This window comes from Pistacia vera, unplaced genomic scaffold (assembly GCF_008641045.1).
Source record: "Pistacia vera cultivar Batoury unplaced genomic scaffold, PisVer_v2 Contig398, whole genome shotgun sequence".
Lineage (NCBI taxonomy): Eukaryota > Viridiplantae > Streptophyta > Magnoliopsida > Sapindales > Anacardiaceae > Pistacia > Pistacia vera.
Genome location: NW_022196221.1, coordinates 1,237,216 through 1,309,304, shown reverse-complemented (window position 1 = coordinate 1,309,304; position 72,089 = coordinate 1,237,216). Strand labels below are relative to the sequence as shown.

Sequence of the window (72,089 nt, the reverse complement as noted above, 5' to 3'; positions counted from 1 at the left end):
ACTGCCAAATTTCAGAAATTTCACATGATTATTGAGTCCCAGGTGAAAAATCTCAACATTGTGTATATTATTCTATACAATTTTTAAAATAAATAAAATGTTATAAAATTAAAAACAGTAAATCAATTTATATGCATCTGTTATACGTACAACCAATCAATTATAAAATATGTGTATTCCAGTTATGTTGATATGTCATATTTTGGTTGATCGTATATATAAGGGATGCACACAGGGGCAGATACAGCCCCTGGGCCTACCGTCACATTTAAAAAAAAAAAAAAAAATTGTTATTAATATATATATTCAAGTCTACCTTCATATTTTAAAAAATGAGAAATGAGAATTATTATATATATATTCAGGTCCACAAAAAACTTGTTATTAATTTATATATCATAGGCCTACATTTTAAAACTCTCTCCACGACTTCACCTGCCTTTTATGATTTTATCCCCAAAATTCTTTACTCTCTCATTCTTTTTTTTTCTTTTTTTATGCTATTCACTCTTAAAACTTTTGAAGACTAAAATTGTTAAAGCTTAAAATTGTTAAAGTTTTCACTGCTTAAGGTGACACAATTAGCTCCATTTTTTATTTTATCAGTTTTAGACATGTCTATTGTTCGTTTCAATTTAGTTTATTTTAGGGTTGATTTTTTGAGGTTTTTAATTCTAATTTGATGGGAAAAGATATGGATCTTATGAGTTTATTTTGTATTTTGTGTCTAAGAATGTTCTTGCTTTTCCAAATTAAACTTTTACTGGACGTTATTCTTCACTCTTCACCTACCATTTTCTTATATTTCAAACGTCATTCTTTAACTGCTCAAAATTATTAAAGAAATTTGAGTTATTATCTATGTTTATACCAAGAAAATTTTCTTTCTTTATTTATTTATTAATTCTTATTAAAAATCAACGAAACATTGACTTAATTTAAGTTTTGATTGATTTTAGCTTAGGCTAGGTCTAATCAAAGTTATAAAAATTTATATTATACTTTTAGAAAGCCAAAAATTAAAAGAAAGAAAAAAGAGAGAGAAATAAGAAATGTGTGTGAAATAAAAAAGAGAGAGAAATAAGAAATGTGTGTGGAATATTTTTGGTGGATTGTAGTAGCTGTAAACTCTTTTAATTTAATTGGATTGAGAGATTCTCGTAGTTTTTTGCTCTCTTCAAATTGAAAAGATTTTTTCACATAAAAATTTTCTTATGTTTTCTTATGAATTGGATGTTATTTTCAATACATCTGTTAAATGTTTTGCTTCTTATAGACTTATTCAAGTAAGAAAGTATCATGTTAGTGTATTATTTCATTTCAGGTTCTTGATGTTGTGTTATTTTTTTTATTTAAAGTTTGGTGATTTTTTAAAAAAATTTACTAGTTGTTTAGCAAACAATGACGAAACTGTGAAGGGCCCGAGCAAAAATCATAGGTCCGTCGATGGATGCACATGAAACTTTCTCTACTAAATGATGTCAAAAATTTAAATTAAAAGACTGAGTTAGAGATTAATGATCTTTTACTAAATTTTAACGGCATCTCTTTAATCAACCATTTCACTTGAAAATGACCCATTTGACCTCAAAACTTACGCCATTAAAAATCAATCCAATAGTTATTATCCACCTAATAAAAGGATGAAGTTGACATCAGATTTTTGATAAAAAGATTCCACGATTTTATTTATATACATAGATGATATAATATATTAAAATACAAACAATGCATCTCAAAATTCTAAATTAAATGCACGTCTGGCCTTGGAGCCTAAGAAGATATTCTTACCAGTGAATTAATTAATTAAAAGGCACTTAAAAAAGCTCAATTTAACCTTCATGTGTAGCCAATTTCAAGAACATTTTGCAGCAAATTTTGAAAACCAAGAAGATGCTTTGTACTATAAACCAAAAAAGTTGTGCTTATTGTAGGATTCAGTACAATTTCATAAAATAAAAAATTAATTAATTAGTTAATTAGTCTTGTAGAGAGACATGAGTTTGTGTTTCCAAACATCCCCATGCATTATGAAGACTTTAAAACTATATAATAGTAATAAGATAAATGGACAATGATGATTGGTGTATGTATTTTTTTTTATATATAATTTTTTGTATTATGAAAAGGAGGGATTTATTGTATTATTATGTATAGATTCCAAAGTTCAATACCTCCTTATCCTCCTTAAAAGCCTACAAAAATAAAATAAAATTTTTAAATCTATCCATAGGTTTTAGATTTTGGGTGTTATATGTAAAAAAATAAAAATAAAAGAAGCACAAAAAACAATAGGATATATTGAGATTATTATAAAAGCATGAAAAACATAATTAAATATTCAAGGGTCCGTTTGATACAAAATTATATTTTAAAAACTAGTGTAAAATTATAAAATAATTTTTTATAGTTTGTAATCAGAAAATAATTTTTAAATATTTTATTAAACATATTTTTGAATATTAGGACTACAAAAAAAAAAAAATCAATTGTTTTTAGGATTTTTTTTAAAACTAATTTAATTTATTAAAATAGTTTTTTTTTTTTTTTTTTTTTTCTAATTGCTTAAGCCTTCACACCAATTAGAATTGCAACAAATAAAACTAAAAATAAACCTAAAATGAATTATTATTAACATATTTCTCAAAATCTCTAAGAAAACCAATATAAATTGTAATTAAAAGAGGGTTAAAAAAAATCTAATTAATTATATTACTAATTAAAATCATCCATAAGAGGAATTTAATTCCAAAAAACAAAACAAAACCTTACATGTGAGGCCTACTAATCTTGTCTTTAATTAGTAAACACACATTTGCTAATTACTATTAAATTACTCACAAACTTCCAAGAATATTATGCCCCAAACATGGATTAATAAATTAATAATTAATTAGTCTTAATAAATTAGTTATTACAGTAGTTTTAAAAAGTCGGGTTAGGTCCACCTCGTAAAAGCAAAATGGACTAGACAGAGAGCTTCCTCGAATGCAAAACCCGGGGCCACTGGAGCCCTCCACGTGGTGCCTCGTGACCTGCACGTTCAAACCCTGATTTCAAGGACTTATATTTATACCTCTTATTTATTGAACTTGTTTATTTAATGATAATAATAAATAATGTTTATTTTTGAAAACTCATTTATTTGGTGATAATAATTAATGTTTTATTCAAAACCCATTTATTCTTCTTTGATATTTTATGACTTTTATGCAATTTTAATAAAAAAAACTTATATAAGACGGTTTTACTATTTTAAATAACTTTTAGGATGAATAACTCATGAGTAATGTTATAGTCATTGAAAGTTACGCATCGAATATGTACATCGAATGACGTAATAAAATCATAACAGTTGATTTATTATTAGTTAATATTAATCAACGGTCAAGATTTTGCCACGTTATTTGATACACAAATTCGGTGCACAACCTTCGATTGCTCTATCATTTTCCATAACTCTTACACTTGGAGTTTCGCAATTTGGGAAACTAACAACACCTGGAAAACTTTTGACTTTTTTTTGTCATTTGGATTCGAGGGCAAAGACGTAAAAATGATATTTCATACGAAAACTCATCGTTACTTCAATAAGGAAGACACCGTCATTTTACGAAACCTCTTAAGGGTGGGAATTATATTACTCATGAATTTAATGTGTATTTAACCGCTTTCAATGATATTTAAACACTTAAAACTTAACAATCTCTTGAAGGTTGATGAAATTAATCCTAAGATTTAAATATAACGTTATTAAAATATAAAAAATTCTAAATTCATAAAACTCAACTTTGTGAATTTATTTTGTAAAAAGGGATAATTTAATGTTTTATTCAGTTTTCATTATTTATTTTGTAAAAATAAAATTGTTTAATTATGTTTTTATCCCTATGTAAAGTTAAATTTAACCCTAAATAACTATTCATTATCCCTTAATTGAACAATTTATAACTTTCGGCCTCCCACTAGACAATAAAAAAAGTTTGTACCCTAATTGATAATATCCTTTTTTTTTTTTTTTTTTACATGAATATAATTGTTAAAATAATCAATTAATCTGATATGATCAATTTTTTGTACGCTCTACCTCTTCCATACCTAAATTTGACCATATACACTAATAATGAAAATTTGAGAATTCATATTAAATGAATTGTCAAAATTAGAAATCTGTCACACCATTGTATATATCAACCCAATCAATTTGTTAGGCCATGAATTTTAGTTCCTTCTCAACATTGAAATGGTTTTAAGGCCAAACTTTTGTTCTGTTTCTAATTCCTAAAATCTTTATTAGTTCAAAGGTCGCGTAGAAAAATACTAATCCCAATCTATATTTCATTACTTCGATCCTTTAAATGAATTGTCGATATTATCGAATTTGCAAAATGAATTTGTTTATCGAAAAACGTTTCGTTATTATAATGTTGTTGGGCTAAAATAAAATAGAAAGGAAGAGTTGACATTTGGGCTTTAATGATAGATAAGCCCGGGCCCAATATGTTTAGGTTAGAATTATAGATTATAAAATAATTTTCTAATCAAAATATATTTATATTAATTTATCAAGACCAAACATATATAATATTATAAGATAAATCCAGTCGTATATGTACATGGTCTTGACGAAATTAATATCAGAACGTCTTGGTTACAAAAATTACTCTTAATTTTTATTGATACAGAAATTTGTACCAACTAGAGAATTTCAATTGATTCTGTCGGAACCGGAATGAATGTGCGCGTGATTTAATGAAAATCAACAATGAATAAAAAAGAAAGAGTCATAAATAAGAATACAAGATAATATTTAAAGTGGTTCGGCAAGTTAGAACTTGGGCCTACGTCCACTGTTATCTTATTGCTTTTGAGAGCTTATAAAGAACAGTATAATTCCTAGGAAAATTTGTTTAGAACAATTGCCCAGCCCCTCTAAAAACAAGTTGTGATGGGTTTATATAGCACCTATTTACACAATAGAGTTGATATAAGATTCAAATACCTAAAATTAGGAAGTTGCATGATCTTCGGTTACCTTAGTTGAAGTCTAAGTCAATATGAATATCTTCCTTCCAAATTGAGCCAATCTAAATATCTTCTCTCTTAATAGGGAATTATTCTCTTCAAATTGACTGCACAACAATTTTTTTTTTTTTCAATATTTAAAAGCATATTTAATATTGTATTCATGAACTATTTTTAATTTTTGCATTATTTGTTTAGGGTTTTTCTCATTGGAGAGGACATCACAATTGTGTACAAGCAATCATATCAAAATATCAGTACAACTGAATTTACATGCCTTCCCTCATTGCCAAATTGAGTGATTCTTCTGATTATCATAAGAAATCATTACAAATTTCAGAAATTTCAAATGATTATTGAGTCCCGGGTGAAAAATCTCAACATTATGTATATTATTCTATACAATTTTTAAAATAATTTTAAATAAATAAAATGTTATTAAATTAAAAATAGTAAATCAATTTATATGCATCTGTTACACGTACAGCCAAGCAATTATAAAGCATATGTATTCCAGTTACGTTGATGTGTCATATTCTCAATCTCGTTGGTTGATCGTATATACAAGGGATGCACATTGGGGTAGATACAACCCCTCATTTTTTTTTAATATATATATATATATATATATATATATATATATATAAAGCTGAATACTCATGCGAGTTGTTCGCCATGTGACACATTTTGGAACTCATAAATCAAAAGCTCTATCTCTTTCCTTTTCAACTACAACAAGCATAGATTTCAGTTTGCTGTTGCAATCCAATAATTCTCTCTCCTTTCTTTCAAGAACATCATTTTCTAACTTTGCATTTGAACATGATTGTTCAATAACTGATAATTTCTTCTTATGAAACTCCGATTCATTCATAGCTTCTGCCATCTATTTCTCTAAATCCATTATTTCCTCTGTGATTTTGGTCTTGTGAGCAACAATTTTTTGTTCTCTGTTTTCAAATTTGCAATGACTTTATCGGAGGTCAGCCATCGCCTCCTGATTTCCAAATAAGCCATAATTCTTAGTTCCACAAACATGTCAAGAACAACAATAATAATGTAAATAATTTTTAATAAACTAAAAATAAACCAATTTCATCAATTTTAAATCACAAAATTCACCTCTTCTGATGTAAGTTCTTCAAGATCTTTTTTAGACATTGTCTTTAAACTTTTGGGAGGAATTGAAACTTGAGCTTCCTCATCACACACCTTTTTGCGCTTGCTTCGCCTGATTAGTGGCAGCTCTTCTATATCTGCATCTTTATGTTCAATTTCAGATGTATTTGGTACCACAGAAATAGGGCCCATCAATTTGGGCATAGAAGTTGATATTGAAGCTGTTGAATTTGGAGAAGCTTTTTCGATATCCACTATAACCAGGAAAAAAAAAAAGCTACATGAGAAACAATTAATAAATAAATATAAACTGATCATATATAAAATTACAATACCTCTTTTGAATTGAAGAACAGAGTACTTCTCCAACAAATCGAAAACATCAAATGTTTGTTGATTGCGAATAAAATTTTTCAATGTCTGGATGCCATATTCATTCACATGTATTTTACTGAGATTGTGGTGGGGTATGTTAGCTTTTGTCCATTGTGTGGGTAATCCACCCTAACCTTTTTTGCAACCCAACATAAAATACCTATCATTCCATCCACGCACTTTGTTTGATAATCCAGTTAACAATATTCGACCTTTTCTACCCTTAATAAAATAGAATGGACTATTCGGCCTCTTTTCCAATGCGTAGAATTAGTTAAAAATGTAAAATATGGGTAGAATATCGTGTATCAAACACAATGCTTCAAAACCCAAAACTATTCTCCAGGCATTAGGATGGAGTTGAGTAGGTGTAACGTTGTAAGAAATCATAACTTCTTCAACAAAAGAAGAGAAAGGACGAACAAGACCACATTGGAGAAAAACTTCAAAAAATGTGAAAAACCCAGGCAGGGGATCCGAATCTACAAAAAACTTAAAACCATCGCATGGTAATAAATCGAAATCGTCGCCAATATTGTAATGTTTTTGGAATTGCAAAAGATCAGCACAGGTAATTGTGCTAGGAATTTCTATAAGCAACATTGTCAGATAAAAAAACAAGATGCAAATAAAACCCGGTAAGAAAAACTGAAATTGCTCACAAATTGTTGGTTAATGCAAGTAAAAACAGAGTTGAACAGTGATGTGAGTCGATAAAAACAATAAATTTAGTCAGTAAAGTAATGTAATTCAGTTTGTTGATACATACGAAAGCTTTTGAAGTGCAATTGTGGTTATAGATCAACGTAGAAAATGCCCTTAATCCCTAATTTGCTTTTAAGGGCGATGAATATGTTAAACCGTAACGTTTTGAACAAGCAGAAGATATTCAAGTGCGAATATAATTATTTTTTAAACAAAAAAAATATTAAGATTTCACGATATAAAAATATGTTGAACTATTAATTTGCTAATGATTTATTTTGTAAAATTTAATTTGCTCATTAATGTATTCCTCTTAATAAATTGCAAGTGAGATGAATCTAACCCTATAAATAAATGGTGAGTTATAATGCATGGCATTTATAAATATATATATATATAAATAGTTATGTGAATTTCAATGGACTCATACATTGTATATGTTATAGAATATTGTGTTTGACTGGTTATTGAAATTAATAACATTGATATATATATATAATATTTATCTGAACATTAAACTGCTGTTATCTTATGTGTGGTGTACTTGATCTACCTTAAGGTTTTTGTTTCTTATATAATTTATGCATAATAATATTTANTATCTGAACATGAGACTGCTGTTATCTTGTGTATGGTGTATTTGATCTACCTTAAGGTTTATATTTTATTTTTGCTTTATATTGTACTGTTTTTGTTTCTTATATAATTTATGCATAATAATATTTATATGCTTCTTACTGATGTATTTCTCTTATGTCTTTATTTTATTGTTCATTAATGTAGATATACAGTTGGATGAAACGATTACTCCTTATAGTTAGAGTGTAGTTCCAATTAAAGGTGATGAATATATTCTTTCTGTGAACTATTTCTGTACAATTGTTGAATTGTATATTGATTGTGATATACAGTTGAATTTCACGATTTTTATTTTTGAAAATATTTATATAAATTCTTGGAAAAGCAATAAAGTACAGATAAAAACTTCGTTGTTCATCATAATTTTTCATTAGAATTGTAATCGATTAAGATTTCCATAAGATCAAAATTTAATTGATAAAGCATTTATTTATACATAATGGGCCTGTAGAATTGTGACGAGTTAATTAGACTACCATAATATAAGTACAACTGTAATAGATGCAAGTATCTTGTTGGTTATAATGTCAGAGTCGAAGTTATTCTCAGTTGTTGAATCAACAAATGCATGATATACTTTTCGTAGATCATTGCTGAACCAACAATTTATTCATACTTATAATAATAAATGTCTCCTTTGTTTGGAAATCTTTTTGTTGCCGAACCATTTTAATGTGTGGCTGTAACAGATGAAGCTCTATTTTAGTTCAAATCTTGCTGGAAAATTATAATATTCTATGCTATAAAGTTTTAATAAAACATTTGTCGATCCATAAATTTACATAAAAATTTGTAGTAAATCATTTGTTATCAATTTTTGCATATAATTATAATAATTTGGACTAAACACAGTTGAAAAAAAGAATGCAATTAACAGAATATATTTTTTGTTTTGGTCAGGTACAAGATTGTAAGATGGTTCTTACGGATCAGGATGCAGCAGCTATGCAGTCACATATCTAGGAATTATATTCGCAAGCGATTGAAAACTACAGCTTGGAATATGATTCTGGAAAAATAAATATCGTTGATTTGAGAACAAAAGTATGGAAGGAGAATAGAAAATTGAGAATGTTTATATGGAACAAAAAAAGGCCTAAATTTTCAAAGCCAATCAGAAAGTCAATCTCCAAAAAGAAAAAAAGTACTTAATATTAGAACTCCATATAATTATTATCTAGAGAGTAAACAAGTTCAGTCTATATCTTTGTTGTTTTATTTTGATGTATGAATTTCACAGCAAAATGATCTATAATAAACTTCCAAACAAAAATAACTAGCTTATTTGTTTTGATATAGTCATACTATTATTTTATATGTTACATGGTTGTGAATACTTTTTTGATAGATATGAAATAATTGTTAAGTGAATTAATTTCTGTTTTGTTTAATGATATAATTTGTTGTGTAATATAGTCTCAATCATATTATTATTAATTTGAATTCTAGGTAACACATTTGAAAAGCAAAAACAATGTGTATCGGAGACAAAAAAAGATCGAATAATTTCTTTAAATACTTCTACAAATATAAATGAGATATTTAATTATTGTTTTTGCCTTTTGGGTAAGCTTTTCTAATATATAATTTGTTGCATGGTATAGTATTAATTCTATTATTATTATTTTGAAATCCAGATGAGAGACTGAAAAAATAGAAACAATGTGTATCAAACACAGAGAAGGGTTCAACAAGTTCTTCAAATGTTTCTGTAAATGTAAATGAGATATGCGAGGAAAATAGAACGGAGAGGATGTCTAAATGAAAAAGAAAGAGAGGTAAAAAATATCGTGTTAGTGGTTACCTATGTTTTTCAGATTATGACAAGTTAAATTGGCTAACTAAATCTATGTTTTTCAGGTGTTTCTCTGTCTACAGATCTTGATTCTAATATTTCAATTACTAATGCAAAACAACACAATCGTGAGTTTTGAATCTGCCAATATACATTCAAACATTCAGTTTGATATATTTTAAAAAGATAATGTTATTTCATTACATTGTAAAAATAAAGGTGTCGACCTTTGCCGAAGCATTTTTAACATTGCAAGTGTTTCTGAATATTGTGATGACCTTTTTTTTTATTATTTTCATTCCCAGGTCAGACATTTAAAAAACAAAAAAAAAATCTTTATAAAAAACAAATAGAGGTTCAAAATTTCTCTCAACAGAAAGAGGTGACAAATGTCATAATAATTTTTTTTAAATACTTATATAAATATAAATGAGATATTTAATTACTGTTTTTGCCTTTTGGTTAAGCTCTTCTATTATATAATTTGTTGCATGGTATAGTATTAATTCTAATATTATTATTTTAAAACCCAGATGAGAGATCTAAAAAACAGAAACAATGTGTATCAAACATAGAGAAGGGTTCAACAAGTTCTTCAAATGCTTCTGTAAATGTAAATGAGTTGTGCAAGGAAAATAGAATGGAGAGGATGTCTAAATTAAAAGGAAAAGAGGTAAAAAATATAATATTAATGGTTACCTATGTTTTTTAGATTATGATAAGTTACATTGGCTGACTAAATCTATGTTTTTCAGGTGCTTCTCCATATGTAGATCCGGATTCTAATATTCGAATTACTAATGCAGAACAACACAATCGTGAGTTTTGAATCTGACAACATACATTTAAACATTCAGTTTTTTATATTTTAAAAACATAATGTTATTTCATTACATTGTAAAAATAAAGGTGTGGAACTTTGTTGAACCATTTATAGCATTGCAAGTATTGTTGAATATTGTGATGATCTTTTTTTATCATTTTCATTTCTAGGTCAAAGATTGAAAAAACAAAAGAAATCTTTATTAGAGACAAATAGAGGTTCAAAATCTCGCTCAATAGAAAGAGGTACCAAATGTCATTTGTTAGTTAGACATACTTAATTGTTGACTCAAATATTACAGTTACTTGGAAAAAAAAATATCATTGTGAGTTCCGAAATTAACAGAATACCTGTAAGTATTAACTTTTATTACTTTCTAAAAATATCATGTTATTTCTTTGCACAGTGGAAAAATAGTCATGGAACTTTGGTGAACCATCCTACAAGTGCATTCATTGTGGATCAGTCATGTGGTACGAAGAGCGAACTGTTAAAAACCAAGAGTCAACCATCCCTTTGTTTTCATTATGTTGTATGGATAGCAAAGTTCAGTTACCATTATTGAAACAATTGCCAGAACCATTAAAACGTTTATTGGATGTGGGCAGTGGTAACAAGGGGATTAGTTTTAGAAGCAAAACAAGGATATACAATTCATTGTTCTCATTTATATCGATGGGAGGGCATGTTGACCATGAGATTAACCAAGGTGGTGGTCCATATGTTTTCAAACTTTGAGGACAGAATTACCACCGAATAGGATCATTACTTCCACCTAAAGTAAGGAAACCTCAGTTTGCACAGCTTTATATTTAGGACACAGAGTATGAAACCAATCATAGATTAAATTCTATATGAGATAATATAGCCGATGATACTGTTGACAGGGAATTAGTGCAGGAATTGCAATTGATGTTTGATGCAAACAATGAATTGGTTAAAAGTTTTCGTTCTGTCAGGGGCCATATGCATTGGAATGATATTAGAAATATGCATTTGCAGTTGAAAATGAAAAGGGAAAAAGATGGAAGACAATACAATTTACCAACTGCATCTGAAATTACGGGTTTAATTGTTGGTGATAATGGAATTTCATAAGCCAAAAAAGATATCATTGTTCATCATTCAAAAAAGGGTCTTCAAAGAATTTATGACTTGCATCCAAGCTTTATGGCATTAAGTTATCCAATATTATTCCAATATGGAGAAGATGGATACAGAATTGACATTAACCATAAAGAGTCACCTGACAAAAAGTCTTCAAAGAGAAACAGGCTGAGCATGAGAGAATATTATGCATTTCAGTTGTAGTATAGATTACATGAAGGGAATGCTCTAATGAGATCAGGTAGATTATTACAGCAATATATTGTGGATGCATAAATGGCTGTTGAAGAGGAAAGATTTCTTTGGATTATAAACAATTAGAAAAAATTGAGGAGTGATCTGTACAGCGGGTTAATGGATGCCATTTCAAAAGATGATGTTAATGCACAACATCTAGGGAAATCTACATTGCTCCCTTCATCTCACACTGGTAATCCCCGATATCGCGTTCATAATTATCAAGATGCAATGGCGATTTGCAGATGTTTTGGATATCCATATATATATATTTTTTTTTGGACCTTCACTTGTAATCCCAAGTGCCCAGAGATACAATATCTACATAATTAGATTGGAGAATGTGATCAAGAAAGTAGAGTAACTGCAGTTTGTAGAGTTTTTGAGATCAAATTGCTTGAGCTAATGCGAGAGATAAAAAAAGGTGAATATTTTGGTGAAACAATAGCAAGTAAGTAATACAATGAATAATATTTCTATCTTCTTTAAAAAATCTAATTCATTGATCATTTATGATATGAAATTATATTATACCAACTATTTCTGAACACGTTATAATTGTTTTTGTCAGTTATCTACACTATCGAGTTCCAAAAGAGAGGCCTCCCACATGCTCATATATTGATTGTTCTACATTTCGAATATAAGAATCCTTCGGCATCCAAAATAGATGAAATAGTTTTTGCTGAAATACCAAATAAGGAAACTGATCCTATTGCCTTTGCAGCTGTCAAGAATCACATGACCCATGGTCCGTGCGGTGATTTTAACAAGAATTTACCATGTATGAAGAGAGGAAAATGTAAAAAACATTTTCCACAGAAATTTTTCGATCAAACATGTGTGGATGACAATGGATATCCAATGTACAGAAGACGGAATAATGGAGCATTTGTTGAGAAAAAGGGAATCAAACTGGATAACAGTTTTGTTATTTCTTATAATAGGAATCTTTTGGTTAACTTTGATGCTCACATAAATATTGAAATATGCAATCAAGTATCTATTCAAGTAAGTCAACAAAGGACCAGACATAATGAGAGTTTCTATGGAAATTGAAAACAATGGTCAACAGAACAACCAATGCGAGATTTTACAGAACAAAGATGAAATAAAGGCATATATGGACTATAGGTATGTACAAAATACATCAAATATAATCTTTTTATATTGTTTGTTCATGTTTGTTATAAATATAACATTAATTGATTCAATTGAAAACATTACAGATATATCTCTTTTATGGAAGCTTGCTGGAGGATATTTCAGTTTGCTATATATTACAAAGAACCGGCTGTTGAAAGATTGCCATTCCACTTAGAGAACAAACAAACAATTATTTTCGATCCAAACAAGTGTTTGGCTAAACTTTTGGAAAGCAAGGTTGTTACACAAATGAAATTGACTGAATGGATGAAGTGTAATCAACGATACCAATCTGCAAGATCATTGACTTATCCTTATTTTCCAAGCAAATGGGTTTGGAAGGATACATAAAGAAAATGGTCCCCATGACAAAAATCAAGGTGTATTGGTAGGGTGTATTTTGCATTTCTATGTATCGGTGAGAAAATATTATTTGCGAATTGTAGCGGTGAGAAATATTATTTGCGAATGCTTCTGAACTTAGTAAGAGGAGCAACATCATTTGAAGATATTCGAATTGTCAACAGAGAAATATTCAGTCATTCAAAGATGCATGTTATGCAATAGGATTGTTGGATGATGATAAAGAGTGGAATGATTGCTTGGATGAAGCATCAACATGAGCTACCGGAAGACAGTTAAGACAAATTTTTGCAACTATTCTTGTATATAATGAAGTGGTGAGTCCAAAAGACTTGTGGAGAGCAAATGTAGAACGCCTATATGAAGCATTCCCTACATTCTTAAACAAAAAATGCGGATGATAGAATTGAGATGCATTAAGGAACAAATTCAGAATCATGCATTGTTTGAAATTGAAGAGCTGATGAAAAAGACAGGAAAATCCTTGTCTGATTTCCTTGGAATGCCAATTCCAAACTATTCCATTTTTTAGAATTCACATAATAGATTAATTGCCGAGGAATTAGATTGTGATATCGACAACATGAAAACACTGCATAGTGATTTATACAAGGGTCTCTACAATGGCTAGAGACACATATACGATTCAATTTTTGATTCCGTCAACAATCAAAGTGGAACACCATTTTTTGTTTACGGACATGGTGGAATAGGTAAAACCTTCCTGTGGTCAACAATCATGGCCAAATTAAGATCCGAGGGTAAAATTGTACTAGCTATAGCTACACCAGGAATTGTTGCATTGTTGTTATCCGATGGAAGAATAGCACATTCATGTTTTTTAATCCTTTAGATATCACTAAGGAAAGTACATGTGATATAAAAAAGGGGACAGAATTGGCAAAACTACTCGAGCAAACAGCTTTGATCATTTGGGATGAAGCACCCATGGCAAATAGGTATTACTTTGAAGCTCTTGACAGAACTCTGAAAGATATTTTGTCTGAAAAAGATCAATCAATGCAAATAGTATATTTGAAGCCCTCACTGTTGCCTGGGTGGTGATTTCAGACAGATTCTACTAGTTATACCAAAAGGGAAAAAACATGACATAATACAGGCCTGTTTATCATCATCTACCCTTTAGAAACATGTAACAGTGTTGAGACTTACAGAGAACATGAGATTGAAAACAAACTTGGTAAACCCGACAAAATTGGATAACTTGAAGACTTTTGACAAATGGTTACTTGATATTGGAGAAGGAAGGGACGTTGTAGAATATAAGAGTTACACTCAACTACCTGAAGACTTGAAAATTGATCAACATACCAATGACGAAGAAACAATTACGAATGCTGTTTTTCCAGATTTATCAGCTTAAATAAATAATATTGACTATATGAGAGAGAGAGAGAGAGAGAGAGAGAGAGAGAGAGAGAGCAATATTGACACCCAAAATGATCACAGTACATAGATTGAACAACTATATCACCTAGAGTCTGCCAACAGATGGAAAGACGTATTTCAGCTCAGACAGCACTTGTAAAGCAGCAGGTATCTCAAACGATGATGACATTCTTTATCTGACCGAATTTCTTACTACTTTGATGTGTTCCAACATGCCCAAACATGAATTGCATCTGAAGATTAGCATTCCAATTATGTTGCTGCGTAATTTGAATCAATCTAATGGTCTTTGCTATGGAACCAGACTGATTATAACCCATTTAGGAAAGTGGTCCATACAAGCGGTGATTATTATCGTGTCAAATATTGGGGATATTGTTACAATTCACAGAATAATAATGTTGAATGCAGATATGAAGTGGCCTTTCAGGTTGAAGAGAAGACAGTTACCTGTGATAGTTAGCTTCTATATGACAATAAACAAAAGCCAGGGTCAATCACTCAAAACAGTAGGATTGTATATGAAACATCAGGACTTTACACATGGTCAATTATACGTCGCACTATCAAGAGTAACCTTAAGACAAGGTATCAAGATTCTACTACCCCTGCAACAAGATGAACCGGCAGAAACATTGACAAACATTGTTTTCAAAGAAGTGTTTAATTAAAGGGATTGAAATGTTATATATAATAAAAAGCATTCTTTGTAACAAAAAGGATTGATACATTGTATATAATATAAGACATTGTTTATGAGAGATTAATGTGAAAAATTGAAGATATTTATATGAATATGAAAAGGTCACATTAAATGTTCAAATATATACAAAAACATAAATTCCTTGATACAAAGATATTTAAAGGTTCTATATTATTATTGTCAGGTACAATGAATGCTACATTATATGTATTATGTATTATAAATGCATATTTTTTACATGCGCAACTCAACCACAAACTCTTGCACGACAGACATCGTCAAGATATTTAACATCAATAGTACTATTAAACACTTTAAATGTTTACAAAAGCAACATTACAAGGGATGGAGACTTTCTTTTGTATACACAAAGATTGGCATCAACTGAATGCTTCCACATCTGTAATAATAACACGACTATAAACATTTGCGTGGCAAATATTGGCAAATACTGTCAAAATATTTAACAAACGGTTTAAAAATTTACAAAAGCAGCATTAAGTGGACCAGAGAAAGTTACAACAGCATTGTAGTCAATATAATCTCTATTAGCCAACATCTTCTCATTTTTCAACACAATTGTCTCTAAAAAACTAGAATCTTCATTTGGAAATCTGTTCTTGAATTCTTTGACACAAGCTTTTCTGGTGGCCAAAAACATTTCTGACACAGAATCATAAGCCTCTTCTTTATCTTTCTCAGCTTGTGCAATTAAAGATTCGATGTTATCATTTTCTTCAGACAATTCATTACTTTTCTTTTTAAAGATTTCCTTTTGCTGCCGCTCATTTGCAAAAGACTGTTTAGCATTTCTAAATGATTCTTGACAGTGTTTCAATTTGGTTTTGACCTTTTCAAATGCCTCATTTGATATTTTCAACTGTTCTTCCAAATTGCGAACCTCAGAAATCACATGTTCATTTTCTTTTTTCAAATCTGAGATCACATCTTTTGAAACAAGCCAATGTTCTCTGATTTCTAAGAAACCTTCATAAGCCTATTTCAAAAACAATGAAACCACGTTAACATCGTCGTGCCAAATAAAGTATGTATTCACATGATAAACTGAAAAAACGTTACCTCTTTCCCTAGGCCAAATGTTTTGTTTCTAGCTCTTCTTTAGAAAGATTTTTCCATTTTCGTTCAGAATTCGTATTTGGACCCTCTTGCTGACATTTTTTCTATCGTTTCACGAATCTACGTAATGGAATTTCTTCTGACTGATTGTCTTCTTCTTCAATCAATTTAACATGGCAGGAACCAAAATCAGGTTTCATAGAATTGGAGACTGAAGCAGGTAAAACAGAAGTCTGTAAAGGCATTAACAATTATGACTTGGAATCACTGCTTGATCCTCCTTTATACAGAACTTTGGAATCAAGTCTTCGAATAAATTTCATCAAGTTTTTGGGAGCCATTACTACAATGAAAAAATAATATCATCAAATAAATAAAAATAGAGAAAACAGACAATCATTCAACTTAATAGAAATTGTAAGTCTTTGTTATTACTTGGAAGACATTTATTCTTCCTGATATGTGATAGAGACACAAATTAAAACAACAATATCTCAGACGTGCTACAGAGAATACCAAAACCTTGACAACTGTTCCGAAAAATAAATAGATAATTACACGATAACAATGATGGTAACTTCTGAAGCATTTGTACCACTGGCATTTCATAACATCAATTCATAAATCAACAACAGTATTACTATATACACTAAATACAAGATAATAAACAAAATCGTAATGAGAAAAACACCAATTCCAGCAGTAGATTTACCAAGAAAATAGTGTGCAACACGACTACCAAGACAACAAATGAACAACCTGACCTAAACAAACAAAATCATAGTAAGAAAGACACCAATTTCAGTAGTAAACTTATCGATAAAGTAATCTGCAACACGACTACTAGAGAAACTAATAAACAACCTGAGCATAACAAATTATCAGCACAACCATCTAACAACAACTTCTTATAACAATAATAACAAATCTCAGAACTCCGTAACAATAACATGCACTTTAATCAAAGTTAAAATTGATGACAAATTAATTAGACCAATGTAAAATAAAAAACGACATTGTCACTGTAACTAAAGAAAATTTACTTTACTTATCTCAACTTCAGTCAATGAGAAAGACGGACGAGGAAAACGTGACAAACGGACTGGGACAAATGCCTTTAAAGCTAAAACTGATAGAGAAAACCCTAAATCCCCAAATTTACTTCAAGTAAAATACTAAATATTAAATCCTCATGTTTTCTTTAAGTATCAACAACATTTTTTGTCATTGACGAATTTTACAAAGCCAAAACGACAATGCATAGTAAAACTTTAATATTACCACTTCAGCCGAACAATGTCACTATAATTTATCATCAAAGTATAAAAGAAGTGAAACTCAAAGATTCCTTCAAAATCTCACTATCAAATACTAAACCTGACAATAGGAGTGAATTTCACAATAACAATTACAAAATAAATAACATGAATTGAAATATATAAAATACTCAATTGCGTATTAGTTTGAAACCACTTCATTTTGAAATAACATTAATGAACAACAAAAGATCAATTTGAAACAACATAAAGTGAAATTTTAACATATGTACATAATTATACAGATAGATAATACTTTTCCCATGGGAGAAGATCATCATGCAAGTATTACAATGTTGATGACCTAAAACGAAAGCATTAGGAGGATGACAACGTAAAACACAGCGGACCAATTTTATACCTAAAATACAATGGACCAATTTTATATATGCTTATTCAACAATATATTATCTATATATTACATACAAGCAAAACAAAATGTTAAAATTACAGTCTCCATAGTGTCCTAATCAAAGAGCAGGAGACCTCGCCTCATCCATTTTCCATAGACCTTCCTCATACTTGTACCACCTCATAAAGCCTTCATCACTTTGAGTACGTTGGCACATGATGCACGAGTGCTCAGTACAAGTTAAGAACTCACGTAATCGAGCAGCCTTCTCCAAGATAATTTTATCTAGCTTCTTAATAATTTTTTTGGGCATCAGTGGAGGAAGAAGTGGACCTTTTATAAGAAGACTATGTGATATATTGAGGACTTCCAGATTTGGTAGGTCATCTAATATAAGCAATAAGGCATCTTTAACTATCACTGAGCATCTCAAGCTCAAAACCTTCAAATTTGGAAGAAATTTGACTATCGTAGAAGCAAAGAGAACATCAAAAGGACCCATGACCTTGAGTTCACTGAAGTTCTTGCAATTTAGGGCCATTTACTCTATAAGATAAGGTGGATTTACTATATTAGGCATTGTCAGGGATTCAAGAGATCTCTATGTACGAATGGCCTTGCAAATTACATCCTTCTTTATTTTGTTCCAAGCTAGCATAACGAGACGCCTCAGATGGGGGCACCTGCAAACAACAATATATGGTGTGTTACTTCCCAATTCACTGTACCAAAAAGAAAATTAAAGGTGATGATCACTGGTACCAAAGGCAATGCCAAAGACTCAGTCAATAAACAACGAGAATAAAAAAAAACAAAATTACCTTCCAGCAAGGTTTTAAACAGAAACATAAAAAAATTACCTTTCAGCAATATAAGTAAATTGTTCGTCCCTTGCACACAAATTGAAGTGAAAAATCAAGGTTCTTATCTGTCCTCGGCTGAGACTCAACGAAATTTTCAACAAACGAGTCAAGGCCTTATCAAAACACTCATCCACATAAACATATGGCTCTAGTGGGATTTTGATAAAATTTGATCTCAACATTGACAAATCAAGAGTTTTCCAAAGCAGAGGATCACAGCAAGCTGAACGCCATGAATTACAAACGTGAATAATGCCTGAAGTCAACTGGAAAACATCAAAACACAAGAAGATTTTCACCAATAAGTCAGTGTCTAGATCCTCCCATCTTCTTACAACAGAGGCACCCTCTTTCATTTGACCAATTGCCGAATTATCTCATAGAACTTTCAGAGCATCAGACACCTGCATAAGATATGCACATAATTCATGTACAATGCACAAAATATCATCCAATACATTAATTTAAAAAGATTCATATTAATCAAATGTATCAAATACTTAATATACCTACGTAGAGATATAGATGAATGCAAACCGTTTACACTTAAGATAAATTAATACTTAACATTAAATGATTATAAACAAAAAAGTTTATATTTGTTGACTAGAATAATCAATTTTTCTCGGTAGAATAAAAAATGAAGCAACGATATCTGATATATATAACAAAATCAAATAATTAATGTTCAATAAAATAAAAATACCATCATTAATTTACAAAAATACTAAAAACGAGATTAAAAAATAACAACACTAATTCTCATTAATAATTAACACGATAATATCTACCAAATCCAAACACACAGAAAACTGTTCGCTATCCAATATCTACACAAAAATTATATAAACCACTAAGACCATAACAACTTTATAATTTCAATATACTTACACAAAAGAAAATGCCACTAGAACAGCATGATTCCTTACAAAAGAACAAAAACACAACCCACAAACCTGTTACAATTACTATCACAAATATTGCAACGAATCATTGCAAAAGCAATTCAGAATAACAACACCACTCTTCAAGCAATACGATTAACGAAAGTTATACTAATATCATCATGTTTCGTTAATATGTTGATTTCATTGTTTTGTTAGTCATATAGAAAATCGTATGTTGACTACCAACAATTGAAACGGATTATGCCGAATCACTTGTGTCTTTAATTCTTAATAGCTTTCTAATACATAAAAACCAAAATACATGTTACAATGGATATTTAACTGAACCATATTTTTCACACTTTTTTATTGTTAACTTCTTGATCATACAAGTAATGATATTATGATTACCAATTGTTTGAAACTATTATTTACACCTTTTTTTTTTTTGGTTGTTGTGGATCTTGTGTTTGGAAAACACTTTTTTATTTTTTTATTGTGGATCTTGTGTTTGAAAACCATTATTTAACTTACAATTTACGAGTGCAAATCTCTAAACCAACAGTCAAACGTAAAGCAAGTTTTACATAGAAGAAACATCTTCAAACAACGACACAAACTACCAACAATAACAATTGCAGAGCTTTCAATTCTGAAGATCCTTACAGAAGCAGAAAATAAGCATGCTTCACTACTACTTGGAATGCATTTGTTATTCGTGGAACATGATAGAAACAGAGGATTACAACTACTTATTGCATCTTGCAAACAAAATAACCAGCAAGCAATGTATCAGACCGCTGTTGCTGTAATCACTATGCACAACAATAAAGGTGTAAAAATTCTAATGAAATTAGTGAAACTAACCAATCAATTCCACAAACTGAAAAATTGCAGGGAAGTGTTCAAGTCCATGACTCCAACTGTGACAATTCTCATTAAAAGGAGAATATTTCGGATTTGCAACGAAGATAATCAAAATCATATACATTGGAACAGATCAATGTCACCAGAAAATATCACATGTCCAAGATGTAACGTAGATTACCAAATAATATGTATGAAATATAATTTTTAGTGAGTTCTTTATATGATTTATTACACATGTAAAAATATCTCAATAAAAGTGTTATTCTCTATATTCATTTTTATCATTGGATTGTCTACACATGCTTGACCTTCGATTCTATTACCAACCAAATTAAATCCCATACCGAACGATAACATCCTTTGGAAGCACGACTATCGAACCATTATTGACTATCCAACCGATATATTATAATATCATCATGACATTTCTAACTTGAATACTTAACAAAATAATTATTAAGTTTGCCACCGTTTCTTATCCTCTTATACAAGAACTTATTAATGTTTCTTCGATCAACGTGTTTACTTATTCCTAGACATTTATTTGTTTTCCCAAAGAACCTTTGGTATTCTCAAAACCAGATTCAGATAACAATGCTAACTCCCATTAATAATAAACAGAACATTATCTAAGCAATTGAAATACCAAAGAAAAAAAAAATTGTTCGCTACCCACACGCGAACTATATAAACCACAGATACCATATTGACAACATAATTTCCATATACTTGCACCCAAAAAACAGCACCAAGACATCATGATTCCTTTCAAAATAACAAAAAAAAAAAAATCCACATGTCTGTTACAATTACCATCAGAAATTCTACAACGAATCATTGTAAAAGCAACTAACAAAGATCACACCGCTTTACAAACAATATGATTAACGTAAGTTTTACTAAAACCATTGTATTTCGTTAATCTATTAATTTCATTATTTTCTTAGTCATACAGAAAATGATATTATACAAAATGGTTAAATATACAACCAATAACAATAAGATAGTACTTTGTTCCGCAGCAGTCTTATAACAATAATGGTTAACCATACAAATGACTTTGCCAAACCATATGCATCTTCAGTTGTTAATAGTTTTCTAATACACAAAAAACAAAATGCATTTTAGGATCCATATTTAAGTGAGTCATATTTGGTACACTTATTTATTCTTAATTGCTTAATCATAAGGTAATGGTATTATGATTCCCAACTATGGATTTTTTTTTTTTTTTAACTATTACAAATGTTGTGCTTCAAAACCATTACTTACCGTACAATTTACAGGTGCAAATCTTTGAACAAACAAGCAAACATAGAGCAAATATTACAAAGAATGGACATTTCAAAACAACGACACAAACTATCAACAATAACAACAGCAGGACTTTCAATTCTGAAGACACTTGTAGAAGCAGAAAATAAACAAGCTTTGCTACTGCTGGGAACTCATCTGTTCTTCATCGAACATGATACATATATGGGATTAAAACTACTGATTGCAGTTTACCAAAAATATAACATGCAAGCAATATATCACACTGTCGTTGGTCTGCTTACTGTACATGACAATAGAGGTATACAAATTCTAGTGAAATTAGTAAAACTACCTAATCATTTCTACAAACTGAAATATTGTAGGGAAGAATTCAAGTCCCTAATTCCAACTGCAACAATTCTCATTAAAAGACTAATATTTGGGACTTGCAACAAGGAGAATCAAAATCTTATACACTAAGACAGATCAATGTCATCAGAAAATATCACATGTCATAGATGTAACATGGATTACCAAATAGTATGTATGAAATTTAATTTTTAGTAGCTTTCTTATGTAATTTCTTGCACATGTACAAATTTAAATGTTTTTTAGTTTAATCTGAAAATAGAAGTTAAAACTCACTCAATTATCAACGATTGATCCAAATACTTAATAACTTATAAAGAAAAATTCATCACAAAATTACAATGATCAGTAAAACGTAAACAATATTTAATAAAACTATTAAACACCAATGATTATGACAATTTCAAATAATTAAACACGTTTGACAAATAGCAATCTAAATATTGTTCATATAATATATAAAAATAAATTTCCATTCCATTATTCATTAGATTGAATTCTACGCCGAACCACAACATATTTTGGAAACCCGCTTGCCAAACCATTGTTAACTATTTATTACGCTCTCCTTTAATGCACCACAAACAGTTTTGCTACAAGTTGTCAAGACTTTTTCAATCAATGTGTCTATCTGCTTCTAGATGTCTGTTAATTTTCCCAGAGCAACTTTTATACTGTGTGATACAAGACCCCATAAATTGTTCAAACATTATGTTAAAAAATTGAACATATACAACAAACATCAATCTAAATATATTATAATCTTAATTAAAAAAAACTAGAAATAACCATTTCTATTACACATTTAAAAAAAACATTTGTACCATTATTGATCAAACAAGATCAAAGTCGAACTATGTGCATGTTTCATAACCATATTACTGAACCATAGTTAAAAAATTAATAAATATATTGTGACATCATCATATCATCTCTAACTTTGATACTTGACAAAATATTTACTGTCCATCCTTTAAAAATGTATCAATAAGATTTTATTATTAGTAAATCACATTGTTCATTTATCATAATAACTCAACATCTTGCCGAACTATTATTAACTACCTAACTAATATGCTGCACACTTAACAAAATATTTATTACAGATTTCTTTAATATTGTACAGATAGTCTACTAACGTTTCGTATTACCTTATCCAAATAATTATTAACACTTTTTTGATCGACACATTTATTTATTACTAGTTGTATGTTCATATTCCACCTTTTTGTATCATATTCCACCTTTTTGTATCATATTCTCTTATGAATATTGCTCTGACATCAATAACCCATTTAACTTTCTTCAGATACTATACACTTTAATTGTTCATTTCTTCTCCAAAACTTTATTCGAAAATGGATGACAAAATATCACAACCAAAGGAATCTGCAACGAATACTAGCAACGACCTCAACAACAATAGTTATCCACCGAGGCAACCAGAAGGTATAAATGTTCCACATCTTTTGTATGCTAAATTACAAAATCTCAAACAAAACAATGATACATATTTGCGGGAATATAAAAGCCATTAAAAAAAAAAAAATTAGATATGTCGAGAGTTGGTCTCATAATTATATTTACACATTCATGTTACCGTTTCCATATATTTATAAAATTTGATTGCATATTGTTTCTGCAATTGGTTTAGACATTTTTCAGGGAATGCTAGAATTGAGGGAGATTTTCAAAAAAGTTGAGAGCAATCTGGATGATCTACATACTGCATGAGACAAATTCAAAGAAGTCATTGACCAAATTTTACAAATCATGAAATCTGCCATGGATATTATTTATAACCTAAACGAAAGAGAGTATCCATATGCATTAGAGGAATTGAACAACTATAAGAAAAATATAAAATAAAGTCTATATCGTCCAAACCCACTTCATAGTATGAAAAAACAATGTACTTATTTCTTTTATAATAAAAGTGTTATTCTCTATATTCAATTTTATCTTGATTTTAGTGTTACTCATTAATTGATTGAAAATTGTTCTCCATCATAACACATTAGTTTTTATTTAATTCTTCCATCTTCACACATTGGATGAGTACTAATAATAATTATATAAGTACATTACATAGATAAATAATTTTCAAGAAAAACGTATAAAGATGGAAGTTAGTCTGTTTTCAAACCTTGGCTGGAAAGAATCCTATACTATGAGAAAAAAAAAAATTACCAGTCAATGTCAAACCTGAAAATGAACTCAATATAAATTTTAAGTTCAAATAATTAATCTTCATAATATTAATTGATATTAATAATTATAAAGGTACAATTATTAATTTCATGTTAGCATAACTCTATGCATATATAGAAGTTATATTTACTCTAAAACTTGTATAATCTAACAATCATCATCTCTTAATCTAATTATTTTATTCTGTTAGAATAAATTTGCTTACAACCTATTCCAAAAATATTAAATAAACATACATGCGTAACATGCGGGCCCCATATCTAGTTAATATATATGTTCAAGTCTACCCTCAGGTTTTTTTAAAATGAGAAATGAGAACTATTATAGATATATGCAAGCCCACAAAAAACTTGTTATTAATATATATATCTAGGCCCACATCATATTAAAAGTTTAAAACTCTCTTCACTCTTCTCCACGACTTCACCTGTTTTTTATGATTTTATCCCCAAAATTCTTTACTCTCTCATTCTCTCTTTTTCTTTCTTATGCTATTCGCTCTTAAAAATTTTGAAGACTAAAATTGTTGAAGCTTTCACTACTTAAGGTGCCACAATTAGCTCCATTTTTTGTTTTATCAGCTTTAGGTATGTTTATTGCTTGTTTCAATTTAGTTTATTTTATAGTTGAATCATACTTGTTTTTTGGAGGTTTTTAATTCTAGTTTGGTGAAAAAAGACATGGATCTTGTGAGTTTGTTTTGTGTCTAAGAATGTTTATGCCTTCTCAAATTAAACCTTAACTATATTTTATTGGACGTTATCCTTCACCATTCACCCACCTCTTTCCTACATTTTAAACGTCACATTTTAACTGCTCAAAATTATTAAAGAAATTTGATTTACTATCTATGTTTATACTAAGAAAATTTCTCCTTTTTTTATTAATTCTTATTAAAAGTCAACGTAACATTAACTTGTTTTAAGTTTTGATTGATTTTAGATTAGGCTAGGTCTGATCAAAGTCATAAAAATTTATATTATAATCTTTGAAAGCCAAAAAAAAAAAAAAAAAAAAAAAAAGAGAGAGAAATAAGAAATGTGTGTGGAATATTTTTGGTGGATTGTAGTAGCTGTAAACTCTTTTGATTAAATTGGATTTAAGTGAATCGATAGATTCTCGTGGTTTTTTGCTCTCTTCACATTGAAAATATTTTTTCACATAAAAATTTTCTTGTGCTTCCTTGTGAATTGGATGTTATTTTCAATACATTTGCTCAAAGTTTTACTTCTCATAGATTTATTCAAATATGAAAGCATCGTGTTATTGCATTATTTCCTTTTAGGTTCTTGATATTATGATATTTCTTTTACTTAAAGTTTGATTATTTTTTTAAAGTTTTCACTAGTTGTTTGACAGATAATAACGAAGTTGCAGAGGACCCGGGGTAAAAATCCTGAGTCTCCAATAGATGCACATCAAACTTTTTCTACTAAATGATGTCAAAAATTTAAATTAAAAGACTGAGTTACTGATTAATGATCTTTTACTAAATTTTAACGGTATCTCATTAATCAACCATTTCACTTGAAAATGACCCATTTGACCTCAAAACTTACTCTATTAAAAATCGATCCAATAGTTATTATCGACCTAATAAAAAGATGAAGTTGACATCAGATTTTTGATAAAAATAGATTCGACGATTTTATTTATATACATAGATGATATAATATATTAAAATACAAACAATGCATCTCAAATCCTCAAAATTCTAAATTAAATGCACACGTTTGGCCTTGGAGCCTAAGAAGATATGCTTACCAGTGAATTAATTAATTAAAAGGCACTTAAAAACTCAATTTAACCTTCGCGTGTAGCCAATTTTAAGAACATTTTGCAGCAAATTTTGAAAACCAAGAAGATGCTTTGTACCATTTCATAAACCAAAAAAGTTGTGCTCATTGTAGGATTGAGTACAATTTCATAAAATAAAAAATTAATTAATTGATTGATTAATTAGTTAATTAATCTTGTAGAGTGACATGAGTTTGTGTTTCCAAACATCCCCATGCATTATGAAGATTTTAAAACTATATAATATAATAAGATAAATGGACAATGATGATTGGCGTATGTATTTTTTTTTATATAAATTTTTGTATTATGAAAAGGAGGTATCTATTGTATTATTATGTATAGATTCCAAAGTTCAACGCCTCCTTAAAAGCCTAAAAAAATAAAATAAATTTTTTAAATCTGTCTCATAGGTTTTAGATTTTGGGTGTTATATGTAAAAAATAAAAGAAGCGCAAAAAACAATAGGATATACTGAGATTATTATAAAAGCATGAAAAACATAATTAAATATTCAAGGATTCGTTTGATATAAAATTATATTCTAAAAACTAGTGTAAAATAATAAAATAATTTTTTATAGTTTGTAATCGGAAAATAATTTTTAAATATTTTATTAAACATGTTTTTGAATATTAGGACTAAAAAAAATCAATTGTTTTTAGGATTTTTTTTATAACTAATTTAATTTATAAGATTGATGTGATACAATTAGGCCACTTTCACATGTTTCCTTTATACATTTCCAAAGGGTGAGCAGTTCCTGGTACCCTCCATTTTTCGAGGAAACCGGAACCTGAACCGCACAGTGCAGGTTCTCAAAAAAAGGAATCGGAACCGGAACCGCACAGTGCAGGTTCCCAAAAAAAGGAATCGAAATCGGAATCGCACAGTGCAAGTTCTTCAATTCAAGGAATCGGAACCTAAAATGCAGGTTCCGGTTCCTTTCCTGGGTACCCTATAAAAAATCAATGACCCCCCTATTAGTTTAAAAAATGACAAAAATACCTTAAAAGTTTACAAATACACCCCTAACAAATATACTATTTGGGTTTAGGGTTTAATTATAATGTAATATTATAATTAATTAAATTGTTAATCATTTAGTTAAGTATTGTAATATTATTTATAATAGAATGTTATAATTAATTAAGTAATCATACCATCAATTTATAATGTAATGTTATAATTAATAAAATTCTAATCATTTAATTAAGTATTGTGTAAATTAGTAAATTACTAATATTTATAATATACTATCTAATCTTAGTAATCTTTAATTTAATGTTATATTAATTATATATCATACTATAATAGTATAATGTAATTTAATAGAATTAGTAATCATATACTATAATCTATAATTCAATATTATAATTAATTAAATTCAAATCATTTAATTAATATATTAAGTTTATAATGGAATGTTATAATTGATTAATGATCATATATAAATTATAAGATAATGTTATAATTATAAATTTTTAATCATTTAATTAATAATGTTAATTTAGTAAATTATAAATGTTTAATGTAATGTTATAAATTCATAACTAATTATGTAATCATTTAACTATGTATGCTATATGATTAGTGATTATAATATATGTAATATATAAATATAATTTTTTTAATTGAGTAATATTAACTATAATGTAATGTTTAATTATGTTATAATGAATGTTTTATAAGGTAATGTTTAAATTATTAATTTCTAATCATTTAATTAAGTATTGCGCTAATGTTTATTAGTAATTAGTATTACTAATGTTTAAACATTATCATACTCATAATCAATTAAGTAATCATTTAATTATGTAATGTTATAATTAATTATGTGATCATACTATAATGTAATGTTATAGTGATTAATAATCAGATTATAGATCTTTATGTTATATTTATTAATTAAATTTTAATTATTTAATTATAATGTAATATATAATGAATAATTACTAATGTTTATAATGTGATGTTATAAATTTATAACTATTAAGTAATCATTTAATTATGTAATACTATAATTAATTAAGTGATCATAATAAATGTAATGTAATAATGTTAATTTAATTAAATAATTTAAACTATAATGAATATTTAATTAATTAAATTTCTAATCATTTATTAAGTAATCATTTTTATAATTAATGTTATAATTAATGTTTATATATGTCATAACATTAATATCATAAATTTGTAGTTTTAATTAATTATTATAATCACTAATCATACTATAATAAATAGTGAATGTTACATGAATTAAGTATTATACTATGGTCTTTAATATAATATTATAATTAATTTGTTTATAATAGATATTATAATTAATTAAGTAATCATTTAATTATATGTAATGTTACAATTATTATTAATCTTACTATAATTTATAATTATGTGTAATTAATTAAATTTCTAATCATTTAATTAGTATTATGCTAATGTTTATGTAGTAATTTGCTATATTTTATAATATATGTCTATCAATTAAGTATCATTTAATTATGTAACGTTATAATAAATTATATAATCATACTCTAATGTAATGTTATAGTGAATTAACATTAATATCAACTATAAATTTTTAATGTAATATTATAATTAATTAAATTTTTAATCATTTAATTGTTTCTATAATGTTTATAATAAATGTTATAATTGACTAATAATTATATTATAAATCTATAATGTAATGCTATAATTAATTAAATTTCTAATTATTTAATTAAGTATATACTAAATGTTATAACTTATAAGTCAATTAATTAAGTAGTAATCAATTAATGTAATGCTATAATTAATTATACTATAATCAATTAAGTAATGTTATAAAATTATAATTAATTAAGTAATTATTTAACTATAATTATGTTATAATTGATTAAGTATGATTTTAACTAGTAATTAAATTTATTAATGTTAATCAATTTATCATATTAATTATTAATTACTAATTTATTATAGATATACTTTGAACTATAATTGAAGTAATAACTAATATATTATTACTCAATTAAATATACTATTTTATTCAAAAATAATTCTTTTAATAACATTAAAAATGTAAAACACTTTAATTGATCATTATTCCAATTATTCACTTAATTAATCAAAACTTTAATATTAATGTTATAATATATTAAAGCTTTTAATATGGGTAATTTATATGTAATAAGTATAATTGTATTCTTAATTATTTAATTAGGTTTTCTAAAATTTAACTTTTTCTATTTTAATTTTTTTATATGTAAAATAATAGAAACCCTCCATTATTCACATTTCACAAATATTTCATTGTAATCCAGGTTCTAAAAAGTTACAAACGTTTCCAAAACAAGTTCCAAAACAGGTTCAAAGCAGGTTCAAAAAATCGGTTCCAAACCGGGTACCCCCTACAGGTTCCAAACAGAGTAACCTTTTTACGGTTCCGGTTCCTCCACACACAAACCAGAACCGAAACCGCCACATATCGGTTCCAAAAAATTGGAACCGGAACCTACCCCACATTACCGTTCCGAGTAGGTTCCTTTCTGATTCCGATTCTACCTACTACCCGTGCTCACCCCTGATTTCCTTATCTTTATACTCATCTATTTCAGCATCTAAACTCACATGATTATTCTTCTAGACATTATAGGTATTCTACGAAGGAATGGAAGATTTAGTGTTAGTCCACAGCATCTAAGTAAATTACAATAAACAATGGAAGCTTCAAGCCAAACTTTTCAACCAAATTCAACAGCCAGTTTCGTCTATATCATATTTTTCCTTGTGAGCATTCTAGCAATGGTAACACAGTAACCCTCATCTGCATTTCTTAGCAAAACCTTAATCGAACTTTCATTTCAACACTTTTCCTTCCATGTATCCTGTTATGCCCGAAAAATATAGGATTGACGTAGGTCCTCACCTGTAACAGTTAGAGCATGGGTACACCCGCCGCCTACTTCTGTCAGAATAGTGGACCGCGTCAGGCCAGCCAAGACTGTGATATCCCACGTGTTCAATCCTTGCTCCAAATCGCGCAATCACTAAGAAGGTGCAATGTGACATAAAGGAGATTTGCACGGATAATCCCCACCACCTCACAGATTCAGTGTTTGTTCTTAATCCATCTCACTATAAATTGAGAACTCCTCTCACATCAAGGTTTCGCACATTTCACTCTTGATTAGCTTTCTCTCTGTAATACGAAACTTTCTCTTTCTTGTACCATCATTTGTAAGTCAGTCAACTCATGCGACCTGACCTCTATTATTAATAATATAACAGTGGACATAACTTGCTTCTTTAGCATCCGAACCACTTTAAAAATGTTTGTCTCATTGCATTTACTCTCTTATTCTTATATTCACGTGTATCTTCTGGGCCAACTCATATTTCACACTTGCGTTTAATTAGTGTAAAAATTGCGCATCAACATATCCAATAACTATATTGTTTAGTTTCTCCTAGATTTTGACTCAGGTTTACAACATTAATGAACTAAACATCAAACCTCGACTTGATCACCAAAATTGTCAAGAAAATAGGATCCAATGGAAACCTAGAGAATCATAACCCTATTTGTTTCTGTCAGTTCTATTAGCAGTCAGCCAAATCAACAAATGCTTCACACAAGCAGTTAAAAATTCAGTTCTTCATTGGCATTAGCATATAATTATATATAGGAAATAGAATTGTTAGCAAGTCTCTAAAGTCTAAATGGCAGGCACCAATCATTCTCTCGAAGGTTGATGAAATTGATCCTAACGTTATTAAAATATAAAAAATTCTAAAATCATAAAACCAACTTTATATAATAATAATTATTTTTTAGCATATAAAAATTACAGCGCGTGTCGATTCGGGACTCGTAAAAGGCGAGCTTGACCAGGATTGGAATATGTGAGTTATATTTTTTTTTTTTCTAAAAAATAAATATTAAACCCGGCGCGTAGATCTGCGCTTGAATAAAAAATAAATCTAATATGTGAGAGTATTTTATTAAACCACTAAATGATGGAATCAGGACCGTCGCTTTTGTTTCTTTGTCGCTTTCGCGTCTTTATCTGAAGAGAGTGGGGTCCACGTGACTGTGGAACCGCACGTGGGGCAGATGGTGCCAGAGCCTTTTGCTTAGTTAGCTTAATTTGAGAGAAGGTTTTATTTTTTTATTTTTTATAAAAATTAAAAATATTTGTTTTTTGTTTTTTTATTTTTAATTGCTCAATTATTTCTTATGACCCACTTGCCCCCTACTTTGCCGGGACGCTGTCCGCTGCCCGGCTACCCGAGTCTTATCCGGTCAGTTCGCACGTGTGGGGCTGACTTGTGATCGCCACGTGTTCATTGAACTAAGAAGCTATATCAAGGAGGTACCACTATTTGGGGATAGTTTAGTCAGGTCCATAAAGGTTCAAATCACATCTGATCAATGTACGAGTCGTACGACAAGCTTTGGTTAATAGATTGATGAACGAAGCTGAACAAACTAAAACAGGTGAGTCAACCAAACTCATCGATTTAAAATCGAGACTTTTAACTCAGAAGTCATCTGTCCCCCCAAAAAAAAAAAAAAAAAACATATTTTGAGAAGGGGGTATCGACAGAAATGCCATTTGTAATATTTTTCTTTTCGGTTTTAGTAAAAAGAGTAATCTATGATAATACCATATCGATTTGTACACCCTCCAAACATGTTTTTCTTGAGTGCCTAAATTTGCAAAAACAAAAAGATTTTAAGGTAATGTTATAGACATTTGTGATGGAAATTTTTCCGTATTTTGCAAGTCATAGCTTAGTGAAAATGTTTTTCAAGGTGAAATCATGTTTTCCTCATAGCTTAAGCCTTAAGTAGAAAACCACTTTTATGGCTTATTCCTGCATTGTTTTCCACAATTGTGGTTTTTTATTAGACAATTCTTGGTATGCATGTGTCATGAAAATGATGAGTTATTTTCAATATTTCAATTATTTGAATTAAAATTGAATAGGTTAATTGTACTCTATTGAGCGTTGGCTATTGGTTTACTCTCATAAAATCAGGACTTTAGTTCTCTTATGACACCTAAAGATTGTAGGTGTTCGACAAGGGTTCTAGTTTGGAGTTTCAAACCCAACTTTGCAAATGGGATTGAAATAAAATAAATGCATTATATTGTGAGATCATTAGATATTGACAAGGGGAGTTTAAAACTCCGCTTCACAAAGGGAGTCGAAAGAAAATAAATACATTAATAATGTGAATAATATTAAATAAACATATGAATGATTAACCAAATGCGACAATATTCAGGGCTTTCATATTATTACAAATATTTTAGCATTCACTTTAAAATTAAGAGTTAATAAAAAAATAAACTTTGTCCATATATAGCCTACTTTAATTAGTTTTGATCAATCAAATTAGCTTTGCCCCTCCTTTACCAAAAAATAATAATAATAATATAAATAAATACCATAATATCATTTCAATAATATTCATAAACCTAATTCGTTTTAAAAAAATATAACATTTAAAACTATTTTGAAATTAATGCTATAAAAGAATTAAATATTTTTTTTAGTTTTCTAATTATATACTTTCGATTATTTTCAAATTATTTTGGAAATATTCAACTCATTTCAATTAAACCCGTTTCTTACATCCCTTATTTTCAACAAAAAAATATTTCAAAATTACATATTATCAAGTTTAATCATTTTTACATGTTAATTTGTTTTAAAAATTATATGGTTTGGTGAAGCTTCAGTTTCAAACTCGAGTTTGTAACGAATTTTTATAAAATAAAAAAAACTATTTACGTACAGTTATTTTTATATATTTCAGATAATTAATTTAAAATATAAAAAATAACATAAAAGTCACATGCCTCGGAAACAATGCTGAAAGTCTCGTCATGTAAAAACCAGAGCCCCACAGATCAATAATGAAATTAACGGTGATGAGTCCGTGGACATCAGACGGCGGAGAACAAGGGTAAAGGTCAAATCAAGTGGGAACGGAAAGCCACAGTATCGTTAGACGGAAGCGACGTTGTTGGGGAACCCATCAGACAAAACCAGGTGGCCGATTGGCCCGCTGTCAACCACCATCGCGTGTTTGTGTGAAGCTCTAGGTCAATACTTGTCAACCATATATGGTGCCCCTTTGGCCCTTGAAAGCCACAACCCGTCTCATACTCTTTACTCTGTCTCCCTATTAGGTCGTCTTTTGCAATCGTTCCACCCGGTAATCTTGCTAATCGATATGGTGTGACATATTTGATATTGAATCGACAAGTTATTCGGTCATATAAGAGTATTGACTAAAATTGTTACTAAAATTGTAATATTTTTTTTTTGTTTATCTCTCATTTGGTTAGTTTTAGTCTCGATTGATAACTTTGTCAGATCAATACGTAAGACATATTCGATATTGAATAAGAGATGTTATTGAGTTACTAATAGACGAATAAATAATGTTGATTAACATGTATATTATTTTTATTTGTCTTCTTTCTAGGTTTATTTTGGTATTAATCATAACGTTTCAAATCAATATATAGATATTTTAGATATTGAATAAGTAATGTATCGGGTCATAATTAAAACGCATCGACTAATGTTATTGAAACAGTAAACTAGAGAATATCCCTATATCTCCACCCATCTATTCTTCAATGTCTTTACAAGAGGTCACATTTAATAGTGACTTGTTGAACACTTATAATTTTTCTTTTTTCTATCCTAATTGAAGTTAAGTTGTGCCATCCGGTATGTTATTCCCGATCTAGATTATGACTGAAGGGTTAAAATGCATATGATTATTTCATATATTATAGACTATCCGCCGACTTTATAATCATTAGAGTTTCTGATTTTTCCATTAAAAAAAAAAAAAACCTTATAGACCTTGTCGAAGGTCCTAGATGGGGGTAACATTACCCCAATTTGCAAACTAATCCTTGACCCTACACCCCTTTTGAGATGTTTAGGGAATTTTCGTGGAAAATACGAAAATCAAGATTAAAAAAAAAAAAAAAAAAAAAAAAAACCCTTATTTCAACCATGATTGAGCATCCTGATGAGAGTATATCTTAACTTAACTTATACCCATTGAGATAGGTTACGAGAATTTTCTCATTACAAAAGCATCGTCACCTAAACTATAGCAACAGTCTAAACGCAAATTAACATTTCTCAACTACAGACTAATCCCTCGACCTTATACTTCGTTAAAATATGAATGAGGTTTTTCTCATACCAAAAAATAAAAATTCCATCAACCATGATTGGAGGTTCCATATGGGGTGTAATGATACCCTATATCTGCATAATTTTGGTTCCGAAAATTTTCTAATTACTCAAAAAAAAATTAAAATATTTTAAGTACATTTTTGTTTTCTTTCATATTTAATAAATAGTTCTAAAATTTTGTACAATTTAATATATTACAAAATACCTTACAGTAGTGGAAACTCCGTACTAATCACAAATTAAAGAAGACATATTAATTTATTTAAATTAATTATATTAATTAGGTGTTGTACTTTCGACAGCCTCTGCAAAATTTTATTAATTTATAATTTAATTTGATCACAACTTGAAAAAAGCTGTAATCCATGCTATGAAACAAAAGAAAACAAGTTTAATTAAAATTTAATCTATTGCTAATTACAATTAATTGATTAATAATTTAATTAGGAGACAGCTAAGGCCTAAGTGTGACATTGTACAATCTGATAGGGTTTAAATTATATTAATTAAATCAAATTTGATTTAATTTAATTAAAACCTAATTCCTTTCTTGGGATCTGGATTCATGCATGGATGGAACTAGTGAGTGGATTGACTATCATATTATAATATTTTGGCGGATTGTGAATAATTAATTTTTAATAAAAAAAATTAATTCAGTTTAATATTATTTTATGTTGGAATCTAATCTATTATCTTGTTTGAATTGATAATCTATAAGCTTATAAATGGGGGTTGATTTTTAATACATAAATCATTTATTTCATTGAAATCACCAAAATTAATGTGTTAAGATTTGATTTTAAAAATATCTAATAACAAGATTCTATTTTAACAAATTTATTTAATTGGCTTATATTTTTCTTAAAGAATTGTCTTCAAGATCATAAGTTTCAAACGATTCAGCAATTTATTTTAACCCTTTCTTCAAGGAAATAAAGCAGAAGATATTTCTAAAAGCATCCAAATATTAAAACTTTATTTTTTCCCCTAATTTTAGTGAAAAGTAGCAAGCTTTATTTAAAGTCAGTGCTTTGCTTTAGTCCATATTTCAACAATTCAACTTTAATTTTTTATTTGTAAGTAAATGAGCCCTAAAAATTGTTCCAACTTTTCTAATTTACACATATAAACATCATAGATAAATCGAACTAAACTGAACCATTCACCTAACACCGAAAGATCAAGGAAGTCGGTGACTGAAGCCCCTATAAATCTAGCGATTTTCTCATAGAATGACTTGATGAAATAACACGTCTATAAAGATACGACTCGATACACCTGAAGTTATGCAATTAAAGGGTCATAAAGCTCACAAGTAAAATTTTGTGCTTAGAAAAACAAGTCGGAAACAAAACCATGAACCCAAGAATTTTTGAACATAATATTGTTGAGAGTTGGAATGTTAGATGAAGTATAAAAGGAGAAGGCACACAACCCAATTTCCAAGATAAATTGAGATAATTATTAATCTCATTTGGGTCACTAAAGAGCATGTATTGTGCACTTTGTCTATAATAAGAGACAGTTTGGAAAGATTTTTCTATATCTTTTCACCCATTATCCTACCAATTTTGTATTTGTTTGGTTAAACCCACCATTATGAGATTAAGACTTTTAATTATTGATAGTTTAGTCATGGTCCAACCTTAATGTGGTTTTTCACATTTTCATTCACTCTTTGTTTATTGTCAGTAAGATATTATTCGGCAATACTACACTTATAACCCAATCTCACAAATTTTCTTTACAATCTCGACGTAGTAATTCACAATTGATCAACTCGTAAATAGATCCCACTCCTTGCTATGAACTCACCTATTCAATTACGAATTCATCAATTACGAGCTGTCAGTCAGATTGTGAAAAAGTATTGTGAGATTAGGTCTGAACTATGACCAATCTTTATTGATGAATTTGATATAATATTCAAAATTGTTTTCATTTTCTGATTTTACATCAATTTCTAGAACACCTTTAAGGCCCATTTTAAAGAAATCAAAGCTTCCGTCCTCAACGTGTATTTGATTTTACGCTATATACAGAGAGTGAACCAAAGCAGAAATTCGAAGAACCAGAGAATGAATGAGAAAACAAATTATACAGAGGACCTCTTTTATTTACCCCACTAAGAGGCCCATAGAGAACACCTTTAAGGACATTTTGAAGAAATGGAGGCTCATGTCCTTAATAAATATGAAGTGTATGCAAGAGTTGCATAAATGCATAGAGTTTTTTTTGGCATATGCCGACGAAGGAACAAAGAGAGAATGAATGAGAACAAATTATGCAGAAGAAAGGGCCAAAACAACTCCCGACTTGGTCACAATCAATCACTTAAAAAAGTCACAAATCAAAATCTAATCAAGAAACCAACTTAGGAAAACAAATTGGCATTGTATATTTACACATTTTATAACGAAGTTAAACAACCTTTTATGTATAAATAACAAGAATTTTAAAAGGGATACAAGAGATACATACATTAAACTGGTAGAGATACAAAGGCAAATTTTCATGCCACATTTTTGAGTTTTTTTTTCAAGTGGGAAAGAAGAGGGAAAATTTTTTAGGCAGCTGAATGGAACCATTACCATACCACCCTCTTTCTTGGTTTCAAAGAATTCTAGTTGAAAACTGCTCGAATCGCATTCGTTCGAATGTGGTTTGTTGTTCTATGCCTTGTTGCTTAGTTCGGGGGCTTCGCTTATGGTCATATCAACCATTTCGACTGTACTGAAACCTCCATCATCAGTGGCAATGGTGGATTGTGAGTCAAGCCCAGAACCGGCTTGAATCTCCTTGAACATTGCCATAACCTGAATCATTGTTGGTCGTCTCCATGATCGGTCGTCTAAGCATGCACACGCTACACGCAAGTGTTGCAGAAGCTCAATCTCTAGGCTTGAATCTTCTTTCATGAGTTCTGGATCAAAAACATCGCTTATTTTGAGTTTCGCGTGCTGCTTCACCCACCCGACAAGGTTATTGTCACCAAAATCTGCTGAATCTGTTGGCCTTTTTCCTGTTAACAACTCGAGCAAAACTACGCCATAACTGTAAACATCTCCTTTGGTTGAACATCTAAAGCTTTGGTAGTACTCGGGAGGGACATAACCGGGTGTGCCAGCTAGCGTGCTGACGCTCAGATGTGTATCCATTGCACTCATAAGTCTAGCCATTCCAAAATCGGACACTCTTGCTTCAAGGTGTTCATCGAGTAAGACATTACTCGATTTCATGTCCCTGTGTATAATGTGTGGGAGGCAATTGTGGTGAAGAAAAGCTAACCCTCTTGCAGCTCCAATTGCAATTTTCCTCCTTGCAGCCCAGTTTAGCTTGATCCCAGCTCTCTTCTTATCATGTAAAACATCTTCTAAACTTCCATACCTCATGTACTCATAAACCAGAAGCCGCTCTTCCCCTACCTTGCAATAGCCCAAGAGAGGTACAAGGTTCCGGTGCTTGATTTTCCCAATGGTTTCCATCTCAGCTGTGAATTCGCGATCACCTTGTCCACTGATATGTATTAGTTTCTTGATAGCTACAATGCTTCCATCTTTCAGTTGAGCCTTGTAGACATCACCAAAACCACCAGAGCCGATAAGACTGTCATTGTGGAAGCCATTGGTGGCTTCAAGAAGATCTGCAAAGGTGAGCTTTCTTAGGGGCTTCTCAAATGTAGCAAGGTTAATGCTTAATGCTTCGCGAGCTCCAGTTAGCTTCCAACTGGTGTTTGCAGTGCCAGAATGTGAACGACTGTCGATATAAACATCAAGAGTTGAATCTTTCTTTTTCCTCCTTTTCTTCATTTCCACACCAACTATGATCAAACCGAAGATGCAGAAGAGGGAGAACAACAATCCCATTGCAATGCTCCGCACAAGAGCAGCCGGTCTCCTATCAGACTTCTTATGCTGAGAATTTGCACTTGACGCTGCATCTTTCCCACATGGGGGAAGAGGCAATCCACAAAGGCCTGAATTGTTGACAAACTTCGTAGGTGGAAAAGTTTCAAGCTGTCCACCTTCAGGAATCATTCCAGTGAGATGGTTGTTCGACAGATCACCCTCTGCAAGAAAGCTAAGAGAACTCATTGATGTCGGAATTGTCCCTTCAAGATTATTGCTCGACAGGTCAAGAATGTTAAGAAGCGTTAACCCTCCAAGCTCTGATGGAATAGTACCCGAAAAAGAGTTGTGCCCCAAATTCAAGATATAGAGATTTGACATGCTCCCAATCTCCACCGGAATGGTTCCTGACAACATATTGTATGAAATATCAAAAAACATCATCGATCCATTGTTGTTAAATGTGGGCTGGGTGAGACCTTTATACACTCTAGTGAAATTACAGGGATTCCTGATTGAAATTCTGTTCAACTGCTCCTGTCTAACTCCTGCAAACTCAAGCAAATTTCCTGCTCCATGGCACTCTTTACTACCATCATTCTTAATGTACACATATTTCTTCCCCGCGATGAAATTCACCGCTATTTTACCAGATTGTTTGAACAATGCAGGAGGGATGGATCCACTTAAGTTATTGGTATTAAGATCCAACCAAATCAAGCTCCTACAATCACCGAGCTCTGGCGGGATGTTACCATAAAAGGAGTTGTTACTGAGCTTGAGAATCGCGAGGTTCGAAAGCTTGCCAATCCACCGAGGAATCTCACCACTCAGCTGGTTATTCGACAATGAGATCCAAGTCAAATTGGTGCAGTTGCTTAAACCAGAAGGCACTGGTCCCGACAACTGGTTGAAGTCAAGAATCAATGTCCGCAATGTTTGAATGTTACCAAGTTCCTGTGGGATCTCCCCATGGAGATTATTCAACCACAGCTTCAAATCCTGAAGCTTGGACAGAGCCCCCAAGCTAGAAGGGATAGTTCCAGAGAGAAAATTGAAGCTCAAATGGAGTGAAACAAGCTGTGAACAGTTACTAAGAGTTGGAGGAATGGAACCAGCAAGTAAATTGTTAGCAAGATACAGCTCTTTCAAGGAGTTTCCAGGATCCTGACACAAATTAGCCGGGATTAAACCTGAGAAATTATTTGAACTCAGATCTAAAGTCTCCAAATTGGTGAATTTTGACAAAGAATCGGGAAGAACACCAGTGAATTCATTAAAGGATAAAACAAGCTCCTTCAAGCTACTCATTTGCAAGAAAGTGTCAACAGGCAATTCACCTGAGAATTTGTTATTAGAAATATCAAGAGAGGCCAATGAAGAGCAAGAACTGAAGCTACTGGGAACCGTACCCGACAAATTATTCGAAGAAAGATCGATCTTGACAAGACTTGAACAATAATCAGCTAGTTGCAGAGGAATCTCTCCTTGAAAAAGATTGTTTCCCAGGAGGAGATACTGCAAATTTGCAGCCGAAGAAAGCACAGGAAATTGACCTCCAAATTGGTTGCTTGAAATGTTCAAGAAAGTGAGCTTTTCACAAGGTGAGATTGCATGAACAATATCAAAACTGAACTTATTNTGTAATAAGTATAATTGTATTCGTATATTTATTTAATTAGGTTATTCTAAAAATTTAACTTTTTCTATTTTAAATTTTTTTATATGTAAAATAATAGAAACCCTCCATTATTCACATTTCACAAATATTTCATTGTAATCCAGGTTCTAAAATAGGTTACAAACAGGTTCCAAAACAAGTTCCAAAACAGGTTCCAAAGCAGGTTCAAAAAATCGGTTCCAAACCGGGTACCCCCTACAGGTTCCAAACAGAGTAACCTTTTTACAGGTTCCGGTTCCTCCACACACAAGAACCAGAACCGAAACCGCACAATATCGGTTCCAAAAAATTGGAACCGGAACCTACCCGCACAGTACCGGTTCCGAGTAGGTTCCGGTTCTGATTCCGATTCTACCTACTACCCGTGCTCACCCCTGATTTCCTTATCTTTATACTCATCTATTTCAGCATCTAAACTCACATGATTATTCTTCTAGACATTATAGGTATTCTACGAAAAGGAATGGAAGATTTAGTGTTAGTCCACAGCATCTAAGTAAAAATTTACAATAAACAATGGAAGCTTCAAGCCAAACTTTTCAACCAAATTCAACAGCCAGTTTCGTCTTATATCATATTTTTCCTTGTGAGCATTCTAGCAATGGTAACAGCAGTGAACCCTCATCTGCATTTCTTAGCAAAACCTTAATCGAACTTTCATTTCAACACTTTTCCTTCCATGTATCCTGTTATGCCCGAAAAATATAGGATTGACGTAAGGTCCAGTCAGCCTGTAACAGTTAGAGCATGGGTACACCCGCAGCCTACTTCTGTCAGAATAGTGGACGCGCGTCAGGCCAGCCAAGAGCTGTGATGATCCCACGTGTTCAATCCTTGCTCCAAATCGCGCAAATCACTAGAGAAGGTGGGCAATGTGACATAAAGGAGGATTTGCACGGATAATCCCACCAACTCACAGATTCAGTGATGATTGTCTTAATCCATCTCACTATAAATTGAGAACTCCTCTCACATTCAAGGGATTCGCACATTTCACTCTTGATTAGCTATTCTCTCTGTAATACGAAAGCTTTCTCTTTCTTGTACCATCATTTGTAAGTCAGTCAACTCATGCGACCTGACCTCTATTATTAATAATATAACAGTGGACATAGGACTTGCTTCTTTAGCATCCGAACCACTTTAAAAATGTTTGTCTCATTGCATTTACTCTCATTATTCTTTATATTCACGTGTATCTTCTGGGCCAACTCAATATTTCACACGTGCGTTTAATTAGTGTAAAAATTGCGCATCAACATATCCAATAAACTATATTGTTTAGTTTCTCCTAGATTTTGACTCAGGTTTTACATTAATGAACTAAACATCAAACCTCGACTTGATCACCAAAATTGTCAAGAAAATAGGATCCAATGGAAACCTAGAGAGAATCATAACCCTATATTGTTTCTGTCAGTTCTATTAGCAGTCAGCCAAATCAACAAATGCTTCACACAAGCAGTTAAAAATTCAAGTTCTTCAATTGGCATTAGCATATAAATTATATATAGGAAATAAGAATTGTTAGCAAGTCTCTAAAGTCTAAATGGCAGGCACCAATCATTCTCTCGAAGGTTGATGAAATTGATCCTAACGTTATTAAAATATAAAAAATTCTAAAATCATAAAACTCAACTTTATATAATAATAATTATTTTTTAGCATATAAAAATTACAGCGCGTGTCGATTCGGGACTCGTAAAAGGCGGAGCTTGACCAGGATTGGAATATGTGAGTTAATATTTTTTTTTTTTCTAAAAATAAATAATTAAACCCGGCGCGTAGATCTCGGCTTGAAGTAAAAAAATAAAATCTAATATGTGAGAGTATTTTATTAAACCACTAAATGATGGAATCAGGACCGTCGCTTTGTTTCTTTGTCGCTTTCGCGTCTTTATCTGAAGAGAGTGGGGTCCACGTGACTGTGGAACCGCACGTGGGGCAGATGGTGCCAGAGCCTTTTGCTTAGTTAGCTTAATTGAGAGAAGGTTTTTATTTTTTTATTTTTTAAAAAATTAAAAATATTTGTTTTTTGTTTTTTTATTTTTAATTGCTCAATTATTTCTTATGACCCACTTGCCCCCATACTTTGCCGGGACGCTGTCCGCTGCCCGGCTACCCGAGTCTTATCGGTCAGTTCGCACGTGTGGGGTGACTTGTGATCGCCAGTGTTCATTGAACTAAGAAGCTATATCAAGGAGGTACCCCTATTTGGGATAGTTTAGTCAGGTCCATAAAGGTTCAAATCACATCTGATCAATGTACGAGTCGTACGACAAGCTTTGGTTAATAGATTGATGAACGAAGCTGAACAAACTAAAACAGGTGAGTCAAACCAAACTCATCGATTTAAAATCGAGACTTTTAACTCAGAAGTCAGTTCTGTCCCCCCAAAAAAAAAAAAAAAAAACATATTTTGAGAAGGGGATATCGACAGAAATGCCATTTGTAATATTTTTCTTTTCGGTTTTAGTAAAAAGAGTAATCTTATGATAATACCATATCGATTTGTACACCCTCACAACTGTTTTCTTGAGTGCCTAAATTTGCAAAAACAAAAAGATTTTAAGGTAATGTTATAGACATTTGTGATTGGAAATTTTTCCGTATTTTGCAAGTCAATGCTTAGTGAAAATGTTTTTCAAGGTGAAATCATGTTTTCCTCATAGCTTAAGCCTTAAGTAGAAAACCACTTTTATGGCTTATTCCTGCATTGTTTTCCACAATTGTGGTATTTTTATTAGACAATTCTTGGTATGCATGTGTCATGAAAATGATGAGTTATTTTCAATATTCAATTATTGAATTAAAATTGAATAGGTTAATTGTACTCATTGAGCGGTTGGCTATTGGTTTACTCTCATAAAATCAGGACTTTAGTTCTCTTATGAGCACCTAAAGATTGTAGGGTTCGACAAGGGTTTCTAGTTTGGAGTTTCAAACCCAACTTTGCAAATGGAGATTGAAATAAAATAAATGCATTATATTGTGAGATCATTAGATATTGACAAGGGGAGTTTAAAACTCCGCTTCACAAAGGGAGTCGAAAGAAAATAAATACATTAATAATGTGATATAAATATTAAATAAACATATGAATGATTACCAAATGCGACAATATCAGGGCTTTCATATTATTACAAATATTTTACATTCACTTTAAAATTAGGTTAATAAAAAAATAAACTTTGTCCATATATAGCCTACTTTAATTAGTTTTGATCAATCAAATTAGCTTTGCCCCTCCTTACCAAAAAATAATAATAATAATATAAATAAATACCATAATATCATTTCAATAATATTCATAAACCTAATTCGTTTTAAAAAAATATAACATTAAAACTATTTTGAAATTAAATGCTATAAAAGAATTAAAATATTTTTTTTAGTTTTCTAATTATATACTTTACGATTATTTTCAAAAATTATTTTGGAAATATTCAACTCATTTCAATTAAACCCGTTTCTTACATCCCTTATTTTCAACAAAAAAATATTTCAAAATTACATATTATCAAGTTTAATCATTTTTACATGTTAATTTGTTTTAAAAATTATATGGTTTGGTGAAGCTTCAGTTTCAAACTCGAGTTTGTAACGAATTTTTATAAAAAAAAAACCTATTTACGTACAGTTATTTTTATATATTTCAGATAATTAATTTAAAATATAAAAAATAACATAAAAAGTCACATGCCTCGGAAACAATGCTGAAAGTCTCGTCATGTAAAAACCAGAGCCCCACAGATCAATAATGATAATTAACGTGGATGAGTCCTGTGGACATCAGACGGCGGAGAACAAGGGTAAAGGTCAAATCAAGTGGGAACGGAAACCACAGTATCGTTAGACGGAAGCGACGTTGTTGGGGAACCCATCAGACAAACCGGTGGCCGATTGGCCCGTGTCAACCACCATGCGCGTGTTTGTGTGAAAGCTCTAGGTCAATACGTGTCAACCATATAATGTGCCCCTTTGGCCCTTGAAAGCCACAAACCCGTCTCATACTCTTTACTCTGTCTCCCTATTAGGTCGTCTTTTGCAATCGTCCACCGGTAATCTTGCTAGATCGATATGGTGTGACATATTTGTATTGAATCGACAAGTTATTCGGTCAATATAAGAGGTATTGACTAAAATTGTTACTAAAATTGTAATATTTTTTTTTTGTTTATCTCTCATTTGGTTAGTTTTAGTCTCGAATTGATAACGTTTGTCAGATCAATACGTAAGACATATTCGATATTGAATAAGAGATGTTATTGAGTTACTAATAGACGAATAAATAATGTTTATTAACATGTATATTATTTTTATTTGTCTTCTTTCTAGGTTTATTTTGGTATTAACTCAATAACGTTTCAAATCAATATATAGATATTTTAGATATTGAATAAGTAATGTTATCGGGTCATAATTAAAACGCATCGACTAATGTTATTGAAACAGTAAACTAGAGAATATCCCTATATCTCCACCCATCTATTCTTCAATGTCTTTACAAGAGGTCACATTTAATAGTGACTTGTTGAACACTATAATTTTTCTCTTTTTCTATCCTAATTGAAGGTTAAGTTGTGCCATCCGGTATGTTATTCCCGATCTAGATTATGACTGAAGGGTTAAAATGCATATGATTATTCTCATATATTATAGACTAATCCGCCGACTTTATAATCATTAGATGTTTCTGATTTTTCCATTAAAAAAAAAAAAAACCTTATAGACCTTGATCGAAGGTCCTAGATGGGGGTAACATTACCCCAATTTGCAAACTAATCCTTGACCCTACACCCCTTTTGAGATGTTTAGGGAATTTTCGTGGAAAATACGAAAATCAAGATTAAAAAAAAAAAAAAAAAAAAAAAAAAACCCTTATTTCAACCATGATTGAAGCATCCTGATGAGAGTATATCTTAACTTAACTTTATACCCATTGAGATAGGTTACGAGAATTTTCTCATTACAAAAGCATCGTCACCTAAACTATAGCAACAGTCTAAACGCAAATTAACATTTCTCAACTACAGACTAATCCCTCGACCTTATACTTCGTTAAAATATGAATGAGGTTTTTCTCATACCAAAAAATAAAAATTCCTCAAACCATGATTGGAGGTTCCATATGGGGTGTAATGATACCCTATATCTGCATAATTTTGGTTCCGAAAATTTTCTAATTACTCAAAAAAAAATTAAAATATTTTAAGTACATTTTTTGTTTTCTTTCATATTTATAAATAGTTACTAAATTATTTGTACAATTTAATATAATTACAAAAATACCTTACAGTAGTGGAAACTCCGTACTAATCACAAATTTAAGAAGACATATTAATTTATTTAAATTAATTATATTAATTAGGTGTTGTACTTTCGACAGCCTCTGCAAATTTTATTAATTTATAATTTAATTTGATCACAACTTGAAAAAAGCTGTAATCCATGCTATGAAACAAAAGAAAACAAGTTTAATTAAAATTTAATCTATTGCTAATTACAATTAATTGATTAATTAATTTAATTAGGAACAGCTAAGGCCTAAGTGTGACATTGTACAAATCTGATAGGGTTTAAATTATAATTAATTAAATCAAATTTGATTTAATTTATTAAAACCTAATTCCTTTCTTGGGATCTGGATTCATGCATGGATGGAACTAGTGAGTGGAATTGACTATCATATTATAATATTTTGGCGATTGAATAATTAATTTTTAATAAAAAAAATTAATTCAGTTTAATATTATTTTATGTTGGAATCTAATCTATTATCTTGTTTGAATTGATAATCTATAAGCTTATAAATGGGGGTTGATTTTTTAATACATAAATCATTTATTTCATTGAAATCACCAAATTAATGTGTTAAGATTTGATTTTAAAAATATCTAATACAAGATCTTATTTTAACAAATTTATTTAATTGGCTTATATTTTTCTTAAAGATTGTCTTCAAGATCAATAATTTCAAACGATTCAGCAATTTATTTAACCCTTTCTTCAAGGAAATAAAGCAGAAGATATTTCTAAAAGCATCCAATATTAAAACTTTATTTTTTCCCCCTAATTTTAGTGAAAAGTAGCAAGCTTTATTTAAAGTCAGTGCTTTGCTTTAGTCCCATATTTCAACAATTCAACTTTAATTTTTTATTTGTAAGTAAATGAGCCCTAAAAATTGTTCCAACTTTTCTAATTTACACATATAAACATCATAGATAAATCGAACTAAACTGAACCATTCACCTAACACCGAAAGATCAAGGAAGTCGGTGACTGAAGCCCCTATAAATCTAGCATTTTCTCATAGAATGACTTGATGAAATAACACGTCTATAAAGATACGGACTCGATACACCTGAAGTTATGCAATTAAAGGGTCATAAAGCTCCAAGTAAAATTTTGTGCTTAGAAAAACAAGTCCGGAAACAAAACCATGAACCCAAGAATTTTTGAACATAATATTGTTGAGAGTTGGAATGTTAGATGAAGTATAAAAGGAGAAGGCACACAACCCAATTTCCAAGATAAATTGGATAATTATTAATCTCATTTGGGTCACTAAAGAGCATGTATTGGTGCACTTTGTCTATAATAAGAGCCAGTTTGGAAAGATTTTTCTATATCTTTTCACCCATTATCCTACCAATTTTGTATTTGTTATGGTTAAACCCACCATTATGAGATTAAGACTTTTAATTATTGATAGTTTAGTCCATGGTCCAACCTTAATGTGGTTTTTCACATTTTCATTCACTCTTTGTTTATTGTCAGTAAGATATTATTCGGCAATACTACACTTATAACCCAATCTCACAAATTTTCTTTTACAATCTCGACGTAGTAATTCACAATTGATCAACTCGTAAATAGATCCCACTCTCTTGCTATGAACTCACCTATTCAATTACGAATTCATCAATTACGAGCTGTCAGTCAGATTGTGAAAAAGTATTGTGAGATTAGGTCTGAACTATGAACCAATCTTTATTGATGAATTTGATATAATATTCAAAATTGTTTTCATTTTCTGATTTTACATCAATTTCTAGAACACCTTTAAGGCCATTTTGAAAGAAATCAAAGCTTCCGTCCTCAACGTGTATTTGATTTTACGCTATATACAGAGAGTGGAACCAAAGCAGAAATTCGAAGAAACAGAGAATGAATGAGAAAACAAATTATACAGAGGACCTCTTTTATTTACCCCACTAAGAGGCCCATAGAGAACACCTTTAAGGACTATTTTGAAAAGAAATGGAGGCTCATGTCCTTAATAAATATGAAGTGTATGCAAGAGTTGCATAAATGCATAGAGTTTTTTTGGCATATGCACTGAAAGGAACAAAGAGAGAATGAATGAAACAAATTATGCAGAAGAAAGGGCCAAAACAACTCCCGACTTGGTCACAATCAATCACTAAAAAAGTCCAAATCAAAATCTAATCAAGAAACCCTTAGGAAAACAAATTGGCATTGTATATTTACATTTTATAACGAAGTTAAACAACCTTTATGTATAAATAACAAGAATTTTAAAAGGGATACAAGAGATACATACATTAAACTGGTAAGATACAAAGGCAAATTTTCATGCCACATTTTTGAGTTTTTTTTTTCAAGTGGGAAAGAGAGGGAAAATTTTTAGGCAGCTGAATGGAACCATTACCTACACCACCCTCTTTCTTGGTTTCAAAGAATTCTAGTTGAAAACTGCTCGAATCGCATTCGTTCGAATGTGGTTTGTTGTTTCTATGCCTTGTTGCTTAGTTCGGGGGCTTCGCTTATGGTCATATCAACCTTTCGACTGTACTGAAACCTCCTCATCAGTGGCAATGGTGGATTGTGAGTCAAGCCCGGAACCGGCTTGAATCTCCTTGAACATTGCCATAACCTGAATCATTGTTGGTCGTCTCCAGATCGGCGTCTAAGCATGCACACGCTACACGCAAGTGTTGCAGAACTCAATCTCTAGGCTTGAATCTTCTTTCATGAGTTCTGGACAAAAACATCGCTTATTTTGAGTTTCGCGTGCTGCTTCACCACCCACCCGACAAGGTTATTGTCACCAAAATCTGCTGAATCTGTTGGCCTTTTTCCTGTTAACAACTCGAGCAAAACTACGCCATAACTGTACATCGCCTTTGGTTGAACATCTAAAGCTTTGGTAGTACTCGGAGGGAAATAACCGGGTGTGCCAGCTAGCGTGCTGACGCTCAGATGTGTACCATTCACTCATAAGTCTAGCCCTTCCAAAATCGGACACTCTTGCTTCAAGGTGTTCATCGAGTAAGACATTACTCGATTTCATGTCCCTGTGTATAATGTGTGGGGAGGCAATGTGGTGAAGAAAAGCTAACCCTCTTGCAGCTCCAATGGCAATTTTCCTCCTTGCAGCCCAGTTTAGCTTGATCCAGCTCTCTTTCTTATCATGTAAACATCTTCTAAACTTCCATACCTCATTTACTCATAACCAAAGCCGCTCTTCCCTACCTTGCAATAGCCCAAGAAGGTACAGGTTTCCGGTGCTTGATTTTCCCAATGGTTTCCATCTCAGCTGTGAATTCGCGTCACCTTGTCCACTGATATTTTAGTTTCTTGATGGCTACAATGCTTCCATCTTTCAGTTGAGCCTTGTAGACATCACCAAAACCACCAGAGCCGAAAGACTGTCATTGTGGAAGCCATTGGTGGCTTCAAGAAGATCTGCAAAGGTGAGCTTTCTTAGGGGCTTCTCAAATGTAGCAAGGTTAATGCTTAATGCTTCGCGAGCTCCAGTTACTTCCAACTGGTGTTTGCAGTGCCAGAATGTGAACGACTGTCGATATAAACATCAGAGTTGAATCTTTCTTTTTTTCCTCCTTTCTTTCATTTCCACACCAACTATGATCAAACCGAAGATGCAGAAGAGGGAGAACAACAATCCCATTGCAATGTCTCCGCACAAGACAGCCGGTCTCCTATCAGACTTCTTATGCTGGAATTTGCACTTGACGCTGCATCTTTCCCACATGGGGGAAGAGGCAATCCACAAACCTGAATTGTTGACAAACTTCGTAGGTGGAAAAGTTTCGAGCTGTCCACCTTCAGGAATCATTCCAGTGAGATGGTTGTTCGACAGATCACCCTCTCAAGAAAGCTAAGAGAACTCATTATGTCGGAATTCTCCCTTCAAGATTATTGCTCGACAGGTCAAGAATGTTAAGAAGCGTTAACCCTCCAAGCTCTGATGGAATAGTACCCGAAAAGATTGTGCCCCAAATTCAAGATATAAGATTTGACATGCTCCCAATCTCCACCGGAATGGTTCCTGACAACATATTGTAGAAATATCAAAAAACATCATCGATCCATTGTTGTTAAATGTGGGCTGGTGGACCTTTATACACTCTAGTGAAATTACAGGGATTCCTGATTGAAATTCTGTTCAACTGCTCCTGTCTACCTCCTGCAAACTCAAGCAATTTCCTGCTCCATGGCACTCTTTACTACCATCATTCTTAATGTACACATATTTTCTTCCCCGCGATAAAATTCACCGCTATTTTACCAGATTGTTTGAACAATGCGGAGATGGATCCGCTTAAGTTATTGGTAATAGATCCACCAAATCAAGCTCCTACAATCACCGAGCTCCGGCGGGATGCTACCATAAAAGGTTGTTACTGAGCTTGAGAATCGCGAGGTTCGAAAGCTTGCCAATCCACCGAGGAATCTCACCACTCAGCTGGTTATTCGACAATGAGATCCAAGTCAAATTGGCGCAGTTGCTTAACCAGAAGGCACTGGTCCCGCACAACTGGTTGAAGTCAAGAATCAATGTCCGCAATGTTTGAATGTTACCAAGTTCCTGTGGATCTCCCCATGGAGATTATTCAACCACAGCTTCAAATCCTGAAGCTTGGACAGAGCCCCCAAGCTTAAGGGATAGTTCCGAGAGAAAATTGAAGCTCAATGGAGTGAACAACTGTGAACAGTTTACAAGAGTTGGAGGAATGGAACCAGCAAGTAAATTGTTAGCAAGATACAGCTCTTTCAAGAGTTTTCCAGGATCCTGACACAATTAGCCGGGATTAAACCTGAGAAATTATTTAACTCAGATCTAAAGTCTCCAATTGGTGATTTTTGACAAAGATCGGGAAGAACACCAGTGAATTCATTAAAGGATAAAACAAGCTCCTTCAAGCTACTCATTTGCAGAAAGTGTCAACAGGCAATTCACCTGAGAATTTGTTATTAGAAATATCAAGAGAGGCCAATGAAGAGCAAGAACTGAAGCTACTGGGAACCGTACCCGACAATTATTCGAAGAAGATCGATCTTGACAAGACTTGAACAATAATCAGCTAGTTGCAGAGGAATCTCTCCTTGAAAAAGATTTTTTCCCAGGAGAGATACTGCAAATTTGCAGCTAAGAAAGCACGAAATTGACCTCCAATTGGTTGCTTGAAATGTTCAAGAAAGAGCTTTTCACAAGGTGAGATTGCATGAACAATATCAAAACTGACTTGTTAGCTGAGATATCAAGATCGCCAACGCTAAACAACACCAAAAGCAGGTACAGACATTGAGATGTTGTTTGGCAAAACATCCAGAACTTTAGATTCTTGCACTTTGACACATTTATCTCTCCTGTAAATTTGTTACCCTTCAAAGCTAGCAACTTTAAGTCCTTACAACCATTGTAGACAATCCATGGAACAACGTGGGGGCCTGAAATCTGATTATTGTACGAAAGATCAAGAGACTCCAAACTGAGCTTCAACCCACCAGACTCTTTCCCTGAAAAAGCAAGAAGATTACTTGAAAGATTGAGACTTTTCAAGCTTGAACAAGAAACCAAGTTGGACAAAACGAAGAGAGGCCCGGATAAGCTGTTGTGAGACAGATCTATGGAGGTCAAATATGAGCTGCACTTAGATCCAGAAGGGAGAGAAATGTTGCCTGAAAGATTGGTGTTTTGCAAAGAGAGAGTTTGGAGATTTTCAAGAGTCAAAAGATGAGAAGCAACAAGATGAAAATTAGTGTTTAAATGAAGAGAAGTGAGGTCTATTGAAGAAACTCTTGTTTCATTGCATTTTACACCATTGAAACTACATGGGTTCTGGTTTTGCTCCCAGTTTTTCAGCACAGAAGGGTCTGGTAAAGCAAGTTTGAAGTTGATCAACTGTTGAGCGTCCGTGTTTATTGCTGAAGAAGAAGAAGAAGAAGAAGAAAGAGAAGTAAAAGAAAGAAGTAAAAGAAAGAAGGAGGAGAAGAAGAAGAAAGAGGTGGTGAGCATAGCCATTAGAAAGCTGAGTTGAAAAAGCTTAAAGCTTAAAGCTTTAAGAGGAAGAACTCTTTAGGGATTAGTTTCAGCCATTAGAGAGAGCTCAAGAATGTGGAAGAAGGAAGGCTGTGTGGGTTCTCACTTCTCGGTTGTTTGTTGTTGTTTTGTGTTTGAGAGCTGTATGTGTTGGATGAACGCTGTGGAGAGAAGAGGAAGAGAAAGAGAAGAAAAGAGATAAAAATAATTAACAAAAGGGACGAAAGTGTAGGAAATCAAAGTTGGGAAATGGTATGAAAGTGAAAAGAACTAAAAGTTTTGAAGGGAGTCAAGAAGGGTATATATCAAGTTGAAGAGTGGACACAACAGCTGTTGTTCACATGCCATGTGACACTCTTTGTTTCATTTAGTTTAATTTAATTAATTAATCAATTAATTAAATGTTTTTAAATTTGTAATAATTTTTTATTAATTTATTTAATTTTAATTAATTTAGTTTTTTTATGTTTTATTTTTCCAAGAAAAACTCTTGACTAAACTAGGGTTTTGGGTCTTTAATCTTTATAAAATTATGTGATTATTTTGTCTTTCTAGGTAGTTTACAAAGAACGTGAGTGAGTGAGATTATGAATGCAATCAAATTCTTTATTATTATAATTAAAAGTGACCTCATATTGGTACTTGTTAATTGGGTCCAAATTATATAAACAAAAAAAAATTAAATTATTTAAGTACAATTTTAGTTTTCTCTTCATATTTATAAATAGTTACTAAAATTTATGTAAGTACAATTTAAATAATGTTACAAAAATCCCTTACAGTATGGAAACATCCGTACTATTCAAAATTATAAGAAGACATAATTAATTTAATTTAAATTAAATTATTTTTAGGTGTTGTCTTTCGACAGCCTCTGCAAATTTTATTAATTATAATTTAATTTGCACAACTTGAAAAAAGCTGTAATCCATGCTATGAACACAAAGAACAAGTTTAATTAAAATATTAATTCTATTGCTAATTACAATTAATTGATTAATTAATTTATATAGAGACAGCTAAGGCCTAAGTGTGCATTGACAAATCTGATAAGGGTTTAATTAATTATTATTAAATCAATTTGATTTAATTTATTAAAACCTAATTCCTTTTCTTGGGATCTGAGATTCATGCATGGATGGAACTAGTGAGTGGAATTGACTATCATATTATAATATTTTGGCGGATTTGAAATTATTATTTTTAATAAAAAATTATTCAGTTTAATATTATTTTATGTTGGAATCTAATCTATTATCTTGATTTGAATTGATATCTATTTCTTATAAATGGGGGTTGATTTTTAATACATAAATCAATTTATTTCATTGAAATCACCAAAATTAATGTGTTAAGATTTGATTTTAAAATAATTCTAATACAATCTATTTTTTTAACAAATTTATTTTATTGGCTTATATTTTTCTTTAAGAATTGTCTTCAGATCAAAGTTTCAAACGATTCAGCAATTTATTTACCCTTTCTTCAAGGAAATAAGCAAAGATATTTCTAAACATCCAATATTAACACTTTTTTTTTCCCCTAATTTTAGTGAAAAGTAGCAAGCTTTATTATAAAGTCAGTGCTTTGCTTTAGTCACATATTTCAACATTACACTTTAATTTATTTATTTGTAATTAAATGAGCCCTAAAATTGTTCCAACTTTTCTAATTTAACACTATAAACATCATAGATAATCGAACTAAACTGAACCATTCACCTAACACCGAAAGATCAGGAAGTCGGTGACTGAAGCCCCTATAAATCTAGGCATTTTCTCATAGAATGACTTGATGAAATAACACGTCTATAAAGATACGGACTCGTACACCTGAAGTTATGCAATTAAAGGGTCATAAAGCTCACAAGTAAAGTTTGTGCTTAGAAAAACAAGTCCGAGAAACAAACACCATGAACCCAAAGAAGTTTTGAACAATATTGTTGAATTTGGAATGTTAGATGAAAGTTAAAAGGAGAGAGGGGCACACAACACATTTCCAAGATAAAATTGAGATTATTTAATCTCATTTGGGTCACTACAAAGAGCTGTATTGTGCACTTTGTCTATATAAAGAGCAAGTTTGGAAAGATTTTTCTATATCTTTTCACCCATTATCCTACCAATTTTGTATTTGTATGGTTAAAACCACCATTATGGATTAGACTTTTAATATTGAATTTTAGTCATGGTCCAACTTTAATGTGGTTTTTCACATTTTCATTCACTCTTTGTTTATTGTCAGTAAGATATATATTCGGCAATACTACACTTATAACCCAATCTCACAATTTCTTTTACAATCTCGACGTAGTAATTCACAATTGATCAACTCGTAAATAGATCCCACTCTCTTGCTATGAATCTCACCTATTCAATTACGAATTCATCAATTACGAGCTGTCAGTCAGATTGTGAAAAAAAGTATGTGAGATTAGGTCTGAACTATGAACCAATCTTTATTGATGAATTTGATATAATATTCAAAATTGTTTTCATTTTCTGATTTTACATCAATTTCTAGAACACCTTTAAGGACCATTTTGAAAGAATCAAAGCTTCCGTCCTCAACGTGTATTTGATTTTACGCTATATACAGAGAGTGGAACCAAAGCAGAAATATCGGAAGAAACAGAGAATAATGAGAAACAATATACAGAGGAACTCTTTTATTTACCCCACTAAGAGGGCCATAGAACCCCTTTAGGACTATTTTGAAAAGAAATGGAGGCTCATGTCCTTAATAATATGAAGTGTATGCAAGAGTTGCATAAATGCATAGAGTTTTTTTGGCATATGCTACTGAAATGGACAAAAGGAGAATGAATGAACAAATTATGCAGAAGAAAGGGCCAAACAACTCCCGACTTGGTCACAATCAATCACTTAAAAAAGTCACAATCAAAATCATCAAAAAACCACTTAGGAAAACAAATTGGCATTGTATATTTACACATTTTAATAACGAAGTTAAACACCTTTTATGTATAAATAAAGAATTTTAAAGGGATACAAGAGATACATACATTAAACTGGTAGAGATACAAAGGCAAATTTTCATGCCAATTTTTGAGTTTTTTTTTTCAAGTGGGAAAAGAGGGAAAATTTTTTAGGCAGCTGAATGGAACCATTACCATACCACCCTCTTTTCTTGGTTTCAAAGATTCTAGTTGAAAACTGCTCGAATCGCATTCGTTCGAATGTGGTTGTTGTTTCTATGCCTTGTTGCTTAGTTCGGGGGCTTTCGCTTATGGTCATATCACCATTTCGACTGTACTGAAACCTCCATCATCAGTGGCAATGGTGGATTGTGAGTCAAGCCGGAACCGGCTTGAATCTCCTTGACATTGCCACCTGAATCATTGTTGGTCGTCTCCATGATCGGTCGTCTAAGCATGCACACGCTACACGCAAGTGTTGCAGAAGCTCAATCTCTAGGCTTGAATCTTCTTTCATAGAGTTCTGGATCAAAAACATCGCTTTATTTTGAGTTTCGCGTGCTGCTTCACACCCACCGACAAGGTTATTGTCACCAAAATCTGCTGAATCTGTTGGCCTTTTTCCTGTTAACAACTCGAGCAAAACACCCATAACTGTAAACATCGCCTTTGGTTGAACATCTAAAGCTTTGGTAGTACTCGGAGGGACATAACCGGGTGTGCCAGCTAGCGTGCTGACGCTCAGATGTGTATCCATTGCACTCATAAGTCTACCATCTCAAAATCGGACACTCTTGCTTCAAGGTGTTCATCGAGTAGACATTACTCGATTTCATGTCCCTGTGTATAATGTTGGGGGAGCGCAATTGTGGTGAAGAAAAGCTAACCCTCTTCAGCTCCCAATTGCAAATTTTCCTCCTTGCACCCCAGTTTAGCTTGATCCCACTCTCTTCTTATCATGTAAACATCTTCTAACTTCCATACCTCATGTTACTCATAACCAAAAGCCGCTCTTCCCCTACCTTGCAATAGCCCAAGAAGAGGTACAAGGTTCCGGTGCTTGATTTTCCCAATGGTTTCCATCTCAGCTGTGAATTCGCGATCACCTTGTCCACTGATATGTATTGTTTCTTGATGGCTACAATGCTTCCATCTTTCAGTTGAGCCTTGTAGACATCACCAAAACCACCAGAGCGCTAGACTGTCATTGTGGAAGCCATTGGTGGCTTCAAGAAGATCTGCAAAGGTGAGCTTTCTTAGGGGCTTCTCAAATGTAGCAAGGTTAATGCTTATGCTTCGCGAGCTCCAGTTAGCTTCCAACTGGTGTTTGCAGTGCCAGAATGTGAACGACTGTCGATATAAACCAGATGTTGAACTTTCTTTTTCCTCCTTTTTCTTCATTTCCACACCAACTATGATCAAACCGAAGATGCAGAAGAGGAGAACAACAATCCCATTGCAATGCTCCGCACAAGAGCACCGGTCTCCTATCAGACTTCTTATGCTGAGAATTGCACTTGACGCTGCATCTTTCCCACATGGGGGAAGAGGCAATCCACAAGGCCTGAATTGTTGACAAACTTCGTAGGTGGAAAAGTTTCGAGCTGTCCACCTTCAGGAATCATCCCAGTGAGATGGTTTGTTCACAGATCACCCTCTGCAAGAAGCTAAGAGAACTCATTGATGTCGGAATTCTCCCTTCAGATTATTGCTCGACAGGTCAGAAATGTTAAGAAGCGTTACCCTCCAAGCTCTGATGGAATAGTACCCGAAAAAGAGTTGTGCCCCAAATTCAAGATATAGAGATTTGACATGCTCCCAATCTCCACCGGAAGGTTCCTGACAACATATTGTATGAAATATCAAAAACATCATCGATCCATTGTTGTTAAATGTGGGCTGGGTGAGACCTTTATACACTCTAGTGAAATTACGGGATTCCTGATTGAAATTCTGTTCAACTGCTCCTGTCTAACTCCTGCAAACTCAGCAAATTTCCGCTCCATGGCACTCTTTACTACCATCATTCTTTAATGTACACATATTTCTTCCCCGCGATGAAATTCACCGCTATTTTACCAGATGTTTGAACATGCAGAGGATGGATCCGCTTAAGTATTGGTATAAGATCCAACCAAATCAAGCTCCTACAATCACCGAGCTCCGCGGGATGCTACCATAAAGGAGTTGTTTACTGAGCTTGAGAATCGCGAGGTTCGAAAGCTTGCCAATCCACCGAGAAATCTCACCCCTCAGCTGTTATTCGACAATGAGATCCAAGTCAAATTGGCGCAGTTGCTTAAACCAGAAGCACTGGTCCCGACAACGGTTGAAGTCAAGAATCAATGTCCCCAATGTTTGAATGTTACCAAGTTCCTGTGGGATCTCCCCATGAGATTATTCAACCACAGCTTCAAATCCTGAAGCTTGGACAGAGCCCCCAAGCTTGAAGGGATAGTTCCAGAGAGAAAATTGAAGCTCAAATGGAGTGAACAGCTGTGAACAGTTTACTAAGAGTTGGAGGAATGGAACCAGCAAGTAAATTGTTAGCAATACAGCTCTTTCAGAGTTTTCCAGATCCTGACACAAATTAGCCGGGATTAAACCTGAGAAATTATTTGAACTCAGATCTAAGTCTCCAATTGGTGAATTTTGACAAAGAATCGGGAAGAACACCAGTGATATCATTAAAGGTAAAACACTCCTTCAAGCTACTCATTTGCAGAAAGTGTCAACAGGCAATTCCACCTGAGAATTTGTTATTAATATCAAGAGAGGCCAATGAAGAGCAAGAACTGAGCTACTGGGAACCGTACCCGACAATTATTCGAAGAAAGATCGATCTTGACAAGACTTGAACAATAATCAGCTAGTTGCAGAGGAATCTCTCCTTGAAAAAGTTGTTTCCCAGGAGGAGATCTGCAAATTTGCAGCTGAAGAAAGCACAGGAATTGACCTCCAAATTGGTTGCTTGAAATGTTCAAGAAAGGTGAGCTTTTCACAAGGTGAGTATTGCATGAACAATATCAAAACTGACTTGTTAGCTGAGATATCAAGATGCTCCAACGCTAACAATCACCAAAAGCAGGTACAGACATTGAGTTGTTTTTGCAGAAACATCCAGAACTTTAGATTCTTGCACTTTGACACATTTATCTCTCCTGTAATTTGTTACCCTTCAAAGCTAGCACTTTAAGTCCTTACAACCATTGTAGACATCCTGGACCAACATATTATCAAGTTTAATAATTTTTACATGTTAATTTGTTTCTAAAAAATTATCGGGTTTGGTGAAGCTTAAGTTTCAAACTCGAGTTTGTAACGTAAATTTATAAAGAATAAAAAAAATTATTTACTGTACAGTTATTTTTATGATTTTCAGATAATTAATTTAAAATATAAAAAAAATAACATAAAAAGTCACATGCCTCGGAAACATTATGCTGAAAGTCTCGATCATGTAAAAACCAGAGCCCCACAAATCAATAATGATAATTTAACGTGATGAGTCCGTGGGACATCAGACGGCGGAGAACAAAGGGTAAAGGTCAAATCAAGTGGGAACGGAAAGCCACAGTATCGTTAGACGGAAGGCGACGTTGTTGGGGAACCCATCAGACAAAACCAGGTTGCCGATTGGCCCACGTGTCAACCACCATGCGCGTGTTTGTGTGAAAGCTCTAGGTCAATACGTGTCAACCATATGAATGGTAGCCCCTTTGGCCCTTGAAAGCCACAAACCCGTCTCATACTCTTTACTCTTGTCTCCCTATTAGGTCGTCTTTTGCAATCGGTCCACCCGGTAATCTTGCTAGATCGATATGGTGTGACATATTTTGATATTGAATCGACAATGTTATTCGGTCAATATTAAGAGGTATTGACTAAAATTGTTACTAAATATGTAATATTTTTTTTTTGTTTATCTCTCATTTAGGGTATGTTTTAGTCTCGAATTGATAACGTTGTCAGATCAATACGTAAGACATATTTCGATATTAAATAAGAGATGTTATTGAATTAATAATAAGATGAATTAAATAATGTTATTAAACATGTAATATTATTTTTATTTGTCTTCTTTCTAGGTTATATTTTGGTATTAAATCAATAACGTTATCAAATCAATATATAAGATATTTTAGATATTGAATAAGTAATGTTATCGGGTCATATATTAAAACGCATCGACTAATGTTATTGAACACGTAAACTAGAGGAATATCCCTATATCTCCACCCATCTATTCTTCAATGTCTTTACAAAGAGGTCACATTTATATAGTGACTTGTTGAACAACTTATAATTTTCTTTCTTTTCTATCCTAATTGAAGGTTAAGTTGTGCCATCCGGTAATGTTATTCCCGATCTAGATTATGACTGAAGGGTTAAAATGCATATGATTATTATCATATATTATAGACTAATCCGCCGACTTTATAATCATTAGAGTTTGCTGAATTTTCCATTAAAAAAAAAAAAAACCTTATAGACCTTGATCGAAGGTCCTAGATGGGGGTAACATTACCCCAATTTGCAAACTAATCCCTTGACCCTACACCCCTTTTGAGATAGTTTATGGGAATTTTCGTGGAAAATACGAAAATCAAGATTAAAAAAAAAAATCATCACGAATAAGGGCATTTTAGTTGACAACTTATTATACAAAAACAAAAAAAAAAAAAAAAAAAAAAAAAAACCCTTATTTCAACCATGATTGAAGCATCCTGATGAGAGTATATCTTAACTTAACTTTATACCCCATTTGAGATAGGTTACGAGAATTTTTCTCATTACAAAAGCATCGTCACCTAAACTATGATCAAACAGTCTAAACGCAAATTAACATTTCTCAACTACAGACTAATCCCTCGACCTTATACTTCGGTTAAAATATGTAATGAGGGTTTTTCTCATAACCAAAAAAATAAAAATTCCATCAAAACCATGATTGGAGGTTCCATATGGGGTGTAATGATACCCTATATCTGCATAATTTTGGTTCCGAAAATTTTCTAATTACTCAAAAAAAAATAAAAATTTTTAAAGTACCATTTTGTTTCCTCTTTCATATTTAATAAATAGTTCTAAATTATTTGTACAATTTTAATATAATGTACAAAATACCTTACAGTAGTGGAAACTCCGTACTAATCACAAATTAAGAAGACATATTAATTTAATTTAAATTAATTATTTAATTAGGTGTTGTACTTTCGACAGCCTCTGCAAATTTTTATTAATTTATAATTTAATTTGATCACAACTTGAAAAAAGCTGTAATCCATGCTATGAAACAAAAGAAAACAAGTTTAATTAAAATTTAATCTATTGCTAATTACAATTAATTGATTAATTAATTTAATTAGGAGACAGCTAAGGCCTAAGTGTGACATTGTACAATCTGATAGGGTTTAAATTATATTAATTAAATCAATTTGATTTAATTTAATTAAAACCTAATTCCTTTCTTGGGATCTGGATTCATGCATGGATGGAACTAGTGAGTGGATTGACTATCATATTATAATATTTTGGCGGATTGAGAATAATTAATTTTTAATAAAAAAAATTAATTCAGTTTAATATTATTTTATGTTGGAATCTAATCTATTACTTGTTTGAATTGATAATCTATAAGCTTATAAATGGGGTTATTTTTAATACATAAATCATTTATTTCATTGAAATCACCAAATTAATGTGTTAAGATTTGATTTTAAAATATCTAATACAAGATCTATTTTAACAAATTTATTTAATTGGCTTATATTTTTCTTAAAGAATTGTCTTCAAGATCAATAAATTTCAAACGATTCAGCAATTTATTTAACCCTTTCTTCAAGGAAATAAAGCAGAAGATATTTCTAAAAGCATCCAATATTAAAACTTTATTTTTTCCCCTAATTTTAGTGAAAAGTAGCAAGCTTTATTTAAAGTCAGTGCTTTGCTTTAGTCCCATATTTCAACAATTCAACTTTAATTTTTTATTTGTAAGTAAATGAGCCCTAAAAATTGTTCCAACTTTTCTAATTTACACATATAAACATCATAGATAAATCGAACTAAACTGAACCATTCACCTAACACCGAAAGATCAAGGAAGTCGGTGACTGAAGCCCCTATAAATCTAGCGTTTTCTCATAGAATGACTTGATGAAATAACACGTCTATAAAGATACGGACTCGATACACCTGAAGTTATGCAATTAAAGGGTCATAAAGCTCCAAGTAAATTTTGTGCTTAGAAAAACAAGTCCGGAAACAAAACCATGAACCCAAGAATTTTTGAACATAATATTGTTGAGAGTTGGAATGTTAGATGAAGTATAAAAGGAGAAGGGCACCAACCCAATTTCCAAGATAAATTGGATATTATTATCTCATTTGGGTCACTAAAGAGCATGTATTGTGCACTTTGTCTATAATAAAGAGCCAAGTTTGGAAAGATTTTTCTATATCTTTTCACCCATTATCCTACCAATTTGTATTTGTTTGGTTAAACACCACCATTATGAGATTAAGACTTTTAATTATTGATAGTTTTAGTCCTGGTCCAACCTTAATGTGGTTTTTCACATTTTCATTCACTCTTTGTTTATTGTCAGTAAGATATTATTCGGCAATACACACTTATAACCCAATCTCACAATTTTCTTTTACAATCTCGACGTAGTAATTCACAATTGATCAACTCGTAAATGATCCCACTCTCTTGCTATGAACTCACCTATTCAATTACGAATTCATCAATTACGAGCTGTCAGTCAGATTGTGAAAAAGTATGTGAGATTAGGTCTGAACTATGAACCAATCTTTATTGATGAATTTGATATAATATTCAAAATTGTTTTCATTTTCTGATTTTACATCAATTTCTAGAACACCTTTAAGGCCATTTTGAAAGAAATCAAAGCTTCTCGTCCTCACGTGTATTTGATTTTACGCTATATACAGAGAGTGGAACCAAAGCAGAAATTCGAAGAACACAGAGAATGAATAGAAAACAAATTATACAGAGGACCTCTTTTATTTACCCCACTAAGAGGCCATAGAGAACACCTTTAAGGACTATTTTGAAGAAATGGAGGCTCATGTCCTTAATAAATATGAAGTGTATGCAAGAGTTGCATAAATGCATAGAGTTTTTTTGGCATATGCACTGAAAGGAACAAAGAGAGAATGAATGAAACAAATTATCAGAAGAAAGGGCCAAAACAACTCCCGACTTGGTCACAATCAATCACTAAAAAAGTCCAAATCAAAATCTAATCAAGAAACCCTTAGGAAAACAAATTGGCATTGTATATTTAACATTTTATAACGAAGTTAAACAACCTTTATGTATAAATAACAAGAATTTTAAAAGGGATACAAGAGATACATACATTAAACTGGTAAGATACAAAGGCAAATTTTCATGCCACATTTTTGAGTTTTTTTTTTCAAGTGGGAAAGAGAGGGAAAATTTTTAGGCAGCTGAATGGAACCTTACCTACCACCCTCTTTCTTGGTTTCAAAGAATTCTAGTTGAAAACTGCTCGAATCGCATTCGTTCGAATGTGGTTTGTTGTTCTATGCCTTGTTGCTTAGTTCGGGGGCTTCGCTTATGGTCATATCAACCTTTCGACTGTACTGAAACCTCCTCATCAGTGGCAATGGTGGATTGTGAGTCAAGCCCGGAACCGGCTTGAATCTCCTTGAACATTGCCATAACCTGAATCATTGTTGGTCGTCTCCAATCGGCGTCTAAGCATACACGCTACACGCAAGTGTTGCAGAACTCAATCTCTAGGCTTGAATCTTCTTTCATGAGTTCTGGACAAAAACATCGCTTATTTTGAGTTTCGCGTGCTGCTTCACCACCACCCGACAAGGTTATGTCACCAAAATCTGCTAATCTGTTGGCCTTTTTCCTGTTAACAACTCGAGCAAAACTACGCCATAACTGTACATCGCCTTTGGTGAACATCTAAAGCTTTGGTAGTACTCGGGAGGGAACATAACCGGGTGTGCCAGCTAGCGTGCTGACGCTCAGATGTGTACCATTCACTCATAAGTCTAGCCTTCCAAAATCGGACACTCTTGCTTCAAGGTGTTCATCGAGTAAGACATTACTCGATTTCATGTCCCTGTGTATAATGTGTGGGGAGGCAATGTGGTGAAGAAAAGCTAACCCTCTTGCAGCTCCAATGGCAATTTTCCTCCTTGCAGCCCAGTTTAGCTTGATCCAGCTCTCTCTTCTTATCATGTAAAACATCTTCTAAACTTCCATACCTCATTTACTCATAACCAAAGCCGCTCTTCCCCTACCTTGCAATAGCCCAAGAAGGTACAGGTTCCGGTGCTTGATTTTCCCAATGGTTTCCATCTCAGCTGTGAATTCGCGTCACCTTGTCCACTGATATTTTAGTTTCTTGATGGCTACAATGCTTCCATCTTTCAGTGAGCCTTGTAGACATCACCAAAACCACCAGAGCCGAAAGACTGTCATTGTGGAAGCCATTGGTGGCTTCAAGAAGATCTGCAAAGGTGAGCTTTCTTAGGGGCTTCTCAAATGTAGCAAGGTTAATGCTTAATGCTTCGCGAGCTCCAGTTGCTCCAACTGGTGTTTGCAGTGCCAGAATGTGAACGACTGTCGATATAAACATCAGAGTTGAATCTTTCTTTTTTTCTCCTTTTTTCATTTCCACACCAACTATGATCAAACCGAAGATGCAGAAGAGGGAGAACAACAATCCATTGCAATGCTCCGCACAAGACAGCCGGTCTCCTATCAGACTTCTTATGCTGAGAATTTGCACTTGACGCTGCATCTTTCCCACATGGGGGAAGAGGCAATCCACAAACCTGAATTGTTGACAAACTTCGTAGGTGGAAAAGTTTCGAGCTGTCCACCTTCAGGAATCATTCCAGTGAGATGGTTTGTTCGACAGATCACCCTCTGCAAGAAAGCTAAGAGAACTCATTATGTCGGAATCTCCCTTCAAGATTATTGCTCGACAGGTCAAGAATGTTAAGAAGCGTTAACCCTCCAAGCTCTGATGGAATAGTACCCGAAAAGATTGTGCCCCAAATTCAAGATATAAGATTTGACATGCTCCCAATCTCCACCGGAATGGTTCCTGACAACATATTGTAGGAAATATCAAAAACATCATCGATCCATTGTTGTTAAATGTGGGCTGGTGGACCTTTATACACTTAGTGAAATTACGGGATTCCTGATTGAAATTCTGTTCAACTGCTCCTGTCTACCTCCTGCAAACTCAAGCAATTTCCTGCTCCATGGCACTCTTTACTACCATCATTCTTAATGTACACATATTTCTTCCCCGCGATAAAATTCACCGCTATTTTACCAGATTGTTTGAACAATGCGGAGATGGATCCGCTTAAGTTATTGGTAATAGATCCAACCAAATCAAGCTCCTACAATCACCGAGCTCCGCGGGATGCTACCATAAAAGGATTGTTACTGAGCTTGAGAATCGCGAGGTTCGAAAGCTTGCCAATCCACCGAGGAATCTCACCACTCAGCTGGTTATTCGACAATGAGATCCAAGTCAAATTGGCGCAGTTGCTTAACCAGAAGGCACTGGTCCCGACAACTGGTTGAAGTCAAGAATCAATGTCCGCAATGTTTGAATGTTACCAAGTTCCTGTGGGATCTCCCCATGGAGATTATTCAACCACAGCTTCAAATCCTGAAGCTTGGACAGAGCCCCCAAGCTTGAAGGGATAGTTCCGAGAGAAAATTGAAGCTCAATGGAGTGAACAACTGTGAACAGTTTACAAGAGTTGGAGGAATGGAACCAGCAAGTAAATTGTTAGCAAGATACAGCTCTTTCAAGAGTTTTCCAGGATCCTGACACAAATTAGCCGGTTAAACCTGAGAAATTATTTAACTCAGATCTAAAGTCTCCAAATTGGTGATTTTTGACAAAGATCGGGAAGAACACCAGTGAATTCATTAAAGGATAAAACAAGCTCCTTCAAGCTACTCATTTGCAAGAAAGTGTCAACAGGCAATTCACCTGAGAATTTGTTATTAGAAATATCAAGAGAGGCCAATGAAGAGCAAGAACTGAACTACTGGGAACCGTACCCGACAATTATTCGAAGAAAGATCGATCTTGACAAGACTTGAACAATAATCAGCTAGTTGCAGGAATCTCTCCTTGAAAAAGATTTTTTCCCAGGAGAGATACTGCAAATTTGCAGCTGAAGAAAGCACGAAATTGACCTCCAATTGGTTGCTTGAAATGTTCAAGAAAGAGCTTTTCACAGGTGAGATTGCATGAACAATATCAAAACTGACTTGTTAGCTGAGATATCAAGATCGCCAACGCTAAACAACACCAAAAGCAGGTACAGACATTGAGATGTTGTTTGCAAAACATCCGAACTTTAGATTCTTGCACTTGACACATTTATTCCTCCTGTAAATTTGTTACCCTTCAAAGCTAGCAACTTTAAGTCCTTACAACCATTGTAGACAATCCATGGAACAACATGGGGCCTGAAATCTGATTATTGTACGAAAGATCAAGAGACTCCAAACTGAGCTTCAACCACCAGACTCTTTCCCTGAAAAAGCAAGAAGATTACTTGAAAGATTGAGACTTTTCAAGCTTGAACAAGAAACCAAGTTGGACAAACGAAGAGAGGCCGATAGCTGTTTTGAGACAGATCTATGGAGGTCAAATATAGCTGCACTTAGATCCAGAGGGAGAATGTTGCCTGAGATTGGTGTTTTGCAAAGAGAGAGTTTGAGATTTCAAGAGTCAAGATGATAAAGCAACAAATGAATTAGTGTTTAAATGAAGAGAAGTGAGGTCTATTGAAGAAACTCTTGTTTCATTCATTGCATTTTACACCATTGAAACTACATGGTTTCTGGTTTTGCTCCCAGTTTTTTCAGCACAGAAGGGTCTGGTAAGCAAGTTTGAAGTTGATCAACTGTTGACATCCGTGTTTGTTGCTGAAGAAGAAGAAGAAAGAGAAGTTTCCGAAAGAAGTAAAAGAAAGAAGGAGAAGAAGAAGAAAGAGTGGTGAGCCAGCCTTAGAAAGCTGAGTTTGAAAAAGCTTAAAGCTTAAAGCTTTAGAGGAAGAACTCTTTAGGATTAGTTTCAGCCATTAGAGAGAGCTCAAGAATGTGGAAAAGGAAGGCTGTGTGGGTTCTCACTTCTCGGTTGTTTGTTGTGTTTTTTGTTTGAGAGCTTTATGTGTTGGATTTACGCTGTGGAGAGAAGAGGAGAGAAAGAGAAGAAAAGAGATAAAAATAATTACAAAGGCGAAAGTGTAGGAAATCAAATGAAATGGTATGAAGTGAAAAGAACTAAAGTTTTGAAGGGAGTCAAGAAGGGTATATATCCAAGTTGAAGAGTGGACACACAGCACTGTTGTTCACATGCCATGTGACACTCTTGTTTCATTTAGTTTAATTAATTAATTAACATTAATAAATGTTTTTAAATTTGTAATAATTTTTTATTAATTTATTTAATTTTATTATTTTTTTTTTTATGTTTATTTTTTCCAAGAAAAACTCTTGACTAAACTAGGGTTTTGGGTCTTTAATCTTTATAAAATTATGGATTTTTTGTCTTTCTAGGTAGTTTACAAAGAACGTGAGTGAGTGAGATTATGAATCAATCAATCTTTATTATTAAATTAAAGTGACCTCATATTGGTACTTGTTAATTGGGTTCCAAATTATATAAAGTTTTTAATTATTTCCATTTATAAAAAAAAAAAATTAAAATAATCAATATCATCACTACCAACAATTGTTTGTAGATTTTAAGGTTCTAATTATGAATTCGAGTTTGTAAAATAGCTTGGAGGTTTTTCGATTGTAAAAAAAATATTTATATATTACTTCATTTGTTCAGTTCAATATAAGGAAACAAATTGTTCGGAATTGAATAATTATTATATTAAAAACAGTATTTTCACTCTTTGATAATTTACATTAACATTTAAAAAATTAAATTTTTTTATCGAATAATTACTCTGAGTGATAAAAATACATATTGTTTCCAGAAAATTAAGGGAAAAAAAAAAACGTTTACCACGTATATTTATATTGACTTAATGTTTAATTTATCTATCTGAATATAAATAATTCTCAAATACAAACGTCCATATTTTTTAAAAAATACAAATAAAAATTTAAACATTGATAATTAATCTTAATATTTTTAATATCAAAATTAAACATTGATAATTTTCAACTTAATTTATATTTAAGATCTACTATTTACATCCGCACCTTATAATTTTCGTGGATCGGAAATCTCTATCTCTTATTGTAATAACTTGTTGAAGCTTCCACCTTAAAACAGAATATGGATTTGTTTTCATGAGGTGATGATATGTAATATGATAAAGTTTTTATATTTTATAATAATTATTTACTTCTCTCTCTCTATGATGTTTTCTTCTTTTATTTATTTTTTATTTTTAATATTTAAGTTATTTTATCTCTCTAGAACTGTCCTCTTGTCTCTCTAGCTTTTCTGAGCGTACGTGTGATCAACGATTGATCCATCACTGTCCATTATGAGATATCCTCTTAATTTATATTAATTAATTTAATTTAATTAATGCTCTTTTTGTTCATGAGGATTAATCTACTCATTTTGTCTTCTATTACTTTTTTTTCTCTTTTCTTTTTAATTTTTAATTTTTTTTACTTTAAGCATTGCAACAAGAGAGTTCATTTCATATTAGGTTTTATTTATATTTATTTATTGTAATAAATAGATAATAAAAATAAACTATTCACAAGATATGTCAAAAAAATTAAATTAAATTATTTAAAAATAAAAAATTTCTAAAACTACATGGGTTTTTTCTAGATGAGAAAATGAATAAAGTGAATTTTGTCTTTTAATACTTTTTTTAAACTCCATTTATGAGAAATAAAAAGGGTAGAAGACAAGGCATATTTGGCTTTCATTAACACAATTAATGATTAGTGATTTTTGTTTCTTCATTTAACTGCTTTTGATTGCAATATTTTAATGCATGTTTCATCAAATTTTATATATTTCATTTACATTATTGTATCTCTTCTCTAGGTACACTATATTTGGATATACACATTTTAGATGATAAAATTTTAGACTTATGATCTCTCAAAGATAGACAAAATTAACCTATAATATAAAGAACCAAAATTTAGGGTTGGTAACTGTTGTCCCACATATAATAATTACATAGGCAAATTAACGTGACATTATCTAGTATATCATCCATAATTCATTTTTATTGTACCATATGATTGATAGAGAAAGATCAATAATATATATATACCATTGTAATTATGAATATATCAACATCAAATTAATTGTATAAAATAATATAATGAGCGAACGATATGTTCCTACCCAAGGTTAAGCAAGATGTCAAGTTCTCACTCCTAGTTTCATAAATTTTATATTCTCACCTTTAAATTAACAGAAAAATGTATAATGAAACGGTGGAAGGGTAAAATAGCCATTTAACCCACACAATTCCAAACCACACCACAGTCTTCCCACTCCTCTCCCTCCCTCCTTTCTCTCCCAAATCCGATTAACCACCTAACATCATCCTACCATTGTCGCCTCTTCTTTTTCTTCTTCTCCTCTTTTCCTCCTCTCCTTCTTCTTCTCTTCCTCCTACTTTCTTTCTTCTTCCCTCTTCTTCACTCTTCTCACTTCTCGGAATAGGCTCTGCGACGGTTGGATTTGGCCGTCGTAAGGCCATCACGTTGTGGCCAGTGGCCACATTTGGCCACAACGTGATGGCCTTACGACGACCAAAATCCAATAGCCTCCATCTACTACCAGGATACCCTGCCGCTAACCTTTGTCCTTCTAGCCATTTTGCTTCGTCGCAGCCAACCATTTCCACAACTGTCGTTGCCGCAGCTATGTTTTGGAAAATTGTTGGTTGTTGGATTTTTGTGAGAGATTGAGGACGAATTTTGATTTCTGGTTGATTTGTTGAGGTGTTTTATTGTTTTTGCTGCATATTATTGGTTTTTTTAGGTTGATTGATGGATTGAAGTGAGTATTTTTTAAGTTTTCTGTGACTACCCCCCAACTGTTCAAGAAAAGTCTGAGGGATTTGCTTTTGCTTTCTGAGGTGGCTGGTGAGGTAGAAGTGCTACTGCACAATTGGGCTTTACAGATGTAGCTGGCTGGTGTGATTGGATAAGAGTGGTGGTTAGATGCTGGGTGGTCATGGTGATTGTGGTTGAGTTTTGGGTGGCTTTGTGGCTGAGTTTGTGGTATTGGGTGGTGGTGGCTGGATATTTATGGTGGTGAAAGGTGGTGGTGGTTGGGTGGCTGTGAAATCAAAAGTCAATGACAGTATAATAAAAGCATAATCGCAATTGTTTCAGAAGTCAAAAATCATTAACACTGTTAATTTAATGGTGGGAATCTGAAGTTTATGAAACCAGGGGTGAGAATCTTACATTTCGCTTAACCTTGGGTGGGAACATGTCGTTTACTCTAATATAATTTATCGTACAATAATGTTGGTGGTGTTACCATATCACCACTTGTATCAAGATCACAAATTTGCAAATTTTTACATCTAATGACATTTTCACAAACTTATCTCTTTTTCGGCTTTGTTTATTATTCTACAATCTCAAAGAGCATCTTTACGGTCATGTATTGATACAGTCAAACAGTAACAAAACCCATATTTTTTATCAATTACGATCATAAAAAATAATTCTTTTAAAAAAAATACTACGTGATTAAAATTTTATCGAATGGGATTTACAAAGTTGTAAAATTTTATTAATCAAATTTACATAATTATATAATTTTATTGATCGACGTACAAATAAACGACTAAACGAGTAAGGCCGTTAACCCGCCTACAAAGTTGTAATGGCAATACTGTCCTTACACTGTCACTCGCGCTCGTGTATCAAAAAGACTGTCCCAAACACTGACCATATTATTAATTATGTCGTCACGCACTCCCACTCTCACCTGTTGCGAGGGCGTCGCACGCTCCAATCAGCCGTGGGCCACGGCGTCCGATAAGTGACAAAACAATATCAATTTTCTAACAGGTTCCGCCTCACCATGTACCTGCCAAGTCACTTCATAGTTAAATTATTGGTGCGTGGTTTCCACGCGCTGTAACTAGATTCTCTTTCGTAAATATTAATTGTACTTGGCAGAATGGTCACTGTACAATGAGGTCCATTTGTCTCGCTATTTATGACCGTTGATCGGATCCGACTGTGGAAGTTAATCTGGTGATGTTTGAAACTACCAGTGGTTGTCTTCATGTATCCAACAGTAAATCTAGTACTCTGGTGATTAATTACGTAATAGTCCTTGACAGTGAAAGCTTCGTAATTGTTTCCGAGGCTGTTTCAGTAAAATCAAAGGTTTTCAGGAGTTTTTTTTTTAACTGAGTTGAGAACAAAAGTACAAAACAGGAGTGTCCAGTTAAACAGTTTAACTGCGGTTGAGTTGAAAAAGACTGAGGGTATTTTCGTAATATGCGATTATTTTATTTAATCGAGATTACACATTTGCCATTGCCATTAAATGTGTTTACAATGTTTTTAAAGGGTGTTAACGGTAAAATCAATAATTTTAGAAGGGTACAAAAAACTTTTAAATGACACGAAATTTTAATAAAATTCCATCGTGAAAAATATATTTCAGGGAGAAAATCTTAGGGAGAAGACAATATCGTCCTATTCACAAGAGAGTTTTTTATGCATCAAGTATATGTACAATTAATCACGAGACACGTGCAAATTATGATATCGACAGGTTTTTTGAATTCATTGACGCTGATGATAATAATATTATTAGCTACATTTAAATATTTCGTTCTTCTTTTATAAGATATATTTTTTTAGTTTATATTAGCATGTGATAGTCTCTTTTACTTAGATTTTTTTAAGAAAGGAAAAAAAGTGAGGGATATTTTCGTAATAAAATGTGAATGTTTGTCCAATTTGAGGAATGAGCTGTTACAACTTAGAAATAATAAGTTTCTTTGTTCAACAGATGCCTACGTGGAATTCTGGTCTGGGCTGTTGCAGGCCCAATCATTATTTTTTTCTCCTTTTTCTAATTTAAATATAATTTTTTATTTCTAATACTAATAATGATTCATTATTTTTATATATTTAATCCCAAATCTCAAATTAAGAAAAAATTATTTACCATTTTCATACAATCATATAACATATAATTTATAATACCAAATTATTTTTAGTTTCTTCAACTAATTTCAACCAAAAAATATTAAATTTGACAATGAATTTTTTTTCTTATTAGAAATACTCATAAATTAATCGACGTTAATGAAAATTATGAACTTAAATTAGAATTAAAAATAAATAAATAAAATGTATTTTTTAATTCTAATTTAAGTTTAGGGTTTATAAACTTAAATTAGAATTAAAAAAAAAGTATTTATTTATTTAATTTAAATCAAGATTTTTGTTGCATCAATTAATTCAAACAATTTATTGCAATTTGCAAGTACACATTAGGTTGAATTAATTGAGCTAAAATTCTTTAAAAAAAATTAAAAAATGTCAATATAAAGGACAATTGAACTTCAATTTGAGTAGGTTTGATATACTTGATCAAGGGTCCCAATTCATTAAGAGTTTTGCAATTTAATTTCAACAAAGGTTTTACATAATTTTAAATTGAATGTAAAAATGATTTTCACTTTTTTTTTTTACTATGGCATTTGGTAAGTAAAAAAAAAATATATATATATTATTTTCCTATAATTGTTCTGAACATCTAACTAACTTCTCATGAGATGTCACATTAGACGTGTCAAATGTATATACCTCATAATTGATTTATAATATATATAACGAGATCAAATTTTAGACTGTCATTGGTGTTAATAAAATTCAAACCTTTATTACATATAAAATATTAATTTTAGTATGAGGATATGATCAAGAATTCAACTTTTTTTTTTTTTTTTTAAGTTTTGACATAATATTTTAGACAATTAATTTATGTAGACGGTCAAGATGTCCATATTTTTAAAACAATAATTGAGCGGTTGAATTATGCATTTAAGTGGTTGAAATTATATTAAAATTAGAGAAATGTTATTTAAGCTCTAATAAAACACTTTCTAAACCCTAATTTAATTAAAATTCATTAAATAAAATTATATTCCTAAAATACCCTTATCTTCTTCACCTTATTAATTTAACCTTTAAAACAAATCTAAATAAAGAGATTATGTGTAACAATAAAAATTAGCTCACAATCTAATCTTTCAAACTTTCTCTCACAACCTCGACATTCGCAATTGGCCCGTCTGCCCAATTACGAGCTGCCACGTCCAAGTTGTGAGAAAAAATTTATAAGATTAGGTTGTAAATGTAATATTGCTCTTTGTTCGATTTAGGTCCAACCTTGTACATATTTGTTTTTGGACTTTACACAAGTGGTTTTAATCCAAAACATATTTATTTCATTATGAAGACTCAAGTCTTATAAATTGAATCTCTGAGTTCATTTGCACCATCATGTCACGAGCCTTTTTTGGTACCAGTTGTTAAATATCAGTTTCAACTAAATAGATATTATCTGTTTTGGCTTTATGTTCACACGAATTTATTTTTA

At 31.8% G+C, this 72,089-nt stretch overlaps 1 protein-coding gene and 3 pseudogenes across 1 annotated transcript; all 4 read right to left on the bottom strand.

The window, feature by feature from the left end:
- Positions 1 to 18,310: 18,310 nt before the first annotated feature.
- On the bottom strand, positions 18,311 to 19,411 carry LOC116141331 (annotated as a pseudogene).
- Positions 19,412 to 37,059: 17,648 nt separating this feature from the next.
- On the bottom strand, positions 37,060 to 58,103 carry LOC116141360 (protein BRASSINOSTEROID INSENSITIVE 1-like). Its single transcript, XM_031426866.1, has 3 exons — positions 58,070 to 58,103; positions 57,487 to 57,512; positions 37,060 to 40,155 (listed from the first exon to the last, which is right to left on the bottom strand). Exons 1-3 carry the CDS (start codon positions 58,101 to 58,103, stop codon positions 37,339 to 37,341), a joined length of 2,877 nt encoding a protein of 958 aa, XP_031282726.1. The 3' UTR covers positions 37,060 to 37,338.
- On the bottom strand, positions 54,760 to 57,163 carry LOC116141332 (annotated as a pseudogene).
- A 3,844-nt stretch (positions 58,104 to 61,947) lies between the features above and the next one.
- On the bottom strand, positions 61,948 to 68,343 carry LOC116141359 (annotated as a pseudogene).
- Between the last annotated feature and the right edge of the window lie 3,746 nt (positions 68,344 to 72,089).

Coding starts and splice junctions, on each gene's coding strand:
- LOC116141360 (XM_031426866.1), bottom strand. CDS start 58,103: ATGGTGGTTGACACGTGGGCCAATCGGCAACCTG. Junction 57,513..58,069: donor GTGGGCCAATCGGCAACCTG/GTTTTGTCTGAT, acceptor GGTGATTGTTAG/CGTTGGAGCATCTTGATATC.